This window comes from Miscanthus floridulus, chromosome 5 (assembly GCF_019320115.1).
Source record: "Miscanthus floridulus cultivar M001 chromosome 5, ASM1932011v1, whole genome shotgun sequence".
NCBI lineage: Eukaryota > Viridiplantae > Streptophyta > Magnoliopsida > Poales > Poaceae > Miscanthus > Miscanthus floridulus.
The window spans coordinates 125,208,571-125,279,725 of NC_089584.1; the positions used below are offsets into that span (position 1 = coordinate 125,208,571).

Here is a 71,155-nt window from a genome sequence, read left to right on the forward strand (position 1 = left end):
CACCATTTGACTTATGTTGTGAGCATCCTGTACTGCCAGATTATAATCGTAGTATACTTTAGTGGTTTATAGATGTCATCAACCACCTTCAAACCGGGTAGAAACTTCGTTAGTTAGTTCACCTGCCCGTTGCCTCATAGCACGCTACAAACCGTCATACATTGTGGATGATGTAGTGACAGTTTGTTTTGAGCTTTTCCATGAAATAGCTCCCTTTTGCGAGATGATAGAAAATCCACGTCAGGATATGCATTCACTCTCGCATAATCAGAATCTGAATATCCCACCATGTGGAGTGAATCAGATCTTCTATATGTCATCATGAGGCCTTTCGTTCCTTGCAAATAACGCAAGACTTTCTTTATCAATTTCAGTGTTCTATTCCAGAATTCTTCTGGAATCTGCTAAGTAAAACCCGATAACAAATGCCAAGTCAGGGCGTGTACATACTTGAGCATGTTGCAAGCTTCCAATAGCTGAAGCATATGGAACCACTTTCACTTTATCGATTGAGCTCATATTGGTTCCTGGGGCATTTAAAATCCCTATATCTGTCGCCCTTGACTATAGGAGCAGGTGAGGGACTACATTTGTGCATACTGAATTTCTTTAAGATCTTTTCCATATATGCCTTTTGTGACAGTCCTTATACCCTTTTTCTTCTATCTTGGTGAATCTCGATCCCTAGAACGAACAAGGCTTCGCCAAGATCTTTTATATCAAATTTCTTTGTCTCCAGTAGTAGACTGACATCACTACTAGCAAGTAAGATATCATCTACATATAGGACAAGGAAGATAAACTTCCCATTCTTAAACTTTGCATAGACACAATTGTCCTCTACATTCTCTTTAAAACCCAAAATTCTTTATTGACTGATCAAACTTCAAGTACCACCGTCTTGAAGCTTACTTTAATCTATAAATGGATTTCTTTAGGCGGTATCACATTCGTTCTTTTCCTTCCATGACAAAACCATTCGGTTGTGCCATGTAAACATTTTCCTCCAAGTCTCCGTTGAGAAATGCCGTCTTTACATCCATCTGTTGTAATTTTCAATCGTAATGTGCCACTAATGCCATTATGATTCTGAAGGAAACTTTACATGAGACTGGAGAAAAGGTCTCATTGTAATCAATCTCTTCTCTTTACATATAGCCTTTTGCCACAAGTCGCGCTTTATATTTCTCTATATTCCTTTGAGAGCCAAGTTTTGTTCTGTAGACCCATTTATAGCCTACTATTTTGACTCCTTTAGGAATTATTTCCAAAAACCCAAACTTTATTGACATTCATCGATTTCATTTCATCTTCCATGGCCTCAAGCCACTTTGATGAATGATCACTTCTCATGGATTCTTCAAATAAGGTGGGATCATCCTCCATTTGAAATTACTTAGTGTTATACACTTCATAATCAGCAGAAATAGCTGATTTTCTAACTCTTTGATACCTTCTAGGGGCCTCCACATTTGGCACAACTTTTGTTTGAGGCTATTGTTGCTCCCCCTCATGTGTGGCAATAGGTTCTATAGGATCCTGAGGAACAGGTTCCTCATCGTCATTCATTGTTGCCACAGGTGGGATAACAACAGGTGCTGGCACCAGAGTATCTAGCACTGTTGGTGCAGCTATAGCAGGTAGTGAGAAAAATGGCTCATGAATCATTGGAGTGGATGCATACACCCGCTCCACTTCAAGGACAATTTCTCGAGCTACCATGCTCCCCCTCATCTTTTCATCCTCTAGGAAAACAGCGTGTCTTGTTTCCACAAACTTTGTATGTCTCTCTGGACAGTGGAAAACGAAAACATTTTGACTTTTCTATGTTGCCAATGAAATGACACCTTACTGTTTTGGGATCTAACTTCTCAATGTTTGGATTAAATACTTTAGCCTCAGCGGGGCTCCCCCACACACACGCAAGTGGTTTAGTGAGGGTACATTTTCTATCCACAACTCATACGGTGTTTTGGGCACCGATTTACTTGATACTCTTTTGAGAATATGAATGAGGTATTTAACGCCTCCATCCACAGGCTCAACTGTAAGGTGGAGTAACTTATCATATTGCCCACCATATCCATCAGGGTACAATTGATTCTTTTAGCTACTTTATTCTGCTGAGGTTCATCCGGTATAGAATACTGGGCTACTATGCTATTCTTTTAGGGTATGTCGACCGTAGTACTCCTCCACGGTCAGACCTGACTATCTTAATCTTTAATATCTTAAATTTATCCAATATATCTTTTCTTTCTTTGATTGGATAAATATAGTCATAATGGGAGTAATCATCTGTGAATGTTATGAACGAATCATAACCATCCACACTCTTTATAGGAAAGCTGATCATAGATGTCTGTGTGAATAATCTATAAAATTCCTACACTTCTTTTAGCATCTTTCTTAGTCTCTGCATTGTTCTTAATCTGAGAGCTCTAATGGAGGAAGAATATCATTCTTAACTTGTCTTTCTATTCTCCCCCTCGAAATATGGCCTAAACGACAGTGCCATAATTTCAACAACGCATCGTGAGCTCTCTTATGCCATCATTTCTAGAGTAACACTCTGTCACCAGCTGCTTTATCAGCTGAGTAGCATATGTCTTTGAAGTGCTAGTGAACTGACACTTTTTTCTATCGTGGTACTCAGTGACCGTGTCACATTCTAATATTGAGCCCACAATTACAGGTTCAATCATGTTCTTTATCACAGCCAAATATTTCTTGTTGGCAGTGACCCACTTCCTATGCTCAAAAGTCATAGGAGATCTTTTGAGATTCAAAATCCCTTTCTTTAGTTGTTCAAGTGGCATCTTTTGTCTCCCTCACCGGTGCCACAAACTCAATGGAATTCGGTGAGGTGACTACCCAGTCCACCTTAGACAAGATGAGAAAACCAGGTTAAAACTTTTCTTAACATAAAATAACACATCATTTGCATGCCTTGATTCCAACGTTGGTCAAAATCAAAACATACAATTATTCTTATACACTAATTCTACATCACCGTTGGGCAGAAATAGAATTAATGCATAAATCTTTAACTTTGACAACTGTTCTTACACACTAATTCTACATCACCGTTGAGCAAAAGTAGAATCAATGCATAAATCATTAAAATTATTAACTTTTCTTATACACTAATTCTACATCACCGTTGGGCAGAAGTAGAATTAATGCATAAATCATTAATATTACGATATTGTTATTAACAACGTTGGTCAGAAAATAACAACATCGTAATTATATCAAAACTCTTTTTCTCTAATTAAATACCACATTGGTTCAAAATAACTGGAGAATCAACAATTTCTTTAGCAGCGAAAAAACTTTTCTTTTTCTCCAAGTAAATAGCATGTTGGTTCAATATAACTGGAGAATATACTTTTTCTTTAGCTGTGGGAAAACTCTCTTTTCCTTTAATTTTACCCACAGGGAAAATTTCTTTTTCTATTTTCTTTAATCCATTAATCAATTTCCAGGGAATAAACATTTTGTGGAAAATCTTTTCTTTTCTCCAGTTAAATATCATGTCGGTTCAAAATCACTGGAGGATGTACTTTTCTTTTGCAGCGGAAAACATATGCTCAATTTCTTGAATTTTTCCCACAGGTAAAATCACTTTTCATATTTTCTTTGATATATTTTTCATTTTCCAGAAATTAGCAATTACTGGAAAAGAAAAAACTGATCTTGATTCTTTCCCTTTTTCGGCCCAACCGGTAAAACCAGCTCGGCCCGCCTCTCTCCGCGCGTGCAGGCCGCACCCAGGCCGCAACCTAGGCCTGGGCTGGCAAACTGCCGCGGCGTGCTCCCCTCGCCTGGGCCACTCGCGGGCCCGTGCATCCGGCGCCGTTGGATCTGATCCGATGGCCGTCTGATTGTTTCGGCCGAATAAAAAATGACTCCGGCCGTGGGCCCCAAAACCCTAGTCTCATTCGGCACTTGCCCTTCTCTCTCTTCGCTCGCCGCTCTCTCTTCTCTCTACCTCAGTGCAGCCGCGAGCGACCAACGACGAGCGAGCAGGCGGTGGAGCGAGCCTTGGCGCCGTCACCGGCCCCCTCGCCGACGCGTGTGCTCCCCAACGGGTGAGCACGCCGCCGTCGAGCGGCCTGGCCACGGCGCCCCCGGCTCTGCTCTTCTTCTCCCGCGCCGGTGAAAGGCTGTCTTGGCTCTTCTTTTCCCGCGCCGGCGAGGGTGGATCCATCCCCTTCCCTTTCTCCTTTCCCACCCCCTTCTTTTTGATTTGGATCTCGCTTTCCTCTTATCCGAACCGAACCGAAGGAGGGGACTAGGGTTAGGGTTTCTTTGATTCCTTTCTTTTCTTTTCTTTGATTTCTTTTGTTTCTTCTCGGATTCAACCGGTTAGGGATGAGGATCCGTTCTAGGGTTAGGTTTAGGGTCCGTATGCCGACCCTGTTCTTTTCCCCTTTCTTTTCTGTTTTTCCTTTCTTTTCTTTGACATCCGAATGGATCTAGGGTTAGGTTCTGTTTTCTTTTATTTCTTTTCTTTTCCCTTATTTACCCGAACAGATTATCCCTGTTCTAGGGTTAGGGTTTCGGCTCTATGAGCCTAGGGCCCTATTTCTTCTCTGATCCGAAAGGATCTGTTCTTTTCTTTACTTTTGCCATGCGCCGTCGAACGGTGCGGCTCCTTTCCCCCACGTGTGGTGGTGGTGATGACCAGTAGACCATGAGCCGGTCTCTCTTTCTTTTGCTTTTACCCGGTTAGGGTTAAGGATACACTGGAATACACAGAGGTAACCTGGCTCTGATACCATTATTAGGATCGATGTGAGTACCTTTCTATGTAACCCATAGATCCGAGTAGGCTCCTAGCCCTTCAGTAGATGCACCGCAGCCAGTGTCGCGGTGTAGAAGACGTCCAGCGCCGGCGAGATGAAGTCTAGTGATGCTGGCGGTGTCCTGCAGTGGGAGACGGCGGTGGTTGGGGCACATCCCGTCGCTGGCAGCAGCTCTTTAGATCGGTATTAGGGTTTCTATAGGTGGGTGTGGCGGCTCCAGTGAACCTCGTAGTCTCAGCCCCGATCCCCACCTTCTCTATTTGTATGTGCTGTGCGACAGGGGCCCACCAACCAGTTAGGGTTGGGCTCCCTCGATCAGGGAGCAGAGGCAAGGTCCTAATAGACCGTTGGGCCTATTGGTGGGGATCAACTAACACTTTGTGGTCTGGCAAAGTTGGTGCTTGTTATCTCTATTTCCTCATGTATTTTTTTGGTGTGCTTATATCAGTCTGATCAAGGCAGATCTTTTGCAGAATGTGGGTCCCTTACTTGGTTATATTGAAGATGTTGTTAAAGCTGCATATAATCGCTACATGTCATATCTTGAGTCCTTTGGCCCTTAGGAAAATTATCTAAGAAAGAAGGTGGAGACTGAGTTGGGGACAAAAATGATACACCTCAAAATGAGATGCAGTGGCATAGGTTCTGAGTGGGGAAAGGTACGTATTCTAAATGTTACTTGTCCCTGTGGTACAGTTTTACTTCAGTATTGTCTTATGCTGTAGAAAATTAGTAATATGTTGCCTGATACTTCAGTATCGTCGTTTCTCTGACTGTGCCATCCATAGTTCCTTTTAAGACTATGTTTAGTTTTTGTTCCATATGCAGTGTTGCTGTGTTTTTAATAGAATTTTATCTTGTTTATTGCTTGACTGATTTTTGTATCATTGAATTTCCCATGCTTGGTATTTTGCCTATCTTAAGAAAATCTATTAAAAACTTTGATCTGTATTTTCCTCAACCATCCATCCATTATTTTCCATACCATGTGTAAGCCCATGATTTCCAGAAACTGGTGTTAATTGTTCAGTTGATAGTGGGATCCTAAACCTTGATATTGATTGTGTTTCACTTGGTACCCCCCAAAAAAAAGATTTTAATTTTAAGCAAATTATACAGTAACAACTGACCATAGCTGGTTGTCTTGCCATAAGTGTTCATGCACTGAATGGCATTGCAAGATCTGGCAAGGATTGTTAAATTTGTTTGTCATGTATAGAACTCTTGGTACTAGAAAATTGCATCCAATTGCACTTTGCATGTGAAATCTGAAGTACCAAATATGGCTCCCCTTCTGTCTGTGATGAGGTGACAGCAACTGGTTGTTTTGTTACCACCAGGGACAAGCTAATGTCAATCCTCTCTGCAGGTAGGATTTGAGAAAAAGTATACCGGACATTTTGAAATTGGTGATATGTGGGTTAGATTTGCTTTATTGGTTCAGGGTAATTTTTGTTCAAATTGGTAAATATTTTCCCCGTTTCTCTAACTTTCACCATAAACCAGCAAAACAAGCATGCATTCGGGCTTATTCCTGGCCAATATTGTCTGGTCTTCCTCCATGATCTTTTGCTCATGGCATTACTAGCAGGCAAGCAGTTTTATAAGAATTGCATGGTTATTGTCGGTGCAAAAAGTGACCAACTAGTAAATATTTATAGTTTTGTTGTACGTTGTGATCGGAGGTGGCCTAGCACTCAATGACACAGGATTTATACTGGTTTAGGCAACGTGCCCTACGTCCAGTCGGGGTCAATCGGTGACTTTATTCCTGAGCCTAGGTGCTCGAAGTCTGTAGTGAGGTTACAAACGAGAGGAGAAAGGAGGGGGTATACAAGAGGTTCGGATGGCTCCGATCGAAAGGGTTGCGGTCGGAACTTGGTGGTCCTGCGGTTGTAAGGGGCTGATATCGATCTAGTGAGTCTGAGCTTGAAGAAGACGATCCTCCTCGGTTGGAGGGAGCGCATCCCCTTTTATAGATGAAGGGGATGGCTTTTACAGGTGAGAGGGAGATAGTATAGATATTTCTAAGCCTTGCTGCCTATGGTGATGAAAACTAGATAATGGCTGAAGCCCCCAGTACTGTCGATGTCGTTGTAGGATATCATATGTGCACGGGGGGTTGAGCTATCTTCTTCAGGAAGGATGGACGCCGGTACCTGTAAATACTTCTGGATGCCTAGTGACAGGTGAGGCGCCGCGCTATGTTCATCCGGTATGGCAAATGCTGAAGCCCATACCGCGATCGGTGTCCAGAGACACGTGGGGGGCTTACCATATGGGAGTTTCTAGCGGCCCCTATAATACTTTGTGTTAGGGTGGCTGCAGAGCACTGTTTCGTGCAGGGTATGGTCCCTGGTACAGTGGTTTTGACTTGTGAGCCATGTCTTGCATTTCTCTGCACGTCTTCTGGTTCCTTCTGAACGGGGAGCCCCCGATCGGATGGCTCCAGTCGGCTCTTAGTGCGCTGGTTGGAGAAGAGCGGTGAGTAGGCTTCCCACGAGCCCGGTCGCAGGGTCGGAGTCGCAGGCGATCCTTGGGTCAGGCTTTCCGAGTGGAGGCCGTGCGAAGGCAGCCGGAACCCAATGTTAGCGCTCCGATCAGAGAGGCTGTTTTGGAGTTGGCCTGAGCCTAAGCTAGTGCTCTGGTCGGAATGGTGGGCCAAAGGCGGCCGGGGCCTAAAGCGAGTTCTCCAGTCTGTCGAATTTAGACTCTTGGGCCAGTCCAGAAGAAAAGAAGTCATCCCCCTAGGCCGAGCCCTGGCATGGAAGCCAGTCTATGAGGGACCCCTGGTTTGTGAACCTGACAGGAGCCCCCGAGCCCCCGGGCGATTTGAGCCGAATCGTTCGGGGGATTTTTTTCGTTTGCTGGCGGGTGCGCGCGAGCGCACCTGCGGGTGTAGCCCCCGAGCCCCCGGCTGGTTCGGGCGGAACCGGCAGGGGGGTTCTTTGTGTGGTGTCTGTGGGTGCGCGTGTTTTGATTTTTAAGACGTGATTTTGTTTAACCATGGCGTCGTTGTGCAGCCGAGGTGTTTTTTAAGCGCGTGGATTGGATTGAGACAGAATTTATTGATCTCGGCGTCGGTGCGCACCGGGGATCAGGCGAGGAAGTTTAGTTTTGGATGTAATAGAGCTCGATCTTTGGTGTCGGTGCACGCCATGAGATCGGGTAAGGTGGAGTCGCGAGTAGACCCAGGCGTCGGTGCTCACCGTGGATCGAGAGAGTTAGTTTTAGTTAGTGAAGCCGTCTGAAGCCATTACGTGAGTTTAGGAGTCGCGGTCCTAGGAGCCATAGCTGGATGTTGCTGATCCTGTCGACGCGAGTTTAGGAGTCGTGGTTCCAAGAGCTATAGCCGGATGTCGCCTATCCCGTCGACACGAGTTTAGGAGTCGCGGTCCCAAGAGCCGTAGCTGGATGTCGCCTATCCTGTCGACGTGAGTTTAGGAGTCGCGGTCCCATGGCATTTAAGCCCCCGAGCCTTGTCGAGCCTTCGTGGGGGTTGTGAGTTGTTTTACGCTACCCCATCCGGTTCCTCACAACCGAAGGGGCTGAGTTTCGTCGCCTGTCCCGATCGCTCGGGCTCGAAGACTAGCTCGGTGAGCTCGCTACCGAGTGTGATCGAGTGGAACCCGGGTCCGTCGTTCACGACGGGGTTGGCATAGCCCTCTTGTGGCATTCCACTACTCCTTTACCTGCAACCTAGTAGATGCCTAGGTCATTCCGCAGAGCGACCCGGGTGGCCTAACGGCCTCCCCTCGATGGGGATTCTGTGGGTCTGGCAAGAGGTTCAGGATCGAACAAGAAGGTTGAGATGACCCGGTTGGCCAGACCGGGTGAAGGCCGCACGGTGCTCATCTATGGTTTTCTCCCCTGGCTCTGTTTGGTTGCTCATGTCAAATGAGGCAAGCCACCGCTTCGTGGCGCAACACAGAGCGTTCTGGTGCATTTTGCTGCACGTGCGATGCTTAGTTCCCGAGCCCCTAGGTAGTTCATGCCCTAACCGTCCGGAGGATTCAGGCATATGGAATGAAATGCGTGTATGGATGTATGAATGTTTTTAAATTGAAACAGAGGGGCTTTGATGGTGTTTTACCTTGAAGACTGGAGAGACAGGGTTTGTCGTGCTCTAGTCGGAAACGTCCGTCTGGGACCTGCGCTTGTCAATCGTGGGTTAGCCCTTGTATGAATAGTTTTGTATTTAATGAACATATGCTTACCTTGATGACCTAAGAGATGGGGTTCGGAGAGCTTCAGTCGGAAATGTTTGACCGAGACCCATGCTCGTCATTCGAGACAGAGTCAGCATGGCCCGCATGGGGTGCCCCTTCGCTTCCTATCTATATCTCAGGTGCTTATCCTGAGTGAATCGATCGACTCGGGAGGCCAGTTGATCTATCCTAGGTGATTCGATCGACTCAGGGAGGTCTGGTTGTCTCTTCTGGCATTCAAGTGAAGTTGTCGAGTGGCTGTAGTAGTTTTAAATTTGTGGGGGAAGCCCCCGTATAAAACATTTGTGTACTTAATAGCTATAATGGTATTTTGTTTTATGTGATGGAGTTATTCCATTCGGGGAAGTTTGTTCCCTTCCGTTCCTTAGTTTCTCCTTAGCATAATTTTGTTTTAAATTTCTTTCTATCTCGTACCTGCCCGTTTGTTCCGTAGGTTGCAACTTTGCGAGCCCGAGGCATGGCCCGCGAGGCTCGGCCGGTTGTAGCCGTAGGAAAAGGCAGGGTGCAATCAGTCGGAATTTTTAAAGCAAAGCTACGTAAGGAAAATTTAAAGGAATGAACTACCCCTTCGTTAGGGTAGGAAGGAATTTCTCCATACAACAGTAAACAAAACAGAGAGGTAGTACTTAATATTTGTATATTTATGGAGCCCTGAGCGACCTGGGTTGAAAGTGTTCGGGCGGGGGCGCTCTTATAGGAGCATGTGCTTTAACCGAAGGTGTTTAGACCGATTCTAAGGGAAAAATGATGTAGCTATTCAATGTTCCAAGTGTTGTTGAGAACATTGCCGTTGTTGTCCTCTAGTTGGTAGGTGCCCGGTCGGATTACCTCGGTTACCATATAGGGTCCTTCCCAGGGTGGAGAGAGCTTGTGTTTTTCCTTCGTCGATTGGGTCCTTCGTAGCATGAGATCACCGACTTCAAGAATCCTGCCTCTGATCTTCCTTTCGTGGTACCTACGTAGGGTTTGTTGATAGCAGGCGGAGCGAATGACGGTTGTCTCGCGGGCCTCTTTGAGCAGGTCGACTACGTCTTGTTGAGCCGCCGTGGCTTGGTCGTGATCGAAAGCTTTTACTCTCAGTGCGCCGTGGTCGAGGTCGGAGGGCAACATAGCTTCCGCTCTGTAGGCCAGGAAGAAAGGTGTGAATCTCGTGGATTGGTTTGGGGTCATTCTTAGGCTCCAGAGGATTGCTGGGACCTCTGCAACCCACCACCCGGTGTGTTTGTTGAGTCGGTCAAAGATGCGTGTCTTGAGTCCTTGGAGGACCATGTCGTTGGCGCGTTCGACCTGACCGTTAGTTCATGGATGTCTGACCGAAGCCTAATCGATTCTGATGCCATATCTAGTGCTGAAGTCTTAGAACTTCTTCCTAGTGAAGTTAGTCCCATGGTCAGTGATAATACAGTTAGGAACGCCGAATCGATAGATGATGTCGAGGAAGAATTTGACCGCCTCTTCCGAGCGGAGATTGGTGATGGGCTTAGCCTCTATCCATTTAGTAAACTTGTCGACTGCTACGAGTAGGTGGGTAAAACCGCCTGGACCTTTCTTGAGAGGTCCCACCATGTCAAGGCCCTAGACCGCGAATGGCTAGGTGATTGGGATGGTTTGGAGCTCTTACGCTGGTAAATGGGTTTGCCGAGTGTAGAACTGGCATCCTTCGTACCTGCGGATGACCTCCTCTGCATCTCGTAGCGCGGTGGGCCAATAAAAACCTTGGCGAAAGGTTTTTCTAACCAGGGACCTTGGGGCCGCATGATGCCCATAGATCCCGGAATATACCTCGAGGAGGATTTGTTTTCCCCGACTGGTGGGAACGTACTTCATGAGTACTCCTGATGGACTTTATTTGTAGAGTTCATTACCGAGCACGATGTAGGTCTTGGTGCGTCGAGCGATTCATTGGGCTTTAGTTCTTTCAGGTGGGAGAACCTCCTCGAGGAGGTAGGCGAGCAGTGGTACTCGCCAATCGGTTTGATCGAGTACCAATACGGTGATGTCCGCGGGTGACGTCGTTATAGAGGTACTGGCATTAGACCCCCTGAGCGCCGGCTGGCCGTCGGGGTGTGTCTGGGTCGGACCTTCTAGGATGTGGGTAGATGGCTTGTGGACGTCGTTGACGAAGACTCCGCCTAGGGACGGATCTCGCCTGGCGGCTAGTTTTGCAAGGAAGTCAGTGGCGTCGTTGTCCCTTCGAGGGACGTGATGCAGTTCGATTCCCTGGAATTTGTCCTCGAGCTTGCACACCTCCTGGTAGTATGCTGTCATGAGGGGACTTTTGCAGGAGGACTCCTTCATGACTTGATCAACGACTAGTTCCGAGTGGCCGCGGACGTAGAGTCGCGTAGCGCCGCGCTCGATGGCGATGCGTAGTCTATTGATAAGGGCCTCGTATTCTGTGGCATTGTTTGAAGCCAGAAAGTGGAGGCGGATAGCGTAGCGGAGCCTACTCCCGTTTGGGGAAATCAGAACCACTCCAGCCTCTAAGCCGGGTGCCATTATGGATCTATCGAAGTACATTGTCCAGTACTTGTGGGAGATGTCCTAGGTCGGTAGCTGGACCTCCATCCATTCGGCGACAAAATCCGCGAGAGCCTGAGACTTAATTGCGGTGCGAGGGGTATACCCGATGTCATGGCCCATGAGTTCAAGGGCCCACTTAGAGATTCGTCCCGTGGCACCACGGTTGCGGATGATGTCTCTGAGCGGGTATGAAGTGACGACTGTGACTTCGTGGTTGGTGAAGTAGTGTAGGAGCTTTCTAGTCGCTATTAGTATGGCGTATAGGAGTTTCTACACCTGGGGGTACCGGACCTTGGGGTCGGTAAGCACTTCTCCGATGAAGTATATGGGTCATTGCACTTTAAGCTGGTGTCCCAGTTCCTCCCTCTCTACGGCCAGGGCGACGCTCACCACATGGTTACTTGCCACGATGTATTGAGGAGGGGTTCTCCCCGCTTGGGAGCGACAAGGATTAGGGCCGATGTTAGGGACGTTTTGAGGCTTTTGAGAGCCTGCTAGGCTTCCTCAGTCTAGACAAAGGTGTCCGTCCTTTTGAGGAGTTTGTAGAGCGGCATCCCCCGTTCGCCAACCAGGAGATGAAGCGGCTTAAGGCAGCCATGCAACCGGTGAGTCTCTGCACGTCCTTGACGTTGCGTATGGGGCCCATGTTGGAGATGGTCATGATCTTTTCGGGGTTGGCTTCGATGCCGCGCTTGGATACGATGTATCCAAGCAGTTTCCCCTTTGGAACCCCGAAAACACACTTTTTAGGATTCAGCTTGATGTTGAACCTTCAGAGTTTTGTGAACGTCGCGGCCAAGTTTGTGATCAGGTCACAAGCTTGAGCCATTTTGACCACTATGTCATCAACATAAACGGCGATTGTTGGTTTTGGCCGCTCGGCCTGATCGGGCTGGTCGAGCGGGTTGATTTGGTCGGCGAAGCATTGCTACATGCACCTTTGGTAGGTGGCGCCAGCGTTCTTTAGGGCGAAAGGCATAGTTACATAGCAGTATGAACCATATGGGGTGATGAATGAGGTTGCAAGCTGGTCAGACTCTTTCATCGCGATCTCGTGATAGCCTGAGTAGGCATCCAGAAAGTAGAGGATTTCGCAATCCAAGGTGGAGTCAATTATCTGGTCTATGCGTGGTAATAGGAAATGATCTTTCGGGCACGCTTTGTTAAGTCCAGTATAATCGATGCACATTCTCCACTTCCCGGTCTTTTTTCTGACCAGGACGGGATTGGCAAGCCAGTCAGAATGGAAGACCTCCCTAATGGACCTGGCTGCCAGGAGTTTGGCGATTTCCTCGCCTATGGCCCTGCGCCTTTCATCGTTGAAACAACGCAGGCGTTGTTTGGCGGGTTTAGAGCCCGCGGTAAGACGTAGTGCGTGCTTGGCAACCTCTCGGGGTATCCCTAGCATGTTAGATGGCTGCCATGCGAAGACATCACGGTTGTCGCGTAGGAAGTCGACGAGCTCGCTTTCCTATTTGGCCGGAAGCTAGGTCCCAACCCGCACTATCTTGGTTGGGTTGGTGGGATCGATTTCCACCACCTTGGTTTCTTCGAGCGGGTGGAAGGCCGACGAGGAAGTTGGTTGGTTATAGTCCAGGGTTGCCAGGACCGATGACTCCCTAAGCCGTGGGAGTTCGAACGAGTTGACGACCGCAGTGGCGAGCTCATAGTGTTCGCGGTCGCATGTGAGGGCGTGCGAGAACGCGCTGCTCACAGTGATGACGCCATTTGGTCCCGGCATCTTCAGCTTGAGGTAGGTGTAGTTGGGGATTGCCATGAATCTTGCATAGCATGGCTACCCCAAGATGGCGTGGTAGGACCCTAGAAAGTCCACCACCTCGAAGGTGAGAACCTCCAAGCAGAAGTTGGTTCGGCTACCGAATGTAACAGGCAGATTGATCTGCCTGAGCGGGTATGCCTACGCTCCTGGGATTACCCCATGGAAGGGGGAGCCCACAGGGCAGAGTTCCGATCGGGGGATGCGCATGGCATCAAGGGTGTCAATGTAACAGGATGTTGAGGCCGCTGCTACTGTCCATCAGTACCCTCATAAGCCGCTTCTTGCGGACGATGGGGTCGACGACGAGCGGATAGCGTCCTAGTCTTGCAACGTGGGAGGGATGGTCCCTCTGATCGTAGGTGATCGGAGACTTCAACCAGCTAAGGAAGGAGGGGATAGCCGTTTCGGCGGCGCATGCCTCCCTGTAGCGTACCTTATGCTGGCGTTTGGACCAGATGGCGTCGGACCCACTGAAGATCATGATGCACTCCTCAGGTTCAGGGAAACCGTCTCCGTCCTTGTGTCGGTGCAGAAAGTGACCAACTAGTAAATATTTGTAGTTTTGTTGTACGTTGTGATCGGAGGTGGCCTAGCACTCAATGACACATGATTTATACTGGTTCAGGCAACGTGCCCTACGTCCAGTCGGGGTAGGTCGGCGACTTTATTCCTGAGCCCAGGTGCTCAAAGTCTGTAGTGGGGGTACAAACGAGAAGGAGGAAGAAGGGGGTGTACAAGAGGTTTGGTCGGCTCTGATCGGAAGGGTTGCGGTCGGAACTTGGTGGTCCTGCGGTTGTAAGGGGCTGATGTCGTTCTAGTGAGTCTGAGCTTGAAGAAGTCGATCTCCCCTTCGGAGAGGGAACGCATCCCCTTTTATAGATGAAGGGGATGGCTTTACAGGTGAGAGGAGGAGAGTACAGATATTTCTAAGTCTTGCTGCGTACGGTGATGAAAATTGGATAATGGTTGAAGCCCTCTAATACTATCGATGTCGCTGTAGGATGTTGGATGTGCATGGGAGGTCGAGCTATCTTCTTCAGGAAGGATGATGTCGGTACCTGCAAGATATTTCTCGATGCCTAGTGGCATATGAGGAGCCGTGCTATATTCACACGGTATGGCAAATCCTGGAGCCCATACCGCGATCGATGTCCAGAGACACATGGGAGGCTTACCATATGGGAGTTTCTAGCGGCCCCTACAATACTTTGTATCAGGGTGGCTGCAGAGCACTGCTTTGTGTAGGGTATGGTCCCTGGTACAGTGGTTTTGACTTGTGAGCCATGCCTTGCCTTTCTTCGCATGTCTTCTGGTTCCTTCTGAACAGGGAGCCCTCGGTCGGATGGCTCCAGTCGGCTCTTAGTGCGCCGGTCAAAGAAGAGCGGTGAGTAGGCTTTCCATGAGCCCGGTCGCGTGGTCGGTGTCGTAGGCAGTCCTTGGGTCAGGCTTTCCGAACGGAGGCCGTGCGAAGGCAGTCGGAACCCGACGTTAGCACTCGGATCGGAGAGGCCGTTTCAGAGTTGGCCTAAGCCTGAGCTAGTGCTCTAGTCAGAATGGTGGGCCGAAGGCGGCCAGGTGAAAGGGTCGAGATGGCGACTAGAGGAAGGGTGAATAGTCTTTTTTGAAACTTAATCACATTGGCTAACCGAAATAAGTGTGGAATTAAAACTATCGATCTGGACAAGACTACACCCCTCTATATATGTTCACTAGCACATTGCAAAGATACTAATTATGCAACTAAGGTGTCGGGCTAGCTAGAGCTCTCCTAAACAATTCTAGGAGCAAGGTTACACAAACCTATGCCACTAGTACTTTAAGCAATAAGGAAGCTCCTACACATGCTAGTAAGCAAAAGCACAAAGCTAACTAAGCTCACTAGCAATGCTCAATAACAAGACAACCAATGCCTAATTAGAGAGCGTAAATACTTAGCTACACAAACTAAGCAATGTGACTAATAAGGTTACTAAAACCAAATTAGCCACGCAAGGGAGCTACTTCCATGCTACATAAGCAAGAAGGTAATTAGCAAGCTACACAAGCTATCTAATTACTAGAGCAACTACACAAGCTTAATATGTATAAAAATAATTGCAAGCTTGTGTAATGGGATGCAAACCAACGGGAAGAACAAGGTTGACACGATGATTTTTCTCCCGAGGTTCACGTGTTTGCTAACACACTAGTCCCTGTTGTGTCGACCGCTCACTAGGTGGTTCGGTGGCTAATTAGCATCACCCGCTAAGCCTGCACGTCGGGCCGCAAGAAACAACCCCTTGAGTGAGGGTAGCTCAATGACACGCTTTACTAGAGTTGCTCTTCGCGGCTGCCGCGGGGCGAGCACAATACCTCTCACAAGCACTTCTCCAGAGCGCCGCACAAGCTTCTTACGGGCTTCGACGGAGACCACCACCAAGCCATCTAGGAGGTGGCAACCTCCAAGAGTAACAAGCACCACCGGCTTGCAACTCGATCACCTAGTGCCACTCGATGCAACCTCACGATGCACTCGTACTAGAATTGCTCACTCACACAATCGAATGATCACTATCAAGCATATGTGTGATGAAGGGCTCCCAAGCACTCACAAGCATGGACACTAAGTCCCCTTAGGTGCTTAGCTCCAGCCATGGCCGAAGGCCACTTCTATTTATAGTCCCAAGGGCTAAACTAGCCGTTACCCCTTCACTGGACAACTGTCGGGTCGACCGGACGCTCCGGTCATGTTGACCGGACGCTGGACCTCAGCGTCCGGTCGCCTGCAGACGGCCACGTATCCCGATTCCAACGGTCACTTGACCTGACCGGACGTAGCAGCTTCAACTGACCGGACGCTGGACCCCCAGCGTTCGGTTGTTTACAGTAAGGTACCGATCTTGACCGGACGCGTCCGGTCGCACGTGATCGGACGCAGCCCAGCGTCCGGTCACACTCCAGCTCCTGTGACACCATGCGTTAGCCTGACCGGACGCGTCCTGGCAGCGTCCGGTCACTTCCAGTGCCAGCGTCCGGTGCACCCAGTGAGACACTGTCTTTTCTGTGTAGGGCGCCAGTGGAGTTTCTTCACCAAGTTGATCCACATCAACTCCAACCCCATCTCCTTTATAAATGTGCCAACACCACCAAGTGTACACCACCATGTGTATGTGTGTTAGCTTTTCACAATCATTTTCCAAAGGATGTTAGCCACTCAACTTACCACGCCACTCGATCCTAGCGACAATGCAAAGTTAGATCACTCGAGTGGCACTAGATGATCGATATGCAAACAAGTTTGCTCCTCTTGATAGTACGGCCATCTATCCTAAATCCGGTCATAAACTTCTTTACACACCTATGACCGGTGAAATGAAATACCCTAGGTTATACCTTTGCCTTGCGCATTCCATTCCATCTCCTCCAATGTCGATGCAACACATGCACCAACACGATCAACAATGATATGATCCACTTCATATCATCACGTGATCATATTGATTCATCGATCTTGACTTCACTTGCTCTTTACCGTTGCCATCGTCCATCGGCGCTAAGTCTTGCTCAAGCTTCACTATCACGCGGTACATCACTCCAAAGCCTTTGACTTGCCCTTCATGCTTGTAACCGGTCCATCAAGCCAAGTCATGTTTTGATCTTCTCCACCTAGATCACATGACTCAATGTCATGTCTCATGTGCAATGAGCTCCTTCATCATCACATGTGTGAGCTTTGCAACAGCTCCAAGCCATTTTCACCTTCATGGCATATGTTGCTCACACGCATGTACCTGTGGACTAATCACCTGTGTATCTAACATAAACACAATTAATACACCTAAGTTGTCACTCAATTACCAAAACCACATAAGGACCTTTCACCAGAGCCTGAAGCGAGTGCTCCGGTCTGTCAAATTTAGACTCTTGGGCTAGTCCAGAAGAAAAGAAGTCGTCCTCCTGGGCCGAGCCCTGGCGTAGAAGCCGGTCTACGAGGGACCTCGGGTTTATGAACCCGACAGTTATGCTTTTTCAAACACCTCGCAGTTGTGCATATAGTGTACCATTTATGGGGAAAGGATGTTCTGGTCCCGCATCGTTACTACTATGAAAATGTACCTTCTCCTTTAGTTTGATTTTCATCGGATTGTTTTCTGATGATGAAAATGAATTAGCACGTATGGAATTATGTTCTCATTTCGATACACGTCGAGCCTGCTTGTTGTGTCAGGACAGAAGCTAGTGAAATGGCTATATATTTATGACTCCTTACTTTTTTTTTCCCTCGTATGACTCCTTACGCATAATTTAATTTTTCTACTTGCAGATCTCCCTGATTGGCACCTCAGGGATCTCAGGTTCCTATGTTGAGCTAAGGGCATGATGGGAAGTCTGCAGATCAGAACCATGGAAATCATCGATGAGCTGAGGAAGTCTGTAGATCAGAATATGTCGTGCTACGTTTTCCTTTCCCCTTTGTAGCTATCATGGCAATAAAAATGAGATCATCAAACAGCTGTGCACTTCAAGTAACTCCAGATAATGCCGTCTTTGTGTCTGTAATAAGAATGTGTTTCATGTACGTGAAACCTGTCAATTCTGTTAAATTTTTGGCATGCGCCTGATTTCTTGTTTGACTGTTGTGAATTGTATACTTTGTTCATGAAGCATTGATCATATGCCTTCCCTCGCTACTCAACTTCCTTCAGCATTGTAAAAATACAATGACCTGCCATTCTTTTATGCAAGGGTTTAACAATCTCAATTTGTGATTGCTATTCATTAACTAGTGGATTATAGCATGTTAAATTTAAACATTTTCCAACAACAACAAAAACAAAGCATTTAAGTCCCAAACAAGTTGGGGTAGGCTAGAGTTGAAACCCAGCAGAAGCAATCAAGGTTCAGGCACGTTAATAGTTGTTTTCCAAGCACTCCTATCTAAGGCTAGGTCTTTGAATATATTCAATCATTTCAAGTCTCATTTTATTGCATCTATCCAAGTCAACTTCGGTCTTTCTCTGCCTCTCTTCACGTTACTATCCTGGTTTAGGATTCCACTACGCACCGGTGCCTCTGGAGGTCTCCGTTGGACATATCTTAACTAGTGATTGCTATTCATTAACTAGTGGATTATGACATGTTAAATCTAAACCTTTTCCAATCACTTAAATACAAAATGTAATAATAAAAAATGATGTGAAAAATGAGATTAACGTTTACTTATTGTAATAATAATCTGAGTTTCATTAGACCTTTTGTTTAAATCCCAAGACCCACAATAAGCTGGTAGGTCAAACCACGACATGCTTGGTGCATATAAGGGAGACAACAGATTGTATGCCATATGCGTAAATTTGCTCATTTTAATACTAGGCATAGACATAGATTGCACGCTATAAATATTAGCGAAATTATTTATTCATCGACAAGGCGCCTTTACTTACAGTAAGTGGCAAGACATGTGGGATATAAGGGAGACGGCTAACAAGTGGCCTGGAATTATTTGCAACCCTGAAAAAGGAAAGCTCATTGATTTCTACGTATTTTACACAGTAATGTATCACCAGTACAAGTATACAACATTGGCCAGCTGGTAATTTCCTTACAGCCATCTACCTACGTATCTCCTCACAAACATCTACACCATGAGGGGGCACAGGCTAAACTTGCATCTCATGGGCCGAAGCAATCTCGCTGCAAGGAAGAATACTGAATACCCAAGAGGAACGCGTGACACGAGCAACAATCTTCGAGCGGTTGGCCTGCAAACAATAACAGCATTTTGATTTGATCTGAGCCATCATATGCTAGCTACATGACCTCCTCTGACTTTGTCACTGATGGAGCTCATGATGTTCGAGGCAATGGCGATGCTGCTCGTGACCACTGCCAGAACGATCATCGTTGCCGCCAATGCCTTGTCCTTGCGCTTTGCTATTCCATGAACATCCCTGCAGAAAAATCGAGTGTTAGATTCTAAGCTAGCATAGCATTGACAATCAGCCTGTTCGTTTCGTCATAAATGATCGTGAATTATTTACTGCTGGCTGATTTGGTGTGAGAAAAAAATATTATTCCAGCTTATAATCCACGATCATATACGAGCGAGCGAACAGGCTGAATGCAAAAAGTGGTTCAGAATTTGGCCGTCGTACCTGAGAACTATGGCGCCAGGGAAGATCAACGAGATGGTGACCGCGAACGTGGACCCAGAGTACTCGAAGAGCGTCCAGATGCTGGGGATCGCGATGGCCAGCGCGTAGAGCACCGCCATGAGCACGGTTGTCAGGGACACGAACCGGCGCGTGTCCGCGGCGAGCGGCCGGCGGCCCGGGAAGAGGAGCTCGTCGACGTTGACCCGGAGCGAGAAGAGGAGGAGCGGGAACACGAGCACGAGGTGCAGCGCGTAGCTGAGGCGCGCCGCGTCGTTGAGCGCCTGCGGGACGCCGGGCCCGGAGCTGCGGACGAAGTTGGCGAGCACGTCGGGCATGGTGGCGTCCCCGAACAGGAGGTACCCTAAGAATCCCACAGCGGCGTAGATGGCGGCGCAGAGCACGAGGGAGGCGCGCACGGCCGTCTTCATGTCCGACGTCTTGCTCAACTCCGCGCGGATCGGGTGCACTGCATCGGTTGCGAGCGACGTTCGGATCAGGCAAAGTCGAGCCGTCTGTCAGGCAACGTTCTACTACATGCATGGTGGTTGCAGAAGAAACCAGTACCGTTGAAGTGGAAGGTGAAGGCGACGACGATGACGGGGACGGCGGTGAAGAGCTCGATCGGTGAGGAGAATCTGGAGAAGTCCGGGAGCATCCGCGGCATGGTCGCGGTGCCCTTAAAGAGCGCGTACAGCGCGATCCCCAAGCTGAGGAGCATGAACACCACCGCCAGTAGGATGGAGATGGCCGACGTGAACCTCAGCGAATCTGCACGTTGAAGCAAACTTGTGAATACCCATCAGCAAGCACCGACACATCTTTACTGCAGGTACCGAGACAGCCGTATTATTGGCGATTCAGTTTGCAAAATAATCTTGGAATGGATTTGTTTTAAATTTTGCACGATGACAAGTCGCGACGCCGGAATCAGCCAAGTTCTTCCTAGCCCCACATACCGCAGGACCAACCAAATGTTGTTCCACGTTCTTCACGATTCGCATCGATATACCGCTCACGTACCGACACGCTTCCGGAGCACAAGAGGCAGGAGAATCGCCGCGGCTGCCACCAGCACCACCTCCCGGCTGGTCCACCAATGGCTCCCGAACCACTCCTGCAGCACCCCCGAGTGCGCCTCCCCGCCGCTCGACGCGCCCGACATCACGTCCCCTGCACGGCGACAGCATGGCATGGCATCTAGTCACTCGCACCGGCCGGAACAGGCTCGCACGCTAGCAGCCAGCACTGGCATGGCCGTGTGGCGTTACCGATGATGTTGAGGTAGACGGTGAGCGTCCCGAAGCCGTTGAAGGCGACGAACACGTTAAGCAGCTTGGCACCGGCGCGGCCGAACGCGTCGTGCATCAGCGCCGCGTACGACGGCGCGCCGCGGGTGTACCTGAGCATGAAGTCGACGGCGGTGTTAGCCAGGACCGCGACGCCGGCGATCAGCGCCACCGCCGGCGCCACGCCCAGCACGCGCATGGCCGCCGGGATGGACATGATCCCGGCGCCCACCACGCTCGTGGACACGTTGAACACCGCGCCCAGCACCGAAGCGGAGCCGCCCCCGCACGACGGGGCGTCGCCCCCGGCGTGCTCCGGCAGCAGCAGCGCGGCCCCCTCCGCTGTCGCGGTGTCCCTGCCGGCGCTGGGCGTAGCTGAGAACGCCGGGTTCTTGGACGCCATGGTTTCAGCGGGATAGAAGAGGAGTGAAGCTCTGCTGAGACTGTTTGGTGCGGGCGCGTATGTCTGGGATTCGGCGGGTCGAGAGCGTATAAACGTGGCGAAGTGGACGAGAAAACGATGAGTGGGGTTGGCGTTGGGATAAGAGCTGAGTCACACACATGAGGCAGATGCCCTGCCGTCGACAGTGCCTCGTGCAGTCGTGCTGATGACCTCTGCCCAGTGCCCACACAACCGGCTGGAAAGTGGGGCCGGGGTTGTCGTTAGCTGGTCATGTCAAGTGGCCCACTAAAATGATGTCCAATAATAACCTGCTGCGGTGCCGTGCAAGTGCAAGCGATATGAGCATGGTTATGTGATTATGTCCCAGATTTTGGCTTGTTGCATTTTGTTTCACGCCTTGTTTAGTTCCAAAAAATTCTACCAAAAAGTGTTAATAATCATCACATTGAATCTTACGATACGTGCATAGAACATTAAATATAGACGAAAAAAAACTAATTACACAGTTTGGTTGAAAATCGCGAGACGAACATTTTAAGCCTAATTAGTCCATAATTAAATACTAATTGCCAAATAAAAACGAAAGTGCTACCGTAGCCAAATTCCCGAATTTCACCCAACTAAACACAGCCTCAATTCTTTTACCTGAGCGTAACTCACGTGGCCAAGACTCCTAGAGTTTAGGCTTTAGGACAGAACAAGTAGAACTTCCCTCCTGAAAAAAGGTTGGTCGTATTTGGAACTTGTGAATTGCCGATTGAAAAAAGCTGGGCGCGAAGGGCGATGGAGAGACTTTCATGGCACTTGGCGCAGTCAGAAGATCAATGAAAGTTGTGTAGTGTCTTCTCATTTTATTTCCTGTTTGGCTCCTCTTTTGCCCAATCACTAACGAGACCGTAAGCAGCAAGCGCACCCCCAGGAGGGCTTAGTTATCATGATTTTTGTTTTCTCTTTTTTTCCTCTTTATTTGTTTCGAAAAAGATATTGTCCGGTTCTCCTTCTATTGATTCTTTTTCGATCGAGATGTATGGATCCATGTGTCTACATACCTAGATTCTGTTCATGGATTAATGAAAATGTGCAAGAGCTCTATTTGCCTCTGCCATTCTCGTCCTGTTCGCTGGTCTGAAACTTGGCTGAAAAACACTAGGCCTGGGTGTTCGGTTAACCGATCGGTTTCGGTTCGGTTCTTCGGTTTATGACGCAAATTCGGTTCTCTACAAATAGGAACCGATCGGTTCTTCGCAAATTTTGGAACCGAGCAAAATCGGTTTCGGTTAGTTCGGTTCGCTTCCGGTTCCGACCGAACTAACCGAGGATTTACACAAGCAGCAAAAAAAAGAATAGGAAAAATAGGAAAAAAAGATTTTTAAAAAAGCACAATGCCGAGATTTTAAAAAATGTGAGGGTGTGAGGCTGTGAGGGGGTGTCATCCACCTTTTATATCTAGGGTTAAGTTGGTATTAGGCCTAGGAGGTTTATTGGGCTTGTTTGTGAATTTCAGTTCCTTCGGTTATTTCGGTTAACCGAGCCCAGGAACCGAAATTTGATCAGTTAATTCGGTTCCTAAGAACTGAGAACCGAACAACTAACCGAAATTTTTGGTTCCGGTTCTTTCGGTTTCGGTTTCGGTTCTTTCGGTTCGGTTCTCGGTTTTCGGTTATTTTTTCCCAGCCTTAAAAACACTGTTATGACTGAATTGTTGTGAGAGAAAAATACTGTTCCGGCTAAAAAAGAATTCGAACAAGCCGAATATGGGGTAAGCCTAACAGGACCTCTATGAGTCGCTTCCTTTTTGCGTATGGCACCCCCACTCCCTTTGGCAGCATTTACTAATTTGGAACTTAATTTGAAAGCCAAATTTTGACCCGGACGCTTTTGGGATGCTTCTAATAACCAACGAATGAGAAGTGCTCTTCCTTGTTTAGATCCTATTTCAATTGAAACTTTCTGCGTTGATATTTTTTATTACGTCTTGTTTTTACTCATATATTGGGAGTTATTGTACGTATTGCTTGACGTAAAACCAATAGTGAATTTGTTTGACGCATACGACGACCCCCGTGGCTGAAACTAAGGAAGGGGCGGCGGCGGGCAATGGGCGGAACGGCTAGCGGCGAGGTCATCGCAGTCGGGATAGTGGACCGGCGGCGGTTAGGGTTTCAGATTTTGCGACCATCCATGGCCGGCAGGCGGCTTAGAAGGAGGGGCCTGGGGCGGTGGTCGGCCCGGCGGTGGTGGTGAGTGAGACGGCGTCGTTGCCGCCGTGTCGGCGAAGGGAGATATAACCGGATGGACGGTGCCGGCGGTGGGGGCGAGTCACCACAAACTCCTGGATTGGGATTAGAGAAGTACGGGTTCGTTCGACAAGGGTGTTAGGTGGGCAGTGAAGTCGCCGCGGCCTGGTTGGCGGTCGAGGCGTGCGGTGGCGGGGCTGGCCGACTAGGGCTCATGAGGAAGAAGAACACCCGAGGAAGAAGGAAGAAGAAAAAGTTTGCACCCGTATATGTAGCGGTGCTCGCGTCAGGTGAGAGGATGCCTCTTTTGGGGGATATTATATTTGTTTGTTGTTGGGGTTTTTGTTTAGAGGGGTAATGCTTGTGCGTGTTGTTTTCGGTTTCATCCAGATAAATTTCGTTGCAGCAAGAACTGAGTTCCGCCACACGCCACAATTTGAAACATGCAAGATACACGCTCGCGCTCCAGCTAGCTAGCCCTGAAACATTTCAGTCTAACTTATTAGCCATGGCACAGTATTTTCTCTCACGACAAATCAGCGAATAATACTTTTCGGCCACTCTTGTCAAGCGAACTGAACCCATCCCCTCCTTAGAAAATATCAAAATGAACGAGAATAATAATGTGGCCACAGCCTGCACGTCGGAACTCATACACTAGTAGTTCAAGTGATACCATCATCTCTTCATCATCATGGCCCGACTACCAAACTGTGTATTTAATTTAAAACTTAGTGTCAGATCGAAGTCCACATGCGTTATACTACCGCTTTATCATATCGCCCGTGTAAGGTCATTTTAGTAATATTAAACCAGATTGGGCAGTTCCCCAATTGCTGCCATACAATCTCAACTGAACTGATTTTCTTAGCGAGTAATCTCAACGAAACTATATATTACTCTGAGATTTTCAACCAATGCACGCAACTGAGATGTCGGCGGAGCACGAGCGGCAGCAGAACGAAGACGGCGGTGACGAGCAGCACGAACTGTCTCCCGGTCCACCACTGCGGGCCGAACAGCTCCTGCAGCACCCCGGCGTGCTCGTCGCCTCCGCCGACGCTCCCAGACATCACGTCCCCTGCGCCGCACCACACATACACACTATCATAATCGATTCGACCTGAATTCTCTCGACGAACGATAGATTCCAGCACCCGCGGGCGCGGCTCGCTGAAGCTGCTAACGAACTAGTATATGTATATCTCACCGATGATGATGAGGTAGACGACGAGCGTGCCCGCGGTGGTGAAGGCGATGAAGACGTTGAGCACGGCGGCGCCGGAGCGGCCGAAGGCGTCGCCCATGATCCCCGCGTACGACGTGGCCTTGGTCTTCTTGCCGCCAGCCGCCCACCCCGTGTACCGCAGCATGAACTCCACGGAGACGTCGGCGAGCGCGGCGACGGCGGCGATGAGGAACAGCGCCGGGACCACGCCGAGCACGCGCATTGCTGCCGGGATCGACATGATGCCGGCGCCGACGATGCTCGTCGACACGTTGAACACGGCGCCGGAGACCGACATCCCGCCGCCGCCGTGGCCACCCGCCGAGAACTCCGGCAGCAGCGGCTTGTCGTCTATCGCGCCGGCGTGCTGGCCTGTGCTCGCCGGCGGCGTCATTTTCGCGGGTGTTCTCGGGGCGTGTGGTGTACCTGGACGGGAACGCTGCTCCGGTTCGTCTTTCGCGATTATACGGTGAAGCGGGACTTGTTGTTTAGCAATTAGCACAAGCAGTGACGGCGGCACGAGCTTGGCCGGCCAGCCATTGCCCATTGTTTGCGTTTTGGCTTATATGCCTGCACTGGCCTGCAGGCTGCAGCAGCAAATGACACTTTGCCAACCATTTTCTGCGAATTTTGTCGTGCGGGCGTTCTCCGCAGATCGCAAAACGATGGCCAACGCCAGTTTCTTCGTGTGAATCCAGTTGTTCGACGTATACGTTGACAGTAGACATTACTTCGTTCACCGAAACATTGGGTTGTTATTGGAAGGATCGTTACGTTGGAGCCGTGGATTGAGTTAATTCTAAATGTTTTTTAATAATTAAGTTTTACACTTAGTCTATTTTACCTGCTTGTGTCTTAGAAGTGTTTCTATTATTCTACCGTACAAAAGTTTTATACACTAAGTCCTAATCCTATTCTAGCACGATAATTCTAAGAATGTAAAGACATGAATTAAATTGTTCAAATATAAATGCTCAAAGTAAAGAGAAGGAGAGGAACACGGCGATGTTTTTCCGAGATATCGGAGAGTCGTCACTCCCCACTAGTCCTCGTGCGTAAGGGTGTGGCTCCCCCTTGATTCACGCAAGGATCAAGTGCTCTCTATGGACTGATTCTATGACACACCGTCGCAGTGAATCGTCCACAACCGCTCACACCATGACTTGAGTCATCCACAAGCTCCGTCGGATGATCATCAAGCTTTCAATCAACATCGAACCGTCTAAGTGATAGCGATCACCAAGAGTAACAGGCACAAACTCTCACTTAACCAAGACAAGTCTAATGAGAACGGTGGATACACACTTGCTACTCCCTATACACTAATAAGATCCTTAATCTTGGATTATCAAATCTCAATGACCCCACTAGGCTCTTGCTCTCCCTTGCACTCTAAAGGTGTTTCTTAGCTGAACAAATGGGAAAGAGAGCTAAGTTGGACGAACAGGAGAAGTATATATATAGTCCCACTTTAAAACATAACCATTATTGTCCAACTCACTAGTTTTCGTGGTGACCGGACGCACCGATTGAAGTGACCGGACGCGTCTGGTCAGTAGCCAACAGCTACGTGGCGTCAGCCTGTCAGGGAAGGTTGTTGGAGTGACCTAACGCTGGCCAGCGTCCGGTCAACATCTACCAGACGTGTCCGGTCAGAAATTTTAGTCTCTGGACCCTTTCCGTTGTTGACCTGACGCTGCAAACTCGACGTCCGGTCGTTTATTGTTCAGCGTCCGGTCCTCCCTGACAGTGAGGCCCTACCGCTACAGATACGACTAGAGGCGTGTCCGGTCGCTCATCGACTTCTGTTGTGCGCGCTGATCACTGACCGGACGTAGTACCTGTGAGTCCCGTCATCACTAAAACAGCGTCCGGTCAACATTTGACCCTACATTCATTTTCAATTCAAAATCCTTTGTGAATGAGGTGGACTCCAATTTATCTTTGGGCTATTCCTGAGCTACCTAATGCTAAGTTTGATAAGTGTGCACCATACCTAATCCATTAGACTCACCTAGGTCAAGCTACTGGTTCATACCCCCTTAATAGTACGACCAAATAAAAAATAAAGTCCTAAACTACTCTAAGTGTCTCTTCAATGCCAAACGACACTTAGAAATAGTTCGTCTTGTCGTCCAACCTTTGAAAACCGAAACCATGGCCGGTCCTGAGGGTTTAAGGGCCTAGAGCGAAATCATAGACGAAGGCCCCTTAAAAATTGAAATAAAGGGAAAATATGCATATGAAATGTTACCAATAAACACATCTAAAATTATCAAGCAATTTAATATTTACAGGTAAAAAATGATTATGTAATTTTGTGCGCCAATCCGTACGTGCAGGGGATCGATCACGGTGTTTTAGTTTGGTATTTAACATATTCTCATTCTGTCTTAAAATAAACACACATCACGCTTCTCAGAGAGTCAAACTCTTTTAAATTTAACTATAAAATAATATCAATATTTGTATCTTAAAATAGTTTATTATAAATATATAATGCACAACTAATGCAATAATGCTTATTGCACATAATAAATGTTAGTATTATTGTGTATATATATTTGATCGAACTTAAAAATATTTGACTCCTTGATTAATAGGGTATATACTTATTTTAGGATGCATGAACTAACAAATAGTGAGACTGAGTAAACGATAAAAGGTACTCCGTTTCAAATTTTAAGATATTTTAGTTTTTTTAGATTCATGACTTTTGTTATGCACCTAAATATATTATGTCTAGATACATAGTAAAATGTATAAATATAGAATTACCAAAACGTCTTATAAGGTGGGACAGAAGAAGTAGGAATTAATAGTCTATCGACAAAGTCACGTGGATCACGTCACGTTGCACAAGCACATGTATAGAAGCTGAGATTATACAAGTATAGGCTACAACTCGAGCATTAAGTGAAACGATGCCACAAGGTTGAACGTGTCGCAAATTAAACTGGCAACGTGCCTGACAGCCAAACCAACGCTGCCTTTAGATTCCTGGGAGGGCCCCAAGGATCTGAGGGCCCAGTCCGGGGGCACTGCTCGACCCCCGTCAGGACCGGGCCTGACCGAAACGATTTCAATTGACAGGGGCATGAAAACTATAATTGCCCAAACAATTATCTTTACCATGACCTAACCCAAGTTGCCTCTGCAAAACACACGTTAGTCACAGTAATCTCGTGTCGTCATTAATCACCGAAACCCATTTAGGAACCTAGAAGCTTTCAATTATACCATTGTTTGCGACTCTACCATCGCGCCCCAAAATAATATTCACTCACCCATTCCAGAATAGTACTCACATTTTATATAAAGGAGGACAATAAAAAAACGCTACAAACTTTGGCAAAACAACTAATTAAATTATAGTATAAATGTAACTTCAAAAATATGAAACTTGTGTCAATAGATTTCTACTTAAAGTGTTTCTAAGATGCAATTGGTTCTTTCGCAGATGGCAACGTGTTGTAAAACAAATTAAGAATCAAAATCTATTGTATAACTTTTTCTTATTCAAAATACGTTGAGAAGGAATAAGTATTAGTCCAAAATATTAACATATGTGCTCCCTGCGTTAATATACACTAAGCTAATTAGTTTATCTTCAAATTGATTGGTTTGTCCTAAACTTCATGTAAATAAAAATGGATCAAGCACCGCAAAACTAAGAAATCGGGTAGAAGAACACACTGAAACTAGGAGATCCGGTGAAACAAAGGTTTTAAATAGTGAGCTAAGCTAACTAAGCGATGACCTACTATAGGAGCTATAAAATCTTAGGAGATATAATATAATCTACTATCTTCGGTACACACCTTAATTTAACTATACACAGATTACGCTATGTCTTGATACATAGTAAAACTACATATCTAGAAAAGGTTAAAAGAACCTATGATTTGTAACGAGGAAGTATTTCATTTGGCGGTTTATAAAAAAATGAAAAATTTCAAGCAATTTTGAATAGAAACATAAAACTAAGGAATTTTCATAAATAAAGATTCCCGATCTCGAATATATGTCAAAAATTGTACAAGATATGCCTCCATGTACATTCACATCCATTTAATCAATCATCGTACTCATGGCCATAACTAACATATATTCAATCAATAATCAACAAATAAACTTACAAGTATTTAATAGTTCATGACTTCATCATTTAACCTATTTTTTTTATAATTTGACCCTTGTTTCGAAGAAAATTTACGTTTGTCCCCCTGAGAGACTTAAACTCATCTTTTGACTCTGGGGGTCGGCACCAGGACTCATGGCGCCGAGACGGCGCCATAGATCTTGACGTCGAGGTGCCTGACGATTCACTACAGACAGAAATCCTAGGTAGCGTTGACATGGTCGGTATCTCGACGCCAAAATATTTAGCGCCACATGTATAGTACAGTACATGAATAGTCTACTGTACTACAACGTGATAACCTTTTTGTCTTGGGACATGCGTTTTGGCACTGTACTACAGCAGAGGAACGACCAAGGCAGCTACCCGGTCACCTCAACTGAGAATCGATGTCGCCCTGTCGCGCGTGGAGAAGGGAGATCAGCCACACGTACCGAGGGAGGGGGGAGGGGGGGGGGGGGGGGGCGCATGCAGCAGCCACCTATGCGAACGGCCAGACACCTCGGCACCCAGATCTATGGCGTCGACCTCCAGAGTTCAAAGATGACTTTAAGTCTCTTAGAGGACCAAAAGTAAATTTTCTTAAAAAAAGAGCCAAATTGTAAAAAAATAGGATCATTTAAGAGTTCAAAGATGAGTTTAAGTCTCTTAGAGGACCAAAAGTAAATTTTCTTAAAAAAAGAGCCAAATTATAAAAAAAAATAGGATCATTTAAGAAAGAAAAAACTCATAGTATATTCTAGTTGTCTAGGGTAAAGAATGGATATTTGACTCGATTAGAATTAGTGATGCTAAAAAATCATGGCTAAGCCAAAATAACAGTATTTGGTAAAGCTATAATATCATTAGATGCAATAGTAGAACCAATGACAATACTGTACTTCTTCCATTCCAAATCGTAAGTTGGACCACTTGACCTTTCTTGCGTTTCGTTCTCCATCTTTCTAAACCTTGGCAAAGCCCAAATATAAATTTGTGTCCTTTTATGTCTGCTGCGTGTTTTGGGCTCCAGCGGCCTGTGGATAAGATGCTGGGTTCATAAATGGGCCGTTAAACCACGCAGACTCGGCGCGAGGGACTAACTATAGTTGGGCCTTGAACCAATCTAACCCGTACAATCCCAAAGAAGAATGAATCTAGCCCAGCCCATGGTGAATCTAGCCCGACAGGAAAAATTCTCCCTCCGGCTCCCTCCTCTCCTTCCCCAACGCAACTGCCCTGCCTGCCATTGGGGAATCCGCGACCCTGGTGGTTGAGGACGGAGACCCGCAAGATTCGCCGCGGAGTGTTCGAGAATCGGAGGCTTCCACTTCGAGGTGCGCGCATTTCTCTCCTCGGTCCTGCCCCGTTGCCCGCAATCTCCGTGTCTCTCACTTGTTTCCATGCCTCGTCACAGTAGCAGACCAGCTGTGGAGAACCAGTGGATCTTGAGGACGCGTGCCGTCCTCCCTGACGGTCAATCTTGCAGTGCCGCCTCGGCCTCGGTGGACTCGCGTAAGCACGGCGGCGCGAAGACGGCCGTGGAATTCAGGCGCTTTCCCTGCTTTCAACGCCCGCTGGTTTCGTCTGACCGGGGAACATTGCTTCGTGAGCACACCCGGTCCCAACGCACCTCGCCGCCCAGGATTGACCTGCTCGTCACCACATCTGGTGCGCTTACCTGGGCCACACGCGCGCAGGAACCATTTCATCGCGTTGCTTCCGAGTGACGTCAGGTGAGTGAAGCTGCCCAACTGCTTTCTTTGCGGGGGTACTTTCACGGTTTCACGGGGAGTTGACAATTGACAAAGCCTGTGCCGTCCAAGGAACTGAAGTCGCAAGCTTCCGTCCTATAAGGAATAGTATTTCTTCCTTTCGCCGGACTAAAGTTCGGTGCCATTCGTCAAGAATTGAGGATCAACTGGCTACTCTGCTCGCTTCTTTCCCCAAGCCCAGGATCCCTCCACAGCTCCAGTTCATCGCAAGCTGCTTGCAGGTTCAGTCGAGTGTGCGGCCCTGCGGGTCCTGATCAGTCTAGCAGCTTTCCCTCTGATTATTTCGAGGGGATTCCTTGCTCTGGTTTAACTCCTCCACCCGATCCAGAGGTACGCTTCTTTTTGTGCCTATGCCTTAGGTAACTCGCAGATCTTCCCACTTTTGTTTGGTAATATCATGTAACTCATCAATTGACATGTCGATTCTTACAATCTTACTGGTACCTATGACCTATCTTCTTAAATGTGTACAGAACCAAGATAAGTCGAACAGCATATGCTCTACTATAGATTTGCTGAAATTGCTGTGTAGTAGTTTGCTAGCCGAATATTATCATCCTTGCCGGAGGCCACTCCATGCTTCCCCTTTCTCAGGATCTATGCACTATTTGTGATGTTGTCTTGCAGTTATATTTTGCCCATACGCTGAATTCCGAAATCCAGTATTCTAAATCATTTTTGTTTTCTCGTATGCAACAGATGCTGTAATTTCTATAATAAACTGCTTCGAGTGAATCATCCTATGCCCTTGCACAATCCTCAGTCATTCATAAATGGCTCGGACCACAGAAGATGATATAGAAGATGTGCCATGTTCAGATCCAGATTCACCGATTCTGGCTGAATATCATATCACAGTTCCTTCTCTTCATGATGGACCAATTCAAGGTACAGCCCGTCATGAGCGACGACTTCTTGATTTCCTGGAAGCCACTCCCTCGGTGCAGTGGCTAAAGAAGATCAATCTTGGTTCTCCATTGATAAAATTTCGGCTGCCATCCACTAGCATCCATGGCAGCCTTCATGTTCAGTTCAGCAGAAAAATCAACTGGAGTTCAATTTTCACTGTATGCAAGAAATGGCTCAAACATCCTATGAACATTGCTCTCCTCATATGGCTGCTCTGTGTTGGTGCCGCTGGTGGCATGTTAGTCTTACTAATGTTGGGACTGCTGAACGATGCATTCCCTTCCAAGCCCTTAAGAAACTATTGGATAGAGATTGACAATCAAATACTTAACGCCCTCTTCACTCTCATGAGCTTATACGAGCACCCAAATATCATCCACCATACTGTTCTCCTCTGCCGGTGGCTGCCAGAGGACGCTGCTAAGCTCAGGAAAGTTTACTGCAAGAATGGGATGTGCCGTCCAAATGAGCGAGCACACATATCCTTTGTGGTTGCCCTCCTCCACATCACTTGCTTATGCCAGTATGCTGATTGTGGCCTGTACTGGGGCTACCCGAGCAGATCACGCTCTGATTTTGCTGACAACTTCTTCTTCATCCTAGGCATCGCTGCACCAGTCTTTGCTGGAGTATACACAGTGTACAGTCCTCTTGGCAGAGGCAATGATGCTCTGTCTGATGAAGAAACCAATGAATCAGACATGGTTCAAGTCGAGTCACCTGAAACAGGAACTGTGGTGAGCAATCCTGCATGGTCTGGCAGGCTGTTTGACTGCAGCGAGGACCCTACTGCATGCTACCTCTCTTTCCTCTGCACGTTCTGTGTGTTTGGGTGGAACATGGAGCGGCTTGGGTTTGGCAACATGTATGTGCACACAGTCATTTTCCTGCTTCTGTGTGTTGCGCCATTCTGGGTGTTCAATGTCACAGCAATGAAAATCCACAACTACGTCCTTGGCGATTTCATTGGTGCTGCAGGGATTGTGCTGTGTTTCTTTGGTCTGCTGTACGGTGGTTTCTGGAGGATCCAGATGAGGAAGACATTTGGGCTGCCCAGAAGTAGGTGGTGCTTTGGATCAGCATCACTAACAGACTACACACAGTGGTTATTCTGCTGGCACTGCGTGCTTGCACAGGAGGTGCGCACTGGGAACCTATACGATGTGAAGAACGGCAGCTTCTATGAGAAACTTATGGACGGTGATGATGTGGAGAATGGGCCAGGATCAGTGGTTACGGCTGAATTGCCAGTCTCTAATGGAGTAGCAGAGGGGAATGGTATCGATGTCAAACTCGCGGTGGATGGTGAAATGACCCCACCCACCCAACCAGTAATAGAATGTGGGGAGAGGGAACGAATTGATTCAGATGTCGTGGCAAATGGTAGCATCCAGCTCAAAAGCTAACCCACAACCGAAGGATGATTTGAGTTATGGTATTTAGAAGTAGCCAAGTCGTTCTCCTATTTTAGTTGACATCACTTTTTGTGGCGTTGTTCTTTCTTTTTGTAAATTCCTGTTCGGTTGGTTAGTAATTTAGCTGTTTTATATTAAAAGGACAATGTCATGAATAGACAATAATTTCAGAGATATTTAAACTGACGTTTTAGAGGTACAGGTTAACAGAAAAAAATCTGCACTTTATTACACTGATCCATTTCAACAGCAGGCTTGAGCCCCTTTGGAGCAATTATGCAAGTCGGCTAATGTAACCAGTGACTTTAGAAGCGATTGGCTGGGGACAGTTCAAAAGGAGATTCTTATCTACCCTATTCCTTTAGTGGGCCTTTGGTTGTTTGCAGTGCTCCTTTTCGAGTGTGAAGTCTCTGACCTCATGAACTATTGCAAAGTGCATGCTTTATTTTGCACGGTGGAGAACAAAAGTTGCAATTGCTTGCAGAAAAGAGGAAGGTACGGATGCAGCTATATAGGCTCCAGGATGCAGAGAGGCAGGCAACTCTACTTGGAGGCTGTTTTGAGTTTGGTACAGTAGTCTCCTACTCAGCTACTCTCCGGCTCTACTCTCCAGGAACCATGGCTGTAAGTTTTTTATCGGTTACTTTCTTTATTACCTGAATTACATGCATCTAGAAGTTTATCTATCATGTTTACAGTAGGGAAGCCTGAAAGTTTCATATGGCCACAGGTTGTGGAGTTGAAGGTTGGGATGCACTGTGAAAGGTGCATCAAGGCCATTAAAAAGGCAATCAAAACGATTGACGGTAAGCCAACCGTCAACTCGGTTCTTTCTATACCACAAAAATCATTCACTTTGAGCTCTTGTATCATTAACCATGCTTATCAGTCGTGCACATATGTGCATGCAGATATGGAGAGCTATCATCTTGAGACGGAGATAAACAAGGTCACGGTGACAGGAAACGTTACCCCAGAGGAAGTCGTCAAGGCTCTCCACAAGATTGGGAAGACGGCAACCAGCTGGGCCGAAGACTGAGGGCCTGGTTGATCTTGATTCAGATCCTGAGATTTTGGTTGGCTGTGTTTGGGTGGAGCTGCCTGCGCAATCAACTTTTCCAGGGCTCCAACTAAACATGCCCGGATGGTTCTCAACCTCGCTCTGACGATCAGTTAGCTAGCTAGCTACTAATTACTATAGTTAACGGAGTAGATTTCTATCTCCATTTCCATGGATCCCATGAGCCTTATGCCCTTGAGCCCTTAAGATGTATATAGGATAATAGGAATAATAACCACAGACAGATGCTGTGACTATGTGAGGTAACCACCGCTGTCATTCACTGTTGCTCGTTGTCACTCGCAATCTCGTATGATCATATGTACAGAGACAGAGTATTGTGTTTACCGGCTCAGTGGGGTCCGATTCACCCGAATTTTGTTTTCTTGCAGATTCTACCTACTTGTTCATGCTCCCATAGGTCGATCGTCAGCGCATGCCGAATGATAAACACGCGCTGTTTGAGAACGTGTCTACCAGGTTGCCTAACACAGCGTCCTAATAGGCTAGTAGCCTTCCTTGACCATTTCTGCTCTGCAGGCGTTGATTCAGCTACGCGATAAATCCCAGCTGACCTGCCTCCATTTGGCCCGACATCTGCTACAGTACGCGAGACGAGACGCTGCCTTCTCCTGCTGTTGCTGACAGCTACTGGCCTGCTACATGCACCGCCGCTTCCCCGTATGGCACGGCCATCGGGCTGGTTCAGAAGAACGTTGGCTTGCACGATGCACGGCGCCACGGCGGTCATTCGTTTGAACAGTTCTTCAGCTGCAGCCTGGGTGCCTTTGCCATGCCGAACTCGTCAGATCAGATGCCGCGTGAACGAACGCTGTCCACGCAAAACAGCTCGGGGCTTGTTTGGATGCCAAAATTTTTGGCAAAGTGCTACTGTAGCATTTTGTTGTTATTTGATAAATAGTGTCCAATCATAGTTTAATTAGGCTTAAAAGATTCGTCTGATTTTGTCTAAACTGTGTAATTAGTTTTATTTTTTATTTATATTTAATACTTCATGCATGCGTCTAAAAATTCGATGTGATGGAGAATCTTGAAAAATTTTGCAAAATAGGGTGGAACTAAACTGGCCCTCGGAAAGCTCCCATCCCAGATACTCTTCCCCCGTCTTGTCTAGCTAGCAACCATTTATAACGAGTGCCGTATCCCGGCGTTTTGTCTGAGAAGCACGTGTTCCTTCGAGCAGATGCCCGGTGCCACGGCGGTCCGGTGCAAGGGAGCAGAGGCGGCACCGGGATAGGAGCAGAGGTCGGCACGGTTGCCTGCTTGCGCGAAAAGAAGCATGAGACGGTGCATTGACAGAGATAGAATGGTTGGATTGGAGATAGGTGTCGACCCATCATCATCCATGACGACTGGTTCTTCTTGTTTCAGTGAGCGAGTTGCGTACGAACGAATTGTGACCAGACGCCGTTCGTCCTCGAGTCTGTGTTTGTCCTGTCGTGGGGAGGAAGAAGGAAGAGAACTTGGCATTCCGCCATCCCTGCATGCAAACAGCTTGGCTGGGGCTGGCGATGGCAGTACGGCATGCTTCAGTTGATTTTGATTCTTGTCTGTCTCAGCTGGGGAGGCATGTTCCCAGGAAGTTTCGTTTTCTATGCACCGTCGCCAGGAAAAATCAACACTTCATTTTCTGCAGTTTCTTCGTCTGCACTCCACGGCATTGCAATTTTGCAATTTTATAGGATTCAGTACCCTGTTTTTCCTAGAAACGGCACCTGGAGTTGGAGACAACGCCTACAGCCTTACTACAGCTCTAACATCAACAGCTTATCAGCCTGTTCGGGAGGCCGTATCGTATCGTGGATTATTTACTGCTGGCTGGTTTGGTGTGAGAGAAAAACACTGTTCACGGCTGGAAATTTACAATCGTTTATGATCGCACACACCGCGTCACCGCCACATCGGGTTTTTTGTTTTTTCAACCAAGATCGTACGTTGTTGCCTTCGGAAGAGCTGAGCCGCATGTTCACGTCACTGTGCCTTGTCAATCGTAGGTCTTGGGGTTCATTTAATTTAATTTCCACGGGTCTGAAGAACCAATGTCTGCTAGAATTCATTATCGTACGTACATAGTGCGTGTTCTTTTAATTATATGAACCGTACGTTTATCTGGTGTTTGCTACGAGAGGCCTCGTTTAGATTGAGGTTAGGAATCAGTATTTGACACTGTAGTACATTTGTTTGTATTTGATAATTATTGTCTAATCATGGTCTAACTAGGCACAAAAGATTTGTCTCGTAATTTACAATCAAACTGTGTAATCAGTTATTTTTTTATCTACATTTAATACTCCATACATGTGTCCAAAGATTTAATATGATGAAGAGAGAGTGAAAAAACTTACAATCTAAACCAGGCCAGAGTTGAACACTTAACCTAATGTTGACGTCGGGTACGCTGTGCCAATCGTAGGCCTTTGATGTCTTTGGTATGATGGTACCTCCGTAGCTGTCGCCTCATCGGTCTTTTTACCGCTCTGCATGTTGTCAGCAGTTACGTCTTTCCATAGCAATTACTCCCCCCGTTCAAAAAAATACACTCGACTTTTAATAATCAATTACTTTTGAATTTGATTATTAGATTTATAAAAATAGCTTCGATGTCTCTAAATGTGTTTACCATAAAATTATATTACAAATGATACTTATTCTCTATAGTACATATTAGTACTTTTTCATATATTTAGTTAAATTTGAGATTAATTGAGTCATAAAAAAGTGAGACGTACACGTTTGGGTGAAGGGAGTATTAGGCCAATCTCAGTAGGAATTTTATCTTCCAGTTTCCAAGACTCCATGTGTTAAATACAATGCATATAAGTTTCATCCTCATAAAACTCATTTCATCCCGTAAAACTTTCATCATCTCTCCCTTCATCTCTGTGTCATGTCAACTTATTTAGTGCCATAAAACTTCCACTAAGATTGACCTTAGTAGCAAACATGTTGCAAAAAAAGGGAAGACGAACACATGTCGATGTTTATTGTGGACTTGTAGCATACTGTGGTTAGAGATGAAAATGGGTCAGGTCGACCTATTGGATAGTTGGTCGGACACATGAAACCAATATTACTGGACCACAAGGGATGCCCTCAGAATCGGAAAATTGGTCGATATGTCGAGAACCTATGACCTAATAGGTAGGATGGGTCGACCCAATCACGTGAAACAATATTTTTTCTAACTTGTTGATCTTCTTTTTCTCGAACAAACACGATTGATGATAACTTGTTAAGAACGTCCATGCTTAGAAGTAAACTGAAGAATATAATATATTGAAGGTGAAAATAAAATGTCACTTTTAAACTTATTTTTATTTGATCCTTACTAAAATAAGAAATAAACTGAAGGATCAGGTCCAATGGTAGTGGGGTCGGACTGGCCATCGCTAACGGTGGTGTATAGCCGGTACGAGTCCGATGCATGCGCTTGCATCGGCGAGCACAGTGCACTGAAAACAGCAGCTAGCTACTAGCAAGTAAACATGCTGCATAAAAAAAGGAAGAATTACGCGTGCCGGTGTTGTCGTATACTGATGCTACGTTGGTTTACAGCCGATACGACGCATGCGCTTGCATCGGCGAGCACAGTGGGCTGAAAACAACAGCTCCTGCTTTGTCCTCAGTACAAACTCGAACTACTCATCCAGTCAGTTTGTCAGCCACTACTGTTGTGGCACCGGTTTCAGGTTTCTCGACATTCTTTAGTACATCTCTGAAGAGACAGACAGGCTACTTACTGAATTCAGCGGAGTCATTAGAGAATTCAGAAACGCGGACTGTTTTTTCCCTTAAAAATAGGCGGAGCATCTCCTCTGGTTAGCGAACCGAACGGGTAACACACACCTTCCAAGAAAGATGGAGAAGCTCCAACTAACAGATCTTCCTTCCTCCTCCTTCCTTTTTCCAGGAAAGAGACGAAGGAGCAGTCTGTCCAGCAGGACTGCAAGAGCAGCCAGCAGCTCTACGCAGCGCCGCACAGAACAGTCCTTTGTGCTCACCAAACACCGCATAGAAACGTCAGCCCGTGGACCATCAGTCCAGCCCAACGACCCAATTGCAGCAAAAATAAATAAATAAACACAGGATGAAAAGCATTGCTCCTTCTTTATTTATTTAGCATCCGACGCCGTAAACTTGCGGATAATCGTGCGTGAGGCCACTCGCCAAGTTGTGTGTGCGAGTTGGTGTCGCTAGCTAGAGGGAAGAATTAACTGAGATTCTACTACCTGGTGGGTGGTGGTGGTGTTAGCTAGCTAGGCTAGGAGTCGTAGTTCGCCGGGGGTGTGGCTGCAAAGTTACGCGAAGAACGGCGTTTTGTCCTGGACTCCTGGTGACCTGGTCGTGCTGAAGAATGGTCGTCTGCTAAGAACCGCTCGCCTGCACTGCACCCAGCAGTAACGATCACGGGAAACTTTTGCGCAGCGCAAGAAAGGTTAACCAAATATGGGGGGACACACCAAAACTCCAAAACTCCACGAGTGATCGTCTGATCGAGTGATGAGCGAGACTCTGCTCAAGCTTGAGTAGGGCTCATGCTGACAAGTTCAATCCACCATGATGCACAAAAAAAAAGTATTAGCAACTAATGAAATATATTTCGTACCTATAGCAAATCATAACTTATGTTTTCGCTTTCTCACGATATAAAGACAGGACTTGTATACATACTATGTGATCTCTATTTAATTGCAGAAAAGCTAATGATCAGCCGGTTGCGATCAACCGGTTTTTGGTCCGTGCGATGCGGATCATGCTGGTGCGTGCGATGCGTCCCTATGCGTGCGTGCGCTCGGCTTCAACGTGCGTGCGTGCGATGCGTCCCTGTGTGTGCTGGTGCATGCGTCCCTGCCTGACACACGAACGCGAGCACGAAACACCCTGCGACAATCTCTCCTCTCTTACCTCCTTGTGTGGATTTTTTTTGAAATTTATGAAGAATTTATGAATAATTTGACATATATTTCTTCGATGTCTGGAATCCATAGAAATATTGTGTAAATCTTTTTGAAAAAATTGACATATTTTTGTGTTATTCTCATATTACATCACTCTATCTAATAAATTACACTGAAGAAATAACTGTAAATATAGTAATAAGGCGGTGTAAATATAGCTATAAGATATTATAAGTGCATAAAAAAATTTGATTGATAGGAAGAGCTAAAACAACCTGTTGTTGAGTAGACATCTCCTTTAATTACGGTAGATTTGTCGATTGCTGTATATGATTTTCATCCATATTTATAGTCTCCCCACCCCTTGCGTCACATCTCTACCGATCTTCAAGTTGTGTTTAGGAGAAATACTAGCTAGTTATATCAGCCCTTGTGGTGGCTCGTCTCTATAATATTTAGTTTTTTTTGCATAAAATTGGATGTTAATGGTAGTACTTAAAAGTGAATTTGAGGGAATTGTTTTATTTTTAATATGCACATAGGTGGCTAGTTGGGTAACTTAGATGCAAATTCAAAGGATTACTTAGATTATTTGTTATAATGTCGGGAGTTGGAAGATCTAGATTCAAATATAAGGGCTACTGTAGATTATCTTTCTTAATAGCATTGGTGAGTAATTTACATGTAAGTTTACATAGCACTTTAGATTATTTTTCATAATGACATATGTGGGGTAAGTTAGATAATTTAGAGCGTTATTTTAGATTACCTTTGATAATACCATATGCAGGTAATCGACATGCTATTTAAACGCTACGCGGTGATATGATATGTCCTTTTAATAGACCATTTATCCCATTTAATTGATCATGTAGCCCGTGTAAGTGATTGTAGCCCAAATAAACGCTAAATGATAGGTGCCGGATTGTTTACTATACCATTTAACGTTTTAGTGAACATTGGTTGTTGTTTTTGTTATTTTTAATAATGCCAAACGACAATATTTTTAAAAAAAACATAATTGATCGTGTAGCGGGAATCAATGTTGGCTTCCCGCTCGGCCTGTACCTAAGCGAAGATGATGAGCTCGACTCCCCAGCCATTTACCCCAATCTAGGAATGCGGGATGAAGGGTTTCGACTGAGGATGGCGATTTGGGGCAAGAGGGATAGGATCGGACACTCGATTCGGGGGCTAGGGTTTGGGCGATGCGGAGTCAGGGACGAACTAGGACGGAGGAAGAGCAGAGACGGCCAAATGGCTAAATGAAAAGTGCAGGGTGTTTTTCAGTTATTTTCATGTTTGCCCTAGTCATCACGTACGTGGAACATGCCTATTCAACCGACGTGGAGTGCCAGGTCAGCCACCAGCCGGGGTGGGTGGCTAATTTTGACCGGGATGGGCCACTAAAATAGATTAGGGAGCCCGGATTGCAGTTTCATAATTTGGGAACTGGGATGAAACCTCAATAATAGTTTAGAGACCGGCCATATAATTTACTCATTTAGGAATTACTATCTTTCATAACGATAGATGTGGCTAATTATTTAGAAAACAAATTGATCCGTAGCTACTCAGCCTGTTCGGTTGGCTGGTTCGTATCGTTGCTGGTTCGTGAAGAAGTACTGCTGGCTGGTTTGTGTGAGAGAAAAATACTGTTCCGGCTGAAAATTTACGATCGTTTACGACAAGCCAGAGCCAAACGAACAGGCTGACTATCGATGGTGATAGAGTCTACTGAATTAATGATAGGTCTTTATGATTTATATAAGAGTTTCTAACTTTTTCTAGTATATTTTATTTATAGAGACTGTAAAGTGGCTGAATACTGCTGGTTCATGGTATCACGGGGGCACTGAATTTCCGAGTTCCATCGAACACATCACATGCGTCATGCGCGCCAATCAACAAAACCTTGCCGTCGGAGCATGATTTTGGGCAAATCGAACACGCCTACTCTGGCGTCCTACACCTTGAGATCAGATGCCTGTAGTAGAAGGACCTGTTACGCACTCAAGAACCACATGCTCGTTGAATCGCGTAATCATTTTCAAGGAGAGGAGCGATATGGTCCGTGGCCCAGGGAGCACATGGATTTGTGCCTAAGTTCACCGGGTTGAGTCGTCATAGCCCCTACTTGGTGCCGAACGACATCTGAATTGGACAAACACTACCGGAGAACAGACTTTAGAACGATGTCCCAATTTAACATTAATCTCGACATTTTTTGCCCTCGAGATTAAAGGACCCTTTAGTCCCGGTTAATAATACCAACCGGGACTAAAGTTCCCTGTCCAACGGTCATCCGCAGGGCAGAGATCTTTAGTCCCGGCTGGTATTACCAACCGGGACTAAAGGTTGGGAATAAAGATTAATCTTTAGTCCCGGTTTGGCCCCCTAACCGGGATTAATTATCCCGGCCTATAATCCAGCTTATTTCTTCCTCCCGAGCCCGAGCCATTCCATTCAAACTCACTGCCTCTGTTCTTCAGCTTGCTGTTGTTCTTGCTCTCTCCCCATCCATTGGTGTTGCTCTTTGATTTTGGAGGTAACAAACTTAATCCTCTTATGTTTTATCAGTAGTTTATCTCATTTTGCGATGTAGATGCATGTGTAACTTTATATGTTGGACTTTATTATGATTTTATATGTCATTTTTAGCTCAAAATCACATGATGATTTGCATATATGTTTGGATAAACAAAAGTTAAATTAGTTCATCAAAATCACGCCTCGCTCGTCCTCGCTGGAGCACGCGCCTCTTCGTCCCCGGTGACTTACGTGATCTTAGAATTAATTTTTCCATGAAATGAAAAACTTAGAAAATTGTTAGAAAATTGTAGAAAATCCGTACTAGTTAAACTTGCGGACCGTGTTCAGCTCGGCAAGCATGTTCTTTGCCGAGCGGTAACGGACGTCAAAGAGGAGCTTTGATTCTACGAGGGAGAGCGGCAACGGTCGTGGAAGACCGTGTTCCCTTTCTCGTAGAATCGGAGCTCTTCCTTGGCCAAATACGGTGCCGTCCGGTGGAGAAATGCTCGCCGAGATGATCACGTAAGCAAGGTCAACTAGTACGGATGGTTATTTATTGAAACATATTTTTGAGCTATAATTTGATGGATATTTGATAACTTCAGACCTACAAATGTCATCTACAAATGTTACTATCTTTGGCAACCTAAATGTCCGCGAGCTCGCCGATATCGAGCAGGTCACTTAGAATTATTTTTTCCATAAAATGAAATACTTAGAAATCATGCCTTTCATTTTTTAGAATTAAATTTTCCATGAAATGAAAAACTTAGAAAATAGTTAGAAAATTGTAGAAAATCCGTACTAGTTGAACTTGCGGACCGCGTTCAAGTCGGCGAGCATGTTCTCTGCCGAGCGGTAACGGACGTCAAGGAGGAGCTTTGATTCTACGAGGGAGAGCGGCAACGACCGTGTTCCCTTTCTCGTAGAATCGGAGCTCTTCCTTGACCAAGTACGGTGCCGTCCGGTGGAGAAATACTGACCGAGATGATCACGTAAGCAAGGTCAACTAGTACGTATGGTTATTTATTGAAACATGTGAAATCCGTACTAATTTTGTTTAAATATATCATTTTAGAAAATATAAAATTTACACTAGTTTACAAAAATAAGTATAGAAAGTAGATGACAATTGGTACTGGATCCTCGGCCTCTCATTCGGTTGCGAAACGACTGAGGCCAGAACTCCCTCTCATTATCTGCGGCAAGTGTAAGCAAAAGATTGTGATGGAGTACCGAGTCAAGAGACAGGGACCCAACAAGGGTCGTGTTTTCTATAAGTGCCCGGATCGCGATGTGAGTTTCTTACGTATTTTATAATTATGGCTCATTGACCTGCTTTTCTTGAATATTTTTGACTAAATATTTTTTGGCTTTAATTTCAGTGGGAAGGCAATGGATGCGATAGTTGGTACTGGGAGGAAGATTATGCTACATACGTGCAGAATTTGGGTGCGCTTGAGGTAGCGGCTGCTGATGATGAGGCAGTGAGCCAGCAGGAGAAGCTTATTGATATTCAATAGAAGAATGATTTGTCTATTTTAGTTGCGTACGATCACAAAATAATTATGTTACTGAAGTGCATTGTAGTTTTAGTTTGTTTAGTGATAGTTGGGATTGCTTACGTTGTAGCCAGGCTTAGTTAATTAATCAACCGTGTGTGTGTCATCTATGTTGTGTAATAAAATACTTAATTATGTTTAAGGTTTTCATAATTTGTCATGTAATGCAGATTATGTCACGCCATTGGATGTATAATGCCGATCGCCGCTCCCAAGACTTTATTGAGGGTATGCACTATTTCTTAGGTGTGGCCGAGGCAAATAAGCGGGATGGTTTCATGTGCTGTCCATGTGCCATATGTAAGAATTTAAAGAAATATTCAAGCTCAATGAGTCTTCGTTCACATTTGCTTAAGTCAGGTTTTATGTCAAACTATATATGTTAGACTAAGCATAAAAAAAGCGGGGTCATGATTAAAGAAGGTGAAGGAGAAGATTTAGACATCGATGATATTATTGCTTAGTATGCTGCCTTTGATGATACTATAATGGGGAGAGATAAAGAAGAGGTAGCGGCAGAAGATGATCTCGGTGATGCTCTTGGTGATGCCATTCGTGATGCACAACAAGAATGCGAAAGTGAAAAAGAGAAAGTTAAGTTCGAGCGCATGCTTGAGGATCATAGAAAGTTGCTATACCCGACGGCCGAAGAGGGGCAAAAAAAACTAGGTACAACACTGGAATTGCTACAGTAGAAGGCAAAGAATGGTATATCCGACAAGGCATTTAGGAATTTATTGAACCTCATAAAGAAGATGCTTCCGAAGTCAAATGAATTACCCACCACTACGTATGAAGCAAAAAAGGTTATCTGCCCTTTGGGATTAAAAATCCAGAAGATACATGCATGTCCTAATGACTGCATCCTCTACCATGGCAATGAATACGAGAATTTAGATGAATACTCGGTATGTAAAGCAGCGCGGTATAAGATCAGGCGCGATGATCCTGGTGACGTCGAGGGTGAACAACGTCATAGAAAGAAAATCTCTACCAAGGTTAAGTGGTATGCTCCTATAATACCACGCTTAAAACGTTTGTTCAGAAATAAAGACCATGCAAAGTTGTTGCGGTGGCATAAAGAAGACCGTAAGGTAGATAATATGCTGAGACACCCAGCTGATGGGTCCTAGTGGAGAGCGATAGACAGGGAATTTCCAGAGTTTGCAAATAAGGCTAGAAACTTAAGGTTCGCCTTAAGTACAGATGGTATGAATCCTTTTAGGGAGCAGAGCACTAGTCATAGCACTTGGCCAGTTACTCTATGTATCTACAACCTTCCTCCATGGTTATGCATGAAGCGGAAGTTCATTATGATACCGATCCTCATCCAAGGTCCGAGGCAACCTGGCAACGACATTGATGTCTATCTGAAGCTATTAGTTGAAGAACTTCTAGTTTTATGGAACAAACCAGGTGTACATGTCTGGGATGAGTACAAACAAGAATACTTTGACCTACGAGCAATGTTGTTCGTAATAATCAATGATTGGCCTACTTTAAGTAATCTTTCAGGTCAGACAAACAAAGGATATAATGCATGCATACATTATTTTGATGACCTTGACAGTATATATTTGAAAAGATGTCAAAAGGTCGTGTACCTTGGTCATCGTCGATTCCTTCCTTTGAATCACCAAGTAAGAAAGAAAGGTAAGCATTTTAAAGGTAAGCCAGACCACCGGAAGAAGTCTCATAACCGAACCGGAGAAGATGTACTCGTAATGGTCAAGGATGTGAAAGTAGTATTTGGAAAGAGACAAGGTAGCAAATCTATTTCCAAAGATGCTAAGGGACATGCACCCATGTGGAAGAAGTCCATCTTTTGGGAGCTACCCTATTGGCAAGTCCTAGAGGTCCGCAACGCAATCGACGTAATGCACCTGACATAGAATCTTTGTGTGAACCTGTTAGGATTCATGGGTGTGTACGGGAAGCCAAAGGATTCACTTGAAGCACGCTAGGACTTGCAGGGCATGAAAGAACGAGACAACCTTCATCCAGAGAAGACAGATGATGAACGTCATTACTTAAGTCCTACTAGCTACACGCTTAGCAAAGAAGAGAGGAACAGTATGTTCGAATGTCTAAGCAGCATCAAGGTACCATCGGGATTCTCCTCCAATATAAAGGGTATAATAAATGTGTCAAAGAAAAAATTCCTAAACTTAAAGTCCCACGACTGCCACGTGCTTATGATGCAATTGCTTCTAGTTGCTTTAAGATGAATTCTACCTCCACATGTACGTCTAGCTACCGTGAAGCTATGTGCATTCCTCAATGCAATTTCTCAGAAGGCAATCAATCTAGTGGAACTAGCTACTCTACAGAATGGTATGGTTCAATGTCTTGTCAGCTTTGAGTTGGTGTTCCCTCCATCCTTCTTTAATATCATGACACACCTCCTAGTTCATTTGGTGAAGAAGATTAGTATTTTTGGACCTGTGTTCTTACATAACATGTTCCCCTTTGAGAGGTTTATGGGAGTCTTGAAGAAATATTGAAAGTCCGTTCTAAGCCTGAAAGAAGCATCGCCCAGGGCTATGGAATAGAGGATGTCATTGAGTTCTGTATTGACTTTATTTCTGACCTTGCCCCGATTGGCGTTCCCAAATCGCGACACGAGGGGAGACTCAGTGGTAAAGGAACTTTAGGGAAGAAAACATATATTGGCATGGAAGACGATTATTTCAATAAAGCACACTACATAGTTCTTCAGAACTTGTCATTGGTGCATCCGTACATCGAGATACATAAGGAGTTCTTACGATCCAAGTTTCTAGGGAAGACTGAAGCTTGGATTAGGCATCAACACATGGAAAGTTTCAGTGGTTGGTTGCGAAAAGAATGTCAAGGCGATGACAATATTGATGAGCAACTGTATTTGTTGGCTAGGCAACCATCATGGCATATCCTCACGTACCAAGGGTATGAGATAAATGGGAATACATTTTACATAGTTGCCCAAGATAAAAGGAGCACCAATCAAAATAGTGGTGTTCGCATAGATGGCACAAATCCAAATGGGAATATACAAATATATTATGGCCGCATAGAAGATATATGGAAACTAGACTACGCACCTAATTTTAAAGTCCCTTTGTTCCGGTGCCAATGGGTGAAGCTGACCGGAGGAGGGGTAACAGTCGACAAAGAGTATGGAATGACAACAGTGGACCTCAACAATATTGGGTACAAAGATGAACCATTCGTCCTTGCTGCCGATGTGAGTCAGATGTTCTATGTGAAAGACATGTCTACAAAATCAAAGAGAGGAAAAAACAAAGACATCAACTCAATGATCAATGAGCCAAAGCGCCACATAGTTCTTTCTGGGAAAATAAATATAGTGGAAATTGAAGACAAGTCAGACATGTCATAAGATTATGAAAGAAATGTCCGAATTCCACCCTTCATAGTGAAGAAAGATCCAAGACTCATGTTAAATGATGAAGACACTCCATAGTTATGACAAGATCATAACCAAGGGTCATACGTCAAGAAAAAATTCACTGTTATGCCCGCATGATACAACGATGCAAATCATAGATTGTCTCCAATTGAAAAGCTTTGAATACCAAGTTTGTTCAGCTCATCAAGATATACAATCCTTATATAGGCCATTTTTTCATTTGAGAAAGTTTGAACAAAATGTAGTTCAAATTTCACAAGTGTGTGACATAGTTTTAGAAAGTCTATATGAGAATCAAGGATTTGTGACTAGTGTTTGATAAAACTTTCTCAAATAGAAAAATGAGCTATGTAACAATTGTAGATCTTGCTAAGATGATCAAACTTGGTATTCAGAGATTTTTCATCTGAGATCATTTAGTGTCTCATTTGAGCAAGTTTGACCAAGTCAAATTTGGTCAAATGAAAAAACAACACTTTGACTCTAGTATTCTGAACTCTAAATGACTTCAAATTGAAAAGTTTTGAGTACCAAGTTTGTTAAAATCATCAGGATCTACAATTGTTGTTTTGGTCAACTTTCCATTTGAGATAGTTTGGACGGTTCAAATTTGTGATTTTTAAATTTCGACGCCTACAAACTAGTTTTCGGAACCCTAGATTGTCTCCAATTGAAAAGTTTTGAATACCAAGTTTGTTCAGCTCATCAAGATATACAATCCTTATATAGGCCATTTTTTCATTTGAGAAAGTTTGAATAAAATATAGTTCAAATTTCACAAGTGTGTGACATAGTTTTAGAAAGTCTATATGAGAATCAAGGATTTGTGACTAGTGTTTGATAAAACTTCCTTAAATGGAAAAATAAGCTATATAACAATTGTAGATATTGCTGAGATGATCAAACTTGGTATTCAGAGATTTTTCATCTGAGATCATTTAGTGTCTCATTTGAGCAAGTTTGACCCAGTCAAATTTGGTCAAATGAAAAAACAACACTTTGACTCTAGTATTCTGAACTCTAAATGACTTCAAATTGAAAAGTTTTGAGTACCAAGTTTGTTAAAATCATCAAGATCTACAATTGTTGTTTTGGTCAACTTTCTATTTGAGATAGTTTGGATGGTTCAAATTTGTGATTTTTAAATTTCGACGCCTACAAACTAGTTTTTGGAACCCTAGATTGTCTCCAATTGAAAAGTTTTGAATACCAAGTTTGTTCAGATCATCAAGATATGCAGTCCTTATATAGGCTATTTTTTCATTTGAGAAAGTTTGAATAAAATATAGTTCAAATTTCACAAGTGTGTGACATAGTTTTAGAAAGTCTATATGAGAATCAAGGATTTGTGACTAGTGTTTGATAAAACTTTCTTAAATGGAAAATAAGCTATGTAACAATTGTAGATCTTGCTGAGATGATCAAACTTGGTATTCAGAGATTTTTCATCTGAGGTCATTTAGTGTCTCATTTGAGCAAGTTTGACCAAGTCAAATTTAGTCAAATAAAAAAACAACACTTTGACTCTAGTATTCTGAACTCTAAATGACTTCAAATTGAAAAGTTTTGAGTACCAAGTTTGTTAAAATCATCATGATCTACAATTGTTGTTTTAGTCAACTTTCCATTTGAGATAGTTTGGACGGTTCAAATTTGTGATTTTTAAATTTTGACGCCTACAAACTAGTTTTCGGAACCCTAGATTGTCTCCAATTGAAAAGTTTTGAATACCAAGTTTGTTCATCTCATCAAGATATACAATTCTTATATAGGCCATTTTTTCATTTGAGAAAGTTTGAACAAAATGTAGTTCAAATTTCACAAGTGTGTGACATAGTTTTAGAAAGTCTATGAGAATCAAAGATTTGTGACTAGTGTTTGATAAAACTTTCTCAAATGGAAAAATAAGCTATGTAACAATTGTAGATCTTGCTGATATGATCAAACTTGGTATTTAGAGATTTTTCATCTGAGGTCATTTAGTGTCTCATTTGAGCAAATTTGACCAAGTCAAATTTGGTCAAATGAAAAAATAACACTTTGACTCTAGTATTCAGAACTCTAAATGACTTCAAATTGAAAAGTTTTGAGTACCAAGTTTGTTAAAATCATCAAGATCTACAATTGTTGTTTTGGTCAACTTTCCATTTGAGATAGTTTGGATGGTTCAAATTTGTGATTTTTAAATTTCGACGCCTACAAACTAATTTCGACGCCTACAAACTAGTTTTCGGAACCCTAGATTGTCTCCAATTGAAAAGTTTTGAATACCAAGTTTGTTCATCTCATCAAGATATACAATCCTTATATAGGCCATTTTTTCATTTGAGAAAGTTTGAATAAAATATAGTTCAAATTTTACAAGTGTGTGACATAGTTTTAGAAAAGTCTGAGAATCAAGGATTTGTGACTAGTGTTTGATAAAATTTTCTCAAATGGAAAAATGAGCTATGTAACAATTGTAGATGTTGTTGAGATGATCAAACTTGGTATTCAGAGATTTTTCATCTGAGGTCATTTAGTGTCTCAATTGAGCAAGTTTGACCAAGTCAAATTTGGTCAAATGAAAAAATAACACTTTGACTCAAGTATTCTAAACTCTAAATGACTTCAAATTGAAAAGTTTTGAGTACCAAGTTTGTTAAAATCATCAAGATCTACAATTGTTGTTTTGGTCTACTTTCCATTTGAGATAGTTTGGATGGTTTAAATTTGTGATTTTTAAATTTCGACGCCTACAAACTAGTTTTCGGAACCCTAGATTGTCTCCAATTGAAAAGTTTTGAATACCAAGTTTGTTCAGCTCATCAAGATATACAATCCTTATATAGACCATTTTTCATTTGATAAAGTTTGAACAAAATGTAGTTCAAATTTTACAAGTGTGTGACATAGTTTTAGAAAGTCTATATGAGAATCAAGGATTTGTAACTAGTGTTTGATAAAATTTTCTCAAATGGAAAAATGAGCTATGTAACAATTGTAGATCTTGCTAAGATGATCAAACTTGGTATTCAGAGATTTTCATCCGAGGTCATCTAGTGTCTCATTTGAGCAAGTTTGACCAAGTCAAATTTGGTCAAATGAAAAAAACAATACTTTGACTCTAGTATTCTGAACTCTAAATGACTTCAAATTGAAAAGTTTTGAGTACCAAGTTTGTTAAAATCATCAAGATCTACAATTGTTGTTTTGGTCAACTTTCCATTTGAGATAGTTGGACGGTTCAAATTTGTGATTTTTAAATTTCGACGCCTACAAACTAGTTTTTGGAACCCTATATTGTCTCCAATTGAAAAGTTTTGAATACCAAGTTTGTTCAGCTCATCAAGATATACAATCCTTATATAGGTCATTTTTTCATTTGAGAAAGTTTGAACAAAATGTAGTTCAAATTTCACAAGTGTGTGACATAGTTTTAGAAAGTCTATATGAGAATCAAGGATTTGTGACTAGTGTTTGATAAAACTTTCTCAAATAAAAAAATGAGCTATGTAACAATTGTAGATCTTGCTGAGATAATCAAACTTGGTATTCAGAGATTTTTCATCTGAGGTCATTTAGTGTCTCATTTGAGCAGCTCATCAAGATCTACAATTCTTAATGAAAAAACAACACTTTGGCGGGCTGCAAAAATTTCAGGCCTTCAGTCCCGGCCTAGGCCAGGAACCGGGACTAAAGGGTGGGTGGAATTGCCTGCCCAAAAATACCTTTAGTCCTGGCTGGTAACACCAACCGGGACTAAAGGGTGGGTGGAATTGCCACCGTCGTCGTCTACCCCCGCCCGACCTCGATCGTCGTCTCTGCCACGCCCGCGCTGCCATCGTCGTCGAGCCCTGCCCGGTGGCCATTGATTCTCCACCATACGTCGTCCTCGCGCGGCTCTGCTCGGCCCTGTGGCCGGCCAGCACGCCCAGCCGCCATGCATGCATGGCCATGCATCCATAGCCTGTTTTATTTAGATAGTTTTTTAGATACTTTTTAGATAGTTTTTTAGGTAGTGTTTGATATATATGTTAGATTTAAATGTATTAAAATTTAATTAGTAGTTTATTCTTAGTTTTTAGATAGTTTTTGATATATGTTAATTAGATTTAAATGTATTAAAATTTAATTAGTACTTTATTTAGATAGTTTTTTTTAGATAGTTTGTATTATAGTTTTTGATATATTTAGTAATTATTATTCTATCTCTCTCTCTATATGTGTTAGATTTAATTTTGATTTAGTAAAAGTCTATCTATGTATATATGTTAGGTTTAATTAGATTTAGTAATTTATTCTATCTAGAGATTCTATATGTATACATATATATGTACTTAATTATTTCTATGTGTATATATACATGTACTTAATTATTTCCATGTGTTGAGAGAGAGAAAATTATATCTAGAGAGACATTCTATGTGTTATCACATGCATATCTAGAGATATATACATATGCACTTATTCTATGTGTTGAGAGAGAGAGAAAATTGTATCATTCTATATGTATATATACATGTACTTATTTCCATGTTTTTTTGGATCGAAAGTGTTTTTTATTTGATTCCAAAGCTTATACCTTATTATTGTTTATCCTTATGAAATATTATGTGTTATTATATTTAATTGGATTTAGTAATTCTATATGTGTTATCACATGTACTTATGTTATGTGCCATAGTAATTCTATCTATGTGTTATCTTGAAGATACAAATGGCTGCTCCGGATGATAACTTGAATGATGACATAATGATGAATATTATCAACGCCGGTACCAATGTGGATGACATGAGTCAGTACTTTGCTGATTATGATGATATCCTGAATATGTCGGTGGTTGAAGATCAACAAATTATCGCGCAAGAAAATACTGGTGAGGTATATTCGATTATCTATCATCTCTTATAGATGCATGCGTACGTATATTTGTTGTTAATCGTTGTGTTTTTACTCATGTAGCCGGTCTCTGGATCTACATCAACCACCGGCAAGAGTAGGAAAGTCCGAGGGCCAAAAAAGCCATTAGAGGGCCGTTTCATAATATCAAAATTCGACACCGACACCGGCAAACCATTGGGACCACATGCTCAGACATATGTCAATCAATGTGGGTTCATTATAAGGGATAGGATCCCAGTTAGTGCTCGTGAATGGAAGCAGAAGATATCCGCTCCTAATGTTAGTTTTGTATCTGATCATGACAAGAACCTAGCTTGGAGAGATATCATTCAGCATTTCACATTACAAGCAGATGATGCTTTGAAGGAGCTAGTGAGGGATTGAACAATGAAGAAGATGGCAACATTGTTCTAGAGTTGGAAGAAGACATTATATAAAAAGTTTATCTTAAAGAATGAAACACCGAATTTCAATGCTAAGGCGTTTGTCAAGTTGGAGTCCCATTGGGATGACTTCGTATAATACAAGACATCTCAAGAGAGTGAGAAACATGTGATGAGGAATCAACAGAATGCCCGACAGAAGCAATACCATCATCGCATGAGATCAGGTGGTTATAGGAGTGCTATTCCCAAGTGGTAGAACTGTCAATAGAATATCATCGGCAGTCCACCGAGGGGCACCCCGCGATGGTAGATTGATCGGTAAAGGAGCGTGTAATCAAGAACAAGAAGGCAATAGAGACACATGAGTTATATACGTTTAGGCCGTCGGTACGACGTAATACCTTACTCTTGTGGTCTGTTGGTTTGCATTAGCTATCATATGATTTGCCGTGAATTCATAGGGGTTCCCTACCCGCCTTATATAGTCTGGGGGGCAAGGTTACAAGCCGGTTAGATCTGAGAGATAACCGAAAAGTAATAACAGATTACAAGAAACATGGGATCGTACATATCCTATCAGATCTCATAACATCTTCAGGATATCCTCTCCATGCCTTACGGGGGTCGCTGAGTAGAATTGTGCCCCGCAAGTCTCCTTCTTGTAGGCTGGGCCACCCCTAGAGGCATAGACCATGTAACCTGCCATGGGTATCCGGGGTCATACCCCCCACAGCTAGTCCTCGAGCGCCTTGTACCGTTGTGCAGCGTCGTCTTTAGACTTACCGAGCAGGTGTGAACCAAAACCGAGCTGTCCAATTCATGATCCGACCACCATAAGGAGTTGTCGAGTAGTTGTGAGAAACTGCTGAGCAGCATACAACATCGTCGATGTATGTTCTGAACACGGCTTGTCATAAGGGTGTAAGGAGCTCAAATCCAAAATTAAAAATTCCTGCATGGTTAAGTGAAGTGTGCCCACTTAGAATCCGAAAACAATGGTAAAAATACCTGGTTTATCCTTTGGATGCTCGAAGTCTTTCAGAAAAACAAGCACATTCATGGTAAGGTGAAGTGTGCCCACTTAGTCTCTGAGCCTGACAGTAGGTGACGTAGTTACGTGGTGCCGGGCTCAGAAATTTGTGAACCATTCGAGCAGGTAGCCAGCCCCCGAGCGTAGCCCCGAGACAAAAAACAAGCACATTCACCATAAGGTGAAGTGTGCCCACTTAGTCCCTGAGCCTGATAGTAGGTGACATAGTCACATGGTGCTAGGCTCAGAAATTAGTGAACCGTCCAAGCAGGTAGCCAGTCCCCGTGTTTTTGGTGTAGATATCGGATAAATCAAATCGCAGCGAGAAATTCAGAGTAATGGTCGTACAGTATCAGTTACTAAGCCTCATTAAAATGTGGAGAATTTAAAGAATGTGGTGGCGATAAATGAGCAGCATGGGCTACTATGACGCGATAGCCCAAGTTGCGGCCCATTAAACCATTTTGGAGGAATCGATGTAGCGCTGATCACAGGAACGGTTTCCCAAAAACCCTCAGAGTCAAGGCAGAGTGGGTGAAGTGCTTTATAATCGCGCCGCCACACACATCACCTCCTACCTCTGTCAAGCCACCCTGCTTCCTGCCTTCGCAATCCCTGTGCTTCACCTTCCACACCAATCGCGAGCATTCGCCTCCAACCCGAGGACTAAAGCATAGGAGATGGCGCCGAAAAAGGAGCCACCAAGCCGAAGAAAGTGGCCACCAGAGCCAGCCGCAACAAGGAGTGGGTGCCATTGAAGATGTCGGTGGCAAATCTCGATAAGATGGTGGTAGCGGGCATTCTCCCCGACCGTCTTACTGCTGGATGGCGGCTAGCTAGTGGTGAGCCCTTCCTGACACCACATACTAATGAGGCTGTAGTATTTGAGGATTATTTCTAGCGAGGATTAGGGTTTCCTATCCACCCTTTTTTAAGGGATCTTATGGAGTTTTGGTCGATTAGCCTCTGTAATCTGCACCCCAACACCATTCTGCATGTTTCTATCTTTATCCATTTCTGCGAGGCATTTCTCGGTGTTCTGCCACACTTCAACCTCTTTAGGCACTTGTTCTATCTAAAGAAGAAGGGGGGTAGCAGTTCCAAGGTGGTCGGTGGCGTGTACCTGCAGCTTAGGGATGGGATGGCCAACGAATATATCAACGTTCCACTGAATACCTCCCTGAAAGGTTGGAACTCTAGATGGTTCTATATCAAACAAAGTCACCCATTGATTCGATGTGACGTCCACCACATCCTAGTTAACCATAGTAACTAGTCAGAGAGACCCAACAACACTGACATGGAGCAGGTAATGGAACTTTTGGAATTGAGTAAAGGCTTGGAGCTTAGGGGTGAACTGGTTGCAGCTAGTTTCATAGTTCGGCGCATCCAACCCTGCAAAGAGAGGGCCCACCTGACATTTGACTTTAAAGGTGACAACGATGGTACCCGTAAAAACACAGACCATCTGACGAAGAAGGAAGTGATAGACCGTGCCATGGATCTATTTACTTTGAATGTCTCGTTCAGCTGGCCAAAAGGAACAAAGGCTTTCAACTGCACCAACCCACCTCCTTAGGTAACCATTTTGCTTCGCATCTATCAGGCATTAATTGTCGAGCATAGGACTAACTCACTTATGAAAAGATTCATTCGCAGGATAGGGCAATATACTTTTCAGACGTGCCGAGAGCCAATTGGCCAAAAGGAGTAGATCCTCGACGGCCACTGTAGCATGAAGAAGGTGAGCCGAGCTCCTCATCGGATAGTTCATCCCTAGTGTCAGAGAAGGTCCGTGGGAAGAGACTGGCAGTAGATGAGCCGGCCCAAAAAAGGAGAAAAACCGCCAGCTCTCATGCACACAAACCAGGAGGCATCTCTCTTGGAGAGGACCGAGCAGTTCGGCCACAATGAACTGCTGTGTTGAGTGGTCGGACGATGACGAGGACCAATCAGCACTTCCACCGAGCACGACGGAGGTACCAGCGGATAATGTTGCTCCCAAGCATCGAGCAGGGGAAAGTTATGGTCGGGCAACGGCGGATGCCCCGGCGATGCAAAGTACCGAAGCCCCCGAACAACGCACGGAAGGTGGGGCCTCCAAGCACCAAGAAGAGCGGCAGCCCGCTGCGGAGGCATAGGAGTCCTCCCACAAGGCCGACCAAGCAGCCGTGCCTAGGGGGTTAGGCAGGCATCGCCGATTCAAGAAAATCAATCGGAAGACCAAACCGTGAGTATATTTGCCTTGGAGTAATTATATTATTCTTTGATTTCACCTTGTTTCTGAGAAGCCGATATTACGTAGTGCGACGCTGAGGCCCGTGGCCTCAGAAGAAAAAATGACGACTACGCCCGTCTGAGAGTCCCCTAGTGCTGGACGAATAGTGGATGGGCTAGCCACCGCTCCCAGCAGACCCGGTGATGGTGAATCGTTGGCGCACATGACCGGCGCGTCGGCGACCGCAACCGCGGCTACGACCGAAAAAGTCGTTACCTTGGAAGCAGAAACTATGGCTGTTGTTGATGCGCTAGAGGTTACAGATGCGACTCCGTCAACTGCTGAGGAGCAAACATCGTCACCCGTAGGGGTGCTAGGAGTGGTCGGAGTGGTGGTCCGACCACGGAGCCCCCCGAAGGTGACTCAAGCGATGGTGGAGGAGGACGAGGTCATGGAGATCGAGCGTGCCATGCCTGAGCCCCAGTCCGTCTGGATTCTCCGAAAACACAGGGAAGAGGTGGTAGTCGTCGAGGAAGAAAACACCACTCGAGAGATAAAGAGGTTGAAATCCGCCGTCGCTAGAGTAATGACTCAAATTGAGGTGAGTGCCACGCCAATAACACCGATATATGTTGTCGGAAGATCAAGGTTTATCTCTTGCATTGTTAATCCACAGGGGATAGCTCAGACAGCCAACCAACGGCACCAACTTATAAAGAGGATGGAGCCCCTCGCCGAGGAAAATAAGATACTCCGAGAGGCTTTAAGTCTTTCGGAGAAAAGTATTCAGAGGGCCCAGCGCGAGTGGGACCTTGCGGAGTCGAATTCGTAGGACCTTGAACATCAAAATGGGGTTCTGTCCGAGCGACTAACGGCTTCGTCCGAGCAGCTGAATAAGACATCCGAGGAGTTGGCAATTGTATCCGAGGAACTTAAGAAGATGTCCGAGCAGTTGAGCAAGAAAAATAGGGAACTCAATAGTAAAACTAAACAGCTCGACCAGAAGTGCCAGCAGTTGGAGGATGTATCCAAGCTGAAATCTGGTATTCTTTTTCACATAATGTGCTTTGTAGTAAGTGGCCGTATGTTTTTCCGTTTCTTATCTTTTGTACTTGCAGAGCAAGATGCAGAACTCGACCAGCTTCGTGAGACCGTCGAACAAATCCGACAAGAGAAAATGAATGAGTCGGAGCGAGCCAACAAACTGGCTAAGGAATTGAAAGGTAGGTTTCCCCTGATCGGAAGTGGCGCCGTAATACTTTTTTTACCATGACGAACCATTGTAATTCTTGCAGATTATCGACATAAAACCAAGGCACAGTTCAAGGTGCTGGTGCAAGATGCCAAAGTCTAGAAGGACAACTTCAACACTATAACTACCGCAATAAAACCAGTGCTAGACTGCGTCGACGTTGAACCGGTGCCTCGTCCTGATGGTAGGCAGCAAGCGCCAGACACCATTGTTCAGAGATGCAAGGCAGCATGGGAGAACTTCAAAAACTTCAATCGCGATGCCGTTTTGATCGCCGCTACTCATGCCCTTGCGGTGGTTTGGTCCCATTATCCATCCGTCGACATCCAGTCGATAAGTGGTGGGTTCACCAATGGGCTGAGCGACGCGCAGACCCAACAGCTGGAGGATGACGTTGAGGATGTGGCGAAAGTGCTTGTCGGTGATATAGCCCTATTTGGCAAGACAGAAGCTGTTGGCGAAGCTTAAAGAACTGCTCGGATATTACCGCCTGTAATACTTGATTTGTCTGGCTATGAAAAATCTGTGTACTATTAACCTGATGCACTTTTTTCCAATATAAGCTGTGTTCGATCATTTAGTTTCCACTGAACTAGATGCCTTAGTTAGGTCGTGATCCGTAACGCATAACACGGAGCCCATGCGTATGTTGGAGAAATAGGCGTTGTCATAAGGCCGTGTCCTACCGCCCAACACGCAGAGCACCGAGCTCATGGTACGTTTGATGGGATGTTAGAGCCTTGGTGTCCTCCAGAATTACTATTGCGAAAAAACATTCTGCCCAGCAGCCAACTTGAGTAACGTGGTGAGAGAAATGGCTAAAGCGGCGTTCGAGCGGTTAGTTCATATCTGAAATCTAGGCCTTGACTAGCCCATAGTCCATAACATCGAGCGCAGAGGCGCTGACACGTGTAGGATGAACAGGCATGGCCAAGGAACCACAGCCGACCAACCGTAACGCAGAGGGCAGAGCCCCTAAGCACGTGTAGGATATAGTCTGGGACTGGGTCGTTTCCATAGAAAACAGAAGGAAAAAAGGTGTGCTGTTTGACGATCAGTGGGCTATGTTGCGAAAATTGGAAGTGCAACACCGTCGTTATTTTTGTTGAGAAACCTATGCGACCCAGAGGAAGCATAGTAGGCGATTGTTGGAAAAATCATGTTCGGTGATTGGGAGTTAATGTGTTCGTCGAATTGGAGATGTCGTGTTTGGCGAATCAGAGAGATCGTGCTCGGCGATTTGGAGAAATCGTGCTCGGCGATTTGGAGAAATCGTGCTCGGCGATTTGGAGAAATCGTGCTCGACGAATTGGAGAAATCATGCTCGGCGATTTGGAGAAATCGTGCTCGGCGATTTAGAGAAATCGTGCTCGGCGAATTGGAGAAATCGTACTTGATGATTTGGAGTAATCGTGCTCGGCGAATTGGAGAAATCGTGCTCGGCGAATTGGAGAAATCGTACTTGGCGATTTGGAGTAATCGTGCTCGGCGAATTGGAGAAATCGTGCTCGGCGAATTAGAGAAATCGTGCTCGGCGATTTGGAGAAATCGTGCTCGGCGAATTGGAGAAATCGTGCTCGGCGAATTGGAGAAATCGTACTTGGCGATTTGGAGTAATCGTGCTCGGCGATTTGGAGTTGCCGTACTAGTCGAGCGTATTAGAGGCCGTCGCGGAGTGGCTTATATCCCGCTAACGGTAGTTGAAGCTTATGATGAAGGAAAAAATGTAGAGAAATTATGGAGACCCAAACTTTATTAATATTAAAGTAAAAAATACATGCCTATGTTATTTCAGGGGTAGAAACGTATAAGGTGCTCTATGTGCCAGGAGTTGGGAACATCGAGTCCATCTAAGTCGCATAAGCGATAAGACCCTGGTCGAGTAACACCTTTTACGATGTAAGGGCCCTCCCATGTTGAAGACAGCTTGTGAATCCCTTCGGTTTTTTGTTTCTGACGTAAGACGAGGTCACCGATCGTGAGCGAACGACCTTTGACATTACGGTTGTAATACCTCCGCAGACCTTCGAGGTACTTGGTTGTGCGAACGCAAGTAATCAGATGTTCTTCCTCGGCCCGATTAATGTCTTCTGTCCAAACAGCTGTGGCTTGGTCTTCATCATAGTTTTCTACTCTGGGTGCTTGGAATGCAATATCTGCTGGAAGTATGGCCTCTGAGTCATAGACCATAAAATATGGAGATACGCTGGTACTGCGACTAGCTTGAGTGCGCAGTTCCTAGACCATAGCTAGTAGTTCTTTGAGCCATCTGCCCGGGTGCTTTTCTTCTTTCTGATAGAGCCTTTTCTTGAGGGCATCGAGGATCATACCGTTAGCTCGCTCGACCTGACTGTTAGCTCTAGGATGAGCAACAGAAACGTATTTAACAGAGATGCACCTGTCCTCGCAGAAGTCCTAAAAATGATGGCCGGTAAAAGTTGTCCTGAGGTCGGTGATGATGCTGTTCGGGAGACCGAATCTGTGTACGATGTCTTCAAAGAGCCTGACTGCTTTCTTAGCAGTAGCTGCGATGAGTGGTTTGTACTCGATCCACTTGGAGAACTTATCAATGGCAATGTACACGTACTAGAAACCTCCTGGCGTAGGTTTGAAAGGCCCGATCATATCCAGTCCCCAGCATGCAAATGGCCAGGAAGCTGGAATGGTCTGTAATTCTTGTGTCGGCACATGTATTTGTTTGGTGAAAAATTAACACCCCTCACATCGTTGAACGAGATCTTCTGCATCGGTAATAGCCGTGGGCCAGTAAAAACCTGCCCAGAAAGCTTTGTTGACCAGTGTCCTTGAAGTCGCATGATTGCCACAGGAGCCAGAGTGAATTTCAGATAGTAGCTTCACGCCGTCGTCTTGGATGATGCACTTCTGCAGTATCCCTTCCTTAGCACTTTTCCTCATCAGGCTACCATCCACCAACACGTAGTGCTTACTTCGGCGAATTAATCATTCGGTTTCGATTTTGTCGGCAGGTACTTCGCTGTTGGAGAGGTATTTGATGAACTGTTCCCTCCAATCGGTGACCTACGAAGGTATCGTGAGTACCAACTGCTCGGCAGGGGTTACTTCTACAACCTCCTTATCTTCCTTAATGGATGGTGTCAAGAGGTCCTGAACGAAGACCCCCGGTGGAGCCGTGGCGTGAGAAGATCCTATCTTCGATAGCTAGTCGGCTATTTGATTTTGATCCCGTACCACGTGATGGTACTCGATGCCGTAGAATTTCTCTTCAATCTTCCTGATTTCAGCGCAGTAAGCATCTATTTTCTCACTGGAGCAGGACCAATCTTTATTAAGTTGATTGATAACCAGCGCAGAATCCCCGTATACCATGAGGCATTTTACGTCGAGCTCGACGGCTATTCGGAGGCCGTGGAGACATGCTTCGTATTCCACGGCATTGTTTTAGACCGCGAAGTGTATGCGAAGAATGTATTTGAGTTTATCCCTTGTCGGTGTAATGAACAGCAGGCCCGCACCAGCCCCATTGATATTAAGGGCGCCGTCGAAGTACATCACCCAGTGCTCGGGGCAAGTGGCGGCGATGGGTTCTTAGATTTCGGTCCACTCAGCGATGAAATCGGTGAGTGCCTATGACTTTATGGTCGGCCTGCTTCTGAAGTCAATGGAGTAGGTGCTGAGCTCAACAGCCCACTTGAAGATACGACCATTGGCCTCTTTATTTCGGAGAATATCTCCCAGAGGGAATTCAGTGACCACGACGATCTTGTAGTATTCGAAGTAATGTCGGAGCTTGCATGAGGTGATTAAAATTGCATACAACTGCTTTTGCACCTGAGGATAATGAGTTTTGGGCTCATTAAGTACCTCGCTGATGAAATAGACCGGATGCTATACCTTGTAGGCGTGTCTAGTTTCCTCACGTTCGACGACAATAGCCGTACTGACAACTCAAGAAGTGGCAGCGATGTAAACCAGCAGAGTTTCATCTGGTCGTGGCGCTATCATGATTAGAGGTTTTGTTAAAAACAATTTGAGCTGCTCGAAAGCTGTGTCTACCTCCTCCGACCAAGAAAAAAGCTTGGAGGCCTTGAGGAGCTTGAAGGAAGGTAGCCTTTTTCACCGAGGCACGAGACAAATCGGCTTAACACAGCCATGCAGCCTGTAAGCTTCTGTATATCCTTGACACACGTCGGTCGTTTCATGTTGGTGATGGCGGAGACTTTGTCAGGGTTTGGTTCGATGCCCCGAGCGCTGACGATGTAGCCGAGCAGGATACCGGATGGAACTCCGAAGATGCACTTTGAAGGGTTCAGCTTCCATCGGTATTTGCTTAGGTTGGAGAAAGTTTCTTCAAGGTCGGTGATAAGATTGTTGGCGGTTCTAGTCTTGACGACCACGTCATTGATGTAGGCTTCGACGTTGCGGCCGATCTGTTGGTCGAGGCATGTCTGGATAGCCCTTTGGTAGGTTGCACCAGCATTCTTTAGTCCGAAGGACATAGTGGTGTAGCAGTATGCACCGAAAGGCGTGATGAACGATGTTTTAACCTGGTCTTCCTCCTTGAGGGAGATCTGATGGTAGCCTGAGTAACAGTTAAGAAAGGAGAGCAACTCGCAGCCGGCGGTGGAGTCTACAACCTTGTCTATCCGAGGCAAACCGAAGGGGTCTTTAGGGCAGTGTTTGTTAAGATCAGTATAATCAACACACATTCTCCATTCTTTATTCTTTTTCTTAACAAGAATAGGATTAGCTAACCAATCTGGATGATACACTTCTTTTATAAATTCGATAGCTAAAAGCCGTTTTATTTCTACCCTAATAGCCTCCTTTTTGTCCGGCATGAATCGGCGAAGTTTCTGCTTGATTGGCTTAGCGGTCGGCGAGACATTCAAGGAGTGCTCGATCTTCTCCCATGGTACCCCCAGCATGTCTGTAGGTTTCCAAGCAAACACATTGGCGTTGGCATGTAGGAAGGAGACGAGCGTGCTTTCCTATTTGGGGTCAAGGTGAGCCCCGATTTTCACCATCTTTGAAGGGTCGTCGAGGCCGAGGCCGATCTCCTTGACTTCCTTGGACTTGGCAGAGGCCCGGGGAGGCTCTGGGATCTCCATGTCATTAGCAGATGTGGTCTTGGCTTCGGCGACCACGCTGGCCATCTGGATGGAGAGGTCGGTGGCTTCAGTGAGGGCGAGACTTTCCGTCTCGCAGGCATAGGCGACGGAGAGGTTGGCCCGTAGAGATAGGACTCCTACAGGCGAAGGCATCTTCAACACCAGATACGCATAGTGCGGAACGGCCATGAACTTGGTCAGAGCCGGATGCCCTAGTATGGTGTGGTAGGCGGTGTCAAAGTCAGCGACATAAAAGTTGATATGCTCCACTCTGTAGTTGGTTGTCGTGCCGAACTGTACTGGTAGGGTAATTTCCCCAAGTGGTCTAGATGCCCTGCCAGGTACCACACCCCAGAAGGACGAGTCTAAGGGCATGAGGTCTATTGTCCTGAGTCCGAGCTCCCTTAAAGCCCCGATGAAGAGTAGATTCAAAGCGCTCCCACCGTCGACGAGGACTTTTCTGAATAGCACCTTCTGGACAGTCGCGTCAAGGACGAGGGGAAAATGCCCTATGTAGGGTATGTCCGCCCACTGGTCGGCTCTGCTGAAGGTGATGGAGATTTCAGACCATGGACGATAGCTAGGGTTGGCAGTAGTTTCTTCTGAGACTACGGCGAGCACTCGTCAGGCGGCGAGCTTCCGTTCCCTTCTGCTTTTGTTGGAGGTGAAACCCCCGAAGATGGTGGTGACCACCTTGTCGTGGTCCTAGAAGGCATTATTATTATCCCCTGGTGGTTGGCGTCCACCGTTCCCACCATTGTCATCGTTGTACTTTTTCTCCTGGAACTCCTTAGCCAAACCAAGGCAATCTTTCATCTTGTATTTGGTGTTTTTGTGTAGGGGGCATGGGCCGTCGAGGATCTTCTTGTACTGCTCATCGTAGTTGCGCTTTGCGCGCGGCTCATTGACATTGGCGATAAAGTGATCTGGTCGGCGGCAGCGATTCTGACCAGGTTTGAATCTGTCTGGCCGATCACGTCCGCTGTCCTAGTGGAAACTACGGTCATCGTAGGGGCGATCATTGTACTATCGGTTATCGTTGTGGTCGTCGTGGCGGCGAACATTGTGCTGTCGGTCGTCGTTCCGGTTGTCGTGGCGGCGAGGCGGGCGATTAGTGCCCGTATCTTCATTAAAACGCACCTCCACTTCCTCGGCGTCGGCATACTGGTTGGCGGTTGTGATCATCTCGCCGATACCGATAGGTGGCTTTCTATTGAACTTAGAATGGAGTTCTCGATGATGAAGTCCTCAGACGAAGGCGGTGATGACTTCAGCTTCCGTGATGTTGGGAATAGAATTCCTCATCTCGGAAAAGCATCTGATGTAGCTGCGGAGTAGTTCGGACGGCTTTTGGTTGATGTGGTTGAGATCGTGCTTGGTGCTCGGCCGCCTACAAGTGGCCATGTAGTTGTCAGTGAAAACTCTCTTCAGATCTTCCCAAGAGCCAATGGAGTCCGGGGCGAGGCTTGTGAACCAGCTCATGGCGGCTGGCATGAGCATAACAGGGAGATAGTTTGCCATGATGTTGGTGTCTCCTCCGGCGGCGCGAACGGCGGTGGCGTAAGCCTACAGCCACTGAGTTGGGTTTATCCTTCCTTCATAGGGCTCGACTCTGGTGATTTTGAAACCATAGGGCCACTGGAGCGTTCGGAGTGCCCTAGTGAACACAGGGGGGCCTTCCGGGCTGCCGAGACCAACATCGGCAGTGTTGCCGGCGACGATCGGCTCCAGAGCTGAGTTTAAGGTTGCCGTATTCCTGCTCGTACTCCTAGCGACGTCGTACTTCATCTTCATGGTGCCCGAAACGTCGTTGGTCGATATGCCGTCGTGCCTCCCAAAGGTTGCTGAGGTGCACTCGGGTGTCCTGTTCGACCTCTTGGTCGTGCTAGCGATGATGCTCGGCGTGGTGGCCTCCAACTCCCCCTAGGGAGGTGGTGACTAGTCGGCAAAGCGGCTTTGACTGGGGCGGCGATTGGATCTAGGATCAACTGATCGGCGGATCACACTTGTGGAGCACGAAGGTCTCTGAACTTCTCGGATCTCGTTAACTTGACAGTGTGCCGCTTTAAGCATAGCGGCGACCTTGGCGAGCTCGGGCGTCTGTGGGAGGTGAGCAAGTTCGTTGGCGGCCACGGCCAAATTAGCGCTCGGAGTCTTGAAAACATCGTGGCCGTCAATGCGGAGGAATTCTTCATTGAGGTTGTGATGGAGGGGCCTTCCTTGTGAATTGAACTAGTTATCATGAGCGGCCTCGGCCATCATGATGGCACGTTCGTTATCACGCCATTGCGTGCGGTTGGCGTTCCTGTTTTCACGGGCGGCGCGTTTCTCGTCTGTTTCGCCGTTCCGGGGGGGCTATCGATACTGACGTTGAAAATCGTGTCACCCCGGAAAGGTAGGAGAGGAGGTTGCTTGGTGAAGGTCTCATCGAGGGGCTCAATGGATCCTTGAGATTCGGAGTCCGAATTTTCCTCAAGGATAGTTTAGAGAGATGCTCTGAGACCCCGGCTGGCATGCAGCATGTTGACGGTTGGTGGAAATTGGTCGGCGAGCTGGTCGGTGAATTTGCCCCTCAGGGCATCCTGATAAGTAGTTGCGGTGTTGGCGAGCCTGAAAGGCAGGGCGACGGGCCCTGGAGTCTGCCGAGCATTGAACGTTGGCAGATCGGGATCGAAGGGTGCTCGGTGCTGAACAAGGGTGTCCAGAGCTGACTCAGCAATAGAGAGGCAATCGACGAGTTTCAGGCCGACCCGATCGATAGATTCGATTAGATCCTCATTGTTGACATGCCTCCTCTGGTAGCAAGGAAGCGAGCGGTGGGTGGCTGATGGAGTCGACCCCGGAAGTGGTTCTGAGATTGGATCTATAGTTGCAGATGCGAGGGTGGTCGGTGCAGAGCAAATCTGCACCGGCTTGAGAAGCTCTCCAACTCCGTCGGCGCTGATGACCCACGTGATGGATCTGACCGTGAAGATCTGACCGGGCTACAGGAGGGACGAAGAGCCTGCGGAAAAAACCATCTTGTTCGACAAGGAAACAGTACACACACCCCTACCTGGCACACCAACTGTCGACAGAATATCATCGGCAGTCCACCGAGGGGCACCCCGCGATGGTAGATTGATCGGTAAAGGAGCATGTAATCAAGAACAAGAAGGCAACAGAGACACACGAGTTATACAGGTTCAGGCTATCGGTACGACGTAATACCTTACTCCTGTGGTCCGTTGGTTTGCATTAGCTATCGTATGATTTGCCGTGAATTCGTAGGGGTTCCCTGCCCGCCTTATATAGTCTGGAGGGCAAGGTTACAAGTCAATTAGATCTGAGAGATAACCGGAAAGTAATAACAGATTATAAGAAACATGGGATCATACATATCCTATCAGATCTCGTAACATCTTCAGAATATCCTCTCCGTGCCTTGCGAGGGTCACCGAGCAGAATTGTGCCCCGCAAGTCTCCTTCTTGCAGGCTGGGCCACCCCTGGAGGCATAGCCCATATAACCTGCCATGGGTATCCGGGGTCGTACCCCCCACAAGAACCTAGAAGCAGAGATTACTGCCAAGGGAATCATACCTGAAATAATAGAGAAGAACTAGCCTCAACGCGCGAAGAATTAGTTCTACGCTCATGGTGGAAGCCTAGACCCAGACACTGGCAAGCTAATTTTTGGCCAAAAAATTGAGAGAGCAACACAGAGACTAGCTCATGCTAGGGAAGAAGCTGATAGTGGTGTTTTCAAGCCCAACAGAGAGAAGGATGAATTGACATATGCCCTAGAGAATCTCAAACACAGTGGTCGAACAAGAGGCTATGGGGCGGTTTCGTGGCTACAAGCATTCCCAGCAGACAGGGATACATACAGAAGCCGCTAGAGAAAAAGGATGAGAAGGCAGACTGAATCCGTGTATTGGAGTAATTTGTTAATGAGTCACAACAAGCATTGCTTGAATCACGTGAACGAGAAAAATCTCTTGAGGCAAGAATGCAGGAGGAGGTCAAGAGGCAAGTGCAGCTAGCAATGAGTCAAATGCAATCGACGCCGGGAGTCACCATTAGCCCCATTGGTCAGATGAAAAGCAGTTATGCTTCCACAGAGCTGCCAGTTATTCAAGGTGATGCTAGGTTGCGCTTCCCTGTTGATGACATTACCAAGCCTCTAACAACATGTGAGCTGCACATTCCAGATGGTAATAATGCATCAATCATGGTGGCTGTCGGGGTTGTATCTCCAATAGACCGAACAAAGACACCAAGAATCCATGGGTCAGTTATTCAACCTGGATATGCTAGCGTCTCGGTCGATAGAGTACTCAAAGGTTACAACAATGTTCCTCTTGACATTGAAGGCGGTGATGGGAAGAAGACACTAGGAGAAGCAGAGAAGACATTTATTCAATGGCGCAAACGCTTCATCATCATTCCTAGGGCACCACCGCTTCCCCTACCTCACCCTAGGTACGAATGATAGTGAATGAAATATTATTTTTCTATTAATTTTATATTGGCTTCAAAAATAATTGACCACAATTTGTTTTTATAGCAGGGTCTCCCCCCAGCCTAGCCCAATCATTCATTCCCCATCTCATCACAGCGTCGCGGGGGGCGAGATGACTTCATCCCCACGACGATCTACAACTCCTACATCGGCCCCATCGTCTCCACAACGATTTCCAACTCCTACACCGGCCTCACCGCCTCCACAACAATCTCCAACGCCTCCACGCCGGACTCCAACACCGGCCTCATCACCTCCATGCCGATCTCCAACACCGCCCCCACCACCTCCACAGCGACGCACTACAAAGACGTCTAAGGTCCCGGCGGCAAAGAAGACCCAAAAAAAGAGTTATTTTTCAAGAAATACTTTCTGAAAAGACTGATGAGCAAATAGCAGCTAAAGAAGGCAAAAAAGTAAAAGATTTTTTTATAGATATCCAAAAGCAAAGACAAGCGAAGCTTAAGGAGAAGTCGTACTTTTACATACCACGAGATCAGCTGAGGCAGAAGGTCGAAGCTCACAAGAAAAAGATGCTTGAAGTTCGTAAGCCACCGCCACTATCAGACTATGACCGCTCGCTCATGAAGTCACATGATGCACATAAGAAAAGGAAAAGAGCATTAGGGAAGGATGTCCCACAGCTCAGACAACAGAAGCAACCATTACAAAATCTTGTTGTTGCTAATCAATATGGTTCCAACATAGAAGTCTATCGACCAGACAACTCTGGAGAAGTATCGGTTCAAGACCTTAATAATTTTTTTGAACAAACTGGTTTAACCTTAGATCAAGTGACGGGCAAAGCTCCAATCCAGACCCTAGAAGTTGATACCTGGAAGACTTATAAATTTGGCAAAAGTCTGTACAATCCTGCGGCTCTGAATAAATTGGGTACGCAAATGTACTTGCTCAACAAATGGTATATGCAGGCGTGTGGCAGGGGTGAGCAGTGGATCTTTATCAGATTTAGAGATCATCATTACTTCCGTGGAGATGACATCTTACATATTAGTTTTGAAGAATTGCATCAACTATTCCACTTGGACGCTCTGGACAAATCAATCATTAGCTCCTTTTATTTGTAAGTGATTCTTATTTTTATTTAATAAACTCACTTCCATGCGTACGTGTATATAATTATCCTCATATGTAACTTATATTTATATACAGATTCCAGATGTCAGAGCTCCAAAGAATACAAGACACCAGTGTTGGCTTCATTGATCCTTATATCGTATTTAAAACCGATATTATTGACAAGGACCACTGGGTATCTGAAGCACAGACGAATATCATGAAGTTCTTCGTGAAGCAGCACGATAAGACAACAATACTTTTCTCGTACAACTTTGAGTAAGTGTTAATAATAATATAGTCTACACATTTTATGTAATATCAATACAACTTATATGCATGTACGTGTGTGTATAAACCAATACAGGTTTCACTAGATACTCATTGTCATTGAGTTAAACTCAAGTCAGTTAATAATCTTGGACTCATTGAGAAAAGAGCGAGCACTATACCAAGATATGATAGACATTATCCAGGGGTAATTTCGATCTCTCGCGCACAACTATTATTAAATAGATTTTGTCATAATTTATTAACAATCGTACATTATTGGTCGCACAGGGTTTAAAAAGAGTTTATTCGGCAACACCGTAAGGATTGCAAGGCACCACTTAATGTAGTTGAAATACCAGTAAGTAGTACTATATATACTTCCCCACGTGTTTAATTACTATATCGTACTTCAATTTACGTATGAGATGATGAGAATAATCTTCTTCTCGTACAGTGGTGTTTGCGGCAGGAACCAGGTAATAACTTGTGTGGATATTACGTTTGTGAATTTATCACTGCATACATAAGAAGAACTCCTGAAGATGTCCACAGAGTACGTATATATCAATTTTTTATTTATTTTTAAATGAATATATATATATATATATATGTATTAATACTTTTCCTTTTATTTCAAATGCAAGACTGAATGGTCGAAACGAAGGATCATGCAAAAAGATCATCTGAAAGCAGTTCAAGAGTCAATAGCAGGATATCTTCTAGAAAAAGTGCTAAATCCCAACGGCGAGTTCTACTTTGATCTAAGAAACTAATGATGTAAATTAAATGTTTATTGATATCGTTATTTTCGAGAACAAAATTATGAAAGTGTTGTATATATACATATATATCTATAATATATATAGTTTCATACTTTATTCAAATATAATAATGCTCGAGATGAGAATTAGATGTAATTATATGCGTGCGTGTATTTATATTAGCAGCGCAGAATACGTACATAAAAACATATTATATATTAAACAAATATGTGTAACTGAACTGAAAACAAATTAAACAAAAAAAAAGAAAAAGAAAATGAACCTTTAGTCCCGGTTGGGGTTACCAACCGGGACTAAAGGGTGCACAGATTTGGTCGGCTGAAGTTCCCTCTTTAGTCCCGGCTCGATGACCCGGGACTGAAGGTTACACCTTTAGTCCCGGGATTGTTGTCCCGGCGCGATAACCAGGACTAAAGACCGTTACCGCCCGAGACAACAAGCCTAGTGCAAATGTGTTTTTCCTTCGGTCTTTTGCTGTATCATGGGCTCGTCACCTCGTCCACGGCTACTGAAATCTCGTTGCATGTCAACACGATACAACCTTCAATCTTACTGTATTAGGTTCAGAAAAAGTTTATTTACCTAACATACGTATACTTTGCTTGTGGTATACCGAGTTGTGAGCAACCAGTAAAAATGTTGACCTGCACTTTATATTTTACACATTTTCTAACAAGCCGCAATTCCAAGTACCTATCAAATCAAAACATGGTTGTACCTGCTTTGCTAAAATTGGACCGCCTAGAAAATTCTCTCTCAGATCACCTAAATTAAATAGTTTAAAGTTATCCCTAAACTTATCTGGAGGATTTCATCCAGATCCCTGGGCCGTCGATTTGCAGTTTCATGCTCCCTAAAGTTGCTAACCCAGTTTGGATGTACCCAACTAACTATTAGCTGTGTTACCAAAAAAAATATGGCTAATAACTAATTATTAGCTAGATAGTAGGTAAGACATTAATTAACTTATTAACCGAGGATCTAAATAGAGCCTTAGATAAATTTTAGTAGATAATTATTAGCTACATGGAATTCAAAACAGATTCTAAGGGCATTTCCAACCCAAAAACTAATAGTTTCTATATTCATTAATTATGATACTAACCAAGAAAAATGGTGATGGGACATTGAAATTAATTGAGATAGGGAAGTGGGAGGAGGAAATATTTTTTAGATAAGAAACTATGTCTAAACGAGAACCAATATACGAAGAGATGTGATGAGTGGATGATAGAGAGAGAAGCTATGTGATTGGGCAAAAAGTTATTTTGAAAAAAAACATATCCATTAGAGTATAGTTTATATGTGTAGTATCTATATGATCTAGTTTTTAGATTAGAACTGTCCTAAGTAATTCTTTGAAGGTCCAGACTTCCCTGATTATGTGCTCCTCATGTAAGCACACCCTACCCTGCCCAGTTCATCTGTGTGCGGCACCCACACTCTGCAAAAAAAAAAAAAAAAAAGACTTCCCTAATTATTGTTCATCAAATCAGCAGGCATCTCCTCTCAACGAGGAGAGGGAATATATAGAATAGAAGATAATAGGTGGACGTGTTGTCTCCTTTTGTGTGGGCGCTTAAACAATAAATAGCAAGATTTAAATCTCACATGAGTACATGACACACTTATTAACGAATTTAGAGATATGAGACTGCAATTTAGTAGTTTCATGATAGAGGCGACACTCTCGAATAAGTTTAAAGACCCCCTAATTTACATTACTCATTAATCGATGTTGATCCAATAGTCTCAGATTTAGCAAAATCCCGGTAACCGTAAATTTAAACACTCGAATGCGTAGCTGTGGAAAGCATCTGAAGGGAGAACAATAAAATACAGGGTCATTGATCATGCACACGCACATCCTATCCAAACAATTAAAGTTAAATTTGTTCAATAAACCATGTATTTTGTCACGTTCTATACTAGCTTTAGATATGACAGATTTCAAAATTTAAAGCAAAATTGTTTAATAAAAAATCAGTCCATCTGATCCCGTAATACCATTGGACGTTTGAGCAGGTCAAAGAAACATTTCGTGACCACCAACCCTTTCTGTCACCCAAAACCTTACCCGCCTGCGCACCCGTCTCACATGACCGCAGGCCACGTCGCCACCGTGGAGCCACGCTGTCCGCGGCTATTGGTGGGTATCCCAAAGTCATCCCATCGCGAAGCTGGCCTGGCCAGCGAGCGCCGCCAGTCAAACTGCACGAGCTTTGACCGGTCAACAGTCAAACTTTCCAAGCCTATATAGCCCAGCGCAGCTCCCCGTCTGAACAAATCCAAGCAGCTCCGGTTCCCTCCTCCACCTCCTCTCCCACCTCATCGCCCTCCTCCACCGTGCCGGCCAGCCCGGACGTACACGCCGGACACGACGTGACAGCCTCCTTGAACACACACACACACGACCGGTCTCGTCGCAGCGCAGCGCCGCGGGTTTGATCGTCGCGAGTGGCGACTCCCTTCCCTCTCCGCCGTTCGCCGATGACCACCTCGTCCTCCGGGAGCATCGAAGCACCGGCGGCGAACTCGAGGCCCGGCTCGTTCTCGTTCGCGAGCACGAGCTTCACGGACATGCTGGGGGGATCTGCGGACGCGGCGGCCGGCGGGGCGTCGAGGTACAAGGCCATGACCCCGCCATCCCTGCCCCTGACGCCGTCGTCCTTCTTCAGTAACATCCCCGGCGGCCTCAACCCCGCCGACTTCCTCGACTCGCCGGCCCTCTTGAGCTCCAGTGTAAGCAAGCACGGACGAACCCGTTCCACACCGCGCCATCATTGCCCTGCCATTTCTGTGCGGGTCATGGTCGCGCGGCTGTGGGGCATTTGATTTGTCGCTGTGCAGCTGCACCACGCTGGACATCGTCGTCCGTGCAGCGGCGCGCACCGTCCACATGTTCCTGGAATGCTAATGCGCTTTTGCACGTTTCAGATCTTCCCCTCGCCGACGACGAACGCATTCGCGTCACAGCAGTTCAGCTGGCTGGCGACGCCGGGCGCGGAGCAAGGCGGCAAGGACGAGCAGAGGCAGTCGTACCTGGACTTCTCGTTCCATACAGCGCCGACGACCGAAGAGGCCGTGCAGACGACGACGACCTTCCAGCCACCGATTCCAGCGGCCCCACTGGTGAGATCAGCATCCATCTATGTCATCACCCTCTCGTGGGTTCTTTGCTGACTTTGTCCAAAAGAGACAACTACATCACTAAAAAAACAGAACTACTGGCTGGCATAGTATCCTGGACTATTCTTTAATAAGCACACAAATAGTATTATAAAAGAACACCAGTGGTAGCATCATGTCTTTATCTTGTAATCTT

The 71,155-nt window shown here is 45.5% G+C and overlaps 4 protein-coding genes and 1 long non-coding RNA gene across 11 annotated transcripts in view; 3 read left to right on the forward strand and 2 right to left on the reverse strand.

The window, feature by feature from the left end:
- The first annotated feature begins 5,295 nt into the window (after window positions 1-5,295).
- LOC136453447 (uncharacterized) lies at window positions 5,296-17,926 on the forward strand. The gene is made up of 2 exons (XR_010759027.1): window positions 5,296-5,470; window positions 17,647-17,926. It is a non-coding gene; the product is annotated as an uncharacterized lncRNA (long non-coding RNA).
- A 782-nt stretch (window positions 17,927-18,708) lies between these two features.
- On the reverse strand, window positions 18,709-21,250 carry LOC136453450 (amino acid transporter AVT6C-like). The gene is made up of 5 exons (XM_066454018.1): window positions 20,746-21,250; window positions 20,498-20,647; window positions 20,042-20,245; window positions 19,478-19,943; window positions 18,709-19,273 (listed from the first exon to the last, which is right to left on the reverse strand). The coding sequence occupies exons 1-5, from the start codon at window positions 21,164-21,166 to the stop codon at window positions 19,123-19,125; spliced, it is 1,392 nt and encodes a 463-aa protein (XP_066310115.1). The 5' UTR covers window positions 21,167-21,250; the 3' UTR covers window positions 18,709-19,122.
- A 3,049-nt stretch (window positions 21,251-24,299) lies between these two features.
- Window positions 24,300-25,025, reverse strand: LOC136455294 (amino acid transporter AVT6C-like). The gene is made up of 2 exons (XM_066455388.1): window positions 24,614-25,025; window positions 24,300-24,484 (listed from the first exon to the last, which is right to left on the reverse strand). Exons 1-2 carry the CDS (start codon window positions 25,023-25,025, stop codon window positions 24,300-24,302), a joined length of 597 nt encoding a protein of 198 aa, XP_066311485.1.
- Window positions 25,026-29,955: 4,930 nt separating this feature from the next.
- Window positions 29,956-34,758, forward strand: LOC136450666 (copper transport protein ATX1-like). 7 transcript variants are annotated; one of them, XM_066451224.1, is made up of 6 exons: window positions 29,956-30,088; window positions 30,175-30,487; window positions 30,578-30,856; window positions 31,226-33,474; window positions 33,549-33,656; window positions 33,762-33,829. In XM_066451224.1, the coding sequence occupies exon 4, from the start codon at window positions 31,300-31,302 to the stop codon at window positions 32,839-32,841; it is 1,542 nt and encodes a 513-aa protein (XP_066307321.1). In that variant the 5' UTR covers window positions 29,956-30,088; window positions 30,175-30,487; window positions 30,578-30,856; window positions 31,226-31,299; the 3' UTR covers window positions 32,842-33,474; window positions 33,549-33,656; window positions 33,762-33,829. The 7 variants fall into 7 exon arrangements, with proteins under 7 accessions (XP_066307321.1, XP_066307318.1, XP_066307316.1 ...); XM_066451221.1 differs by having other exon boundaries at window positions 29,960-30,088; window positions 30,169-30,487; window positions 33,740-33,878; XM_066451219.1 differs by having other exon boundaries at window positions 29,960-30,088; window positions 30,169-30,487.
- A 35,367-nt stretch (window positions 34,759-70,125) lies between these two features.
- LOC136453451 (WRKY transcription factor WRKY24-like) overlaps window positions 70,126-71,155 on the forward strand; it is a 2,868-nt gene continuing 1,838 nt past the window's right edge. The window contains exons 1-2 of the mRNA XM_066454019.1: window positions 70,126-70,572; window positions 70,768-70,962. Coding sequence (XP_066310116.1) covers window positions 70,321-70,572; window positions 70,768-70,962 — 447 coding nt within the window. The 5' untranslated portion in view covers window positions 70,126-70,320. The remainder of the gene's footprint in view (window positions 70,573-70,767; window positions 70,963-71,155) is intronic.

Coding starts and splice junctions, on each gene's coding strand:
- LOC136450666 (XM_066451224.1), top strand. CDS start 31,300: ATGGCTCGGACCACAGAAGATGATATAGAAGATGTGCCATGTTCAGAT.
- LOC136453450 (XM_066454018.1), bottom strand. CDS start 21,166: ATGGCGTCCAAGAACCCGGCGTTCTCAGCTACGCCCAGCGCCGGCAGG. Junction 19,944..20,041: donor CTTCACCTTCCACTTCAACG/GTACTGGTTTCT, acceptor CAACCGATGCAG/TGCACCCGATCCGCGCGGAG. Junction 19,274..19,477: donor CCTGGCGCCATAGTTCTCAG/GTACGACGGCCA, acceptor ATTTTTCTGCAG/GGATGTTCATGGAATAGCAA.
- LOC136455294 (XM_066455388.1), bottom strand. CDS start 25,025: ATGACGCCGCCGGCGAGCACAGGCCAGCACGCCGGCGCGATAGACGAC. Junction 24,485..24,613: donor CGTCTACCTCATCATCATCG/GTGAGATATACA, acceptor GGTGCGGCGCAG/GGGACGTGATGTCTGGGAGC.